The sequence below is a fragment of the Pinus tabuliformis genome, chromosome 2_2 (assembly GCF_031772625.1).
Source record: "Pinus tabuliformis cultivar Carrire ecotype Pingquan chromosome 2_2, CPIR1, whole genome shotgun sequence".
Classification (NCBI taxonomy): domain Eukaryota; kingdom Viridiplantae; phylum Streptophyta; class Pinopsida; order Pinales; family Pinaceae; genus Pinus; species Pinus tabuliformis.
This window is the reverse complement of record NC_142300.1, coordinates 806,928,981-807,001,069: the sequence shown is the minus strand read 5'-3', so window position 1 is coordinate 807,001,069 and position 72,089 is coordinate 806,928,981. Positions and strand designations below refer to the sequence as shown.

The 72,089-nt window shown below is 36.6% G+C and overlaps 1 protein-coding gene across 1 annotated transcript; it reads left to right on the top strand.

The window, feature by feature from the left end:
- The first annotated feature begins 42,049 nt into the window (after positions 1-42,049).
- LOC149195412 (cytochrome P450 704C1-like) lies at positions 42,050-45,516 on the top strand. Its single transcript, XM_089407909.1, has 7 exons — positions 42,050-42,366; positions 42,633-42,851; positions 43,004-43,291; positions 43,683-43,888; positions 43,920-44,016; positions 44,927-45,127; positions 45,237-45,516. Exons 1-7 carry the CDS (start codon positions 42,058-42,060, stop codon positions 45,423-45,425), a joined length of 1,509 nt encoding a protein of 502 aa, XP_089264035.1. The 5' UTR covers positions 42,050-42,057; the 3' UTR covers positions 45,426-45,516.
- The last annotated feature ends 26,573 nt before the right edge of the window (positions 45,517-72,089 follow it).

Sequence of the window (72,089 nt, the reverse complement as noted above, 5' to 3'; positions counted from 1 at the left end):
CCTGTGACGAGCTCGAGGTTCCCTATGAAGTGCTATGTTGTGCCAAGGAAGCCTCAGCCAAGATTCAAAGCTGATCTTGCTCCTTTGCCTCCTTTGCCTCCTTTGCCTCTTTTGTCGCTTTGCTCAATTCTATCTTTACGCTCCTGATTCTTGCTTTGGAACTCATGTTTCGGGCCTGGTAGTGATGAGTCATGCGCCTCAGCATGTCTTTCTCCCTGTTTTCTTTATCCAACCACTGCTCCAAGTGAACGTTCACTTTCTCTAGCACATACTCCCAGTCTTCATCTCTTTGCTCCATAGGTTTGCCTTGTGCTGCCCGATGTGTCACCGATTTTCCTTGATCATTTGCAACTCTATCTCAGCTAGCCGATCCTAAAGTTGCTTGTTCCTCCACTCCAGATACTGCATGTTCCACTTGGCCCTATCAAAGTCCAGGGATAGGTTCTCAATCACAATCTGCTACTCCTGAATGATCTCTCCCAGCTCAGCATATGTAGGTTCTGCATCTGTCTCATTATCCTGGAGGAGAAAAAACTCAGTCTCTTGCTCACCTGATGGCCCTTCCTCCTGCACTGGCTCCTTGTGCTTACGCTGCTCTTATGGTGTTGATGTCGGAAGCAAGGCCCCTTCCACCCTGGGTGGAGATAACACTCGCTTTGCTGCTGCGAACAATGGTCTACTGCCCTTCTGGTATGTGATGTATACTGGCATGGTCACAGTCTCATGGCGCTCAAACTGATGTGAAGGACTTCCCATCTCATGCTCAAACTGATGTGAAGGTCCTCCCACCTCATGTCTTGCCTCTGATATCACCGATGGAGCGCTGAAGAAATCACGAGAGATGAAGTCCTCCCAAGCAATACCCTGCAATCCCAACTGATGGTCCACCAAAATCTAGATGAGAGCAAAATGATAGACACTGTTTAGCTGCTGTCGTGGGGTCTTGCGCTGCATGAAGTTTTTCATCTTCTCAATGTTGTTGCAGATGAAAAATGGGAGGCTCATCATCTGCACCCTGGTGAAGTGCATGAGCAAGCGGATCTAATAGGCATAAAGGCGAGAGAACCTCCCCTCGCAACTGAAATACTTCATGATCAATCTCATTAGTGGGGCATACTCATCCCTAAAAAATCTGAATGGAAAGACTCTGGTGAGCTAGCTCAAGCAGCTGTTCTTGATGTAAGGCTCATAGTGATGCCTCACCACCTTCTTCTTCTTATGCCACTATTCTCCAATGTTCGGTATTCCTGTTGCCACTGATATGGTTTCCAGTGTTAATGTGAAAGTGACCAGAGCCAGGACAGATTGGCCTCCCTGTAGATGAAGTGCAAAAAGGTGGGCCAACTCATGATGGACTTTGACATTCGACACCCTTTGACAAAATTCATAACATGCCAAGTGCTGGAAACAAGACATGGCAAGTGGGCATGCTTGCAGCTCAGTGAGGGTGTTTGGCTCATCTCTGAGATGCCTGCCGCTCCGGTGATGTCTCCTATGGGCCCTCTCTCCTGAAGATGTGTCGTCGTGGGTCCCCTCCTCATACTCTGATGAATTTTCTGATGCCATTACTGCTGCTTGTACCATGAGTTTTATGCTGCCCTTTGAATCCAATGAAACTAATAGATGCTCTGAAAATCTATCACCAAGGGGACAATAAAACAGGGGAGTGTTAGGAGGGGAATGATGAAAAGGGGAATAGGGGTTTAAAGGAGAAATTTATCAGGGATTTGGGAGTGTTTGGGGTATGGTTTTGATCAGGTAGGGTTTGGGATATTTTGAGCTATAGTAATAAAGGGAACAAATGGATATGATTAGAGTGGAGCTAGGGTGATTATTAGGGGAAACTGGTACAGGGGGATTGGCTGATAGAGGTAGGGTAGGAGCATATTTTAGCAATAAAGTCACTTTAGCAAAACCCTAGCTTTCTTGACCTTATTTATATCATCTTTGTTTTACTTTTAAAAAAAATTGCATTTGATTTCATGTTCGTCATAATAACATTCCCCTTCAAGTTTTAATGCCAATGGTGAATGTAGATGGGCTACCTCTCCAACCTTGAGGGTCATTCACAAAAATTTTGGGCAATTTAGTGCATTTCTAGGCTTATAAGTCTGTGCGCCATGCACCGGGTATGCGCCGCGGCAGTGGAAATTTTGCATTGTGGCCGGGCTCCCAGTGCGCCACGCGCCCTGAGTGTGCCATGCCACCTCGTGTGTGCACCGTGCAACCTGAGTGTGCCACGCCGCCTCGTGTGTGCATCGCGCACTGTAAACTCATGCAATTTTTGCTTGAAAAACAGGGGAGGGGGTTTTAGTGGTGGTTTTAGGGTGGTTTCCTTTGGAAATGTGATGGAATGGAGGCGGGAATGATGAGGAGTGATGGGACAAGGGGAGGGGAGCAGAACCTTGGTGCTTAACATCACATTTTGCAACCCCATTTCTCGTTTTTCTTGATGATTTTTTCATGGTCGATCTTGTGCTTTTGGGGTACCTTTTAAATATCGAACGCACACCAAATCATTGACAAATTTGAGAGAGGAGAGATGTCAACAGGGCCTACCTCCTTATTTTCTATCCTTCACCGATATTTGGGATGATTTGCACTTGTTTTTATGCCTTGGCTGTGTGCATCACGCACCAGGCCCAGTGCGCCGCGCACTGGGTGTGCATCACTCCCTTGAGAAAATTGAATGGTGGGTAGGCTACGTGTGTGTCGCGCCCTATGTGTGCGTTGCGCTCCCTGGTGTGTGCGCCGCGCTCTTTGGAAACCATCTCTCCTTCACTCAAACCCTCATGATTTTTCTCTCTCACCTTTGTAATTTCTCTCCAAGCTTGCCAAAGCACAAATGGTTTTGTTTCGGGAACAAGTATATACAGGCTTGGGAGAGATGGGTTTGATTTTTTCTTCTTTGAAAACCCACTTTCTAATGTTTGTGTTTTGCACTTTTTTCATTGACTTTAAAACACTATGCTTTTCATTTTTTCTTTTAAATTTTGGCTCTCATGATGGGATTTTCGGCATTTCTTTGCGAGAACTGTCTGACTGGGCATTTGGCCATAGAAACCATGACTGCATCTGGAAAAGTCAACTAGCGATTTTTTGGAAAATTTTGTCATAGTTGACCTTGTTTGACTTTTCTTCAAAACAGAGTTTTGAAGAAGAGTCGATGTCTCTTCAGGTGATGATGAAGCTTTCAGAACCATAGTTGTATAAGGTCTCCCTCTGGCCTGCATGGCTTGTTTTGGACATGTTTTTCAAAGACCACATTGATGATTTCCTAGACCCAAACATAAAAGATGACTTTGTCCTGTAATATGAGCAGAACTTGACTATCATGAATTTCAGTGATTATGGACAAAGACTTGAGCCAACAGGGGTCAGAGATGAGGGAAAATTACTAGCATGACTATCGCTATCAGATCATGGCATGTCCCTAGCGAAATGGAGCTGAGTGGATGGAGTGGGACACCTAAAATTGAAATGCACAAAGAGCTTTGATCTCTGACGGAGGGCTGACCAGACCGACTCTAACAACTACGTTAATTATAACTGCACTCATTTCTTTCCTGAACAATTGGATATATATATATATATATATATATATATATATATATATATATATATATATATATATATATATATATATATATACACACACACACACACACGTTTGATTTTAATAGATATGAATCACCAAGGGAATCATGTTTATTAACTCTTCAAATAATTTTATAAAATATATATTTCCTTGTTGAGGGCCCGAAATCGGGTCGACAACAAGGGGGATACCCACCCGGTTGGGAACCTGGTTTGCGGCTCCTTGCCCGTTTGGTGTAGCGGGTCCAACTGGGGATGATGGGACCAGCTTCCCAATCTAAAAGATGTGTGTGTGTGTGTAGATTTTGAAGATACTAATCAAAAGGTAATTTTAAACTAATTTAATTCTAGACTCTAAACTCACTCTATGCTACTGTAATCTAACAAAAACAGCACATCTAATCTATACTAACCCGGGGTAAAATTCTTTCATTATGCGATCTCAAAAGATTTCATACAACAACTGGTAATAAAGATCATTCAGCTATCATAAGAATATAAATCAATTTAAGATGAATCGTTCTGCATAAGAAGTTAGGCAAAACAGTTGTGAACAGCATATCGCATAATCAATTATTCATATGTTAAGCACAAACAAATGATTCCACGGTACAAAAGTGCCAAATGGTAATCCAGACATTCATACATTAACATATAAACAAATCAGCTGTATATCACTCTAAGAATATGAGCAGAAATTAATCAAGAGATAAAAGTACCATTTATGACTGATTTCACTCACAAAATTCAAGCAATAACGATTTATCTCTACTTACTTCTAACATCTACTAAGAGTACAGAAGTGCAACATCAGTAGCAGACATTAAAATGCAAACATAAATAAATCTCGATCCATCCATTCATCAAAAACCCCCTCCGAGGGTGCAAAAGTGCATGTTCTGAGGACAAGTTTTTTGACAAATTTCCGGACCCTTCCCCAAATGCCATGAGAAGGGTTAAATACTACTAACTAACTAATCTTAATTACACAAATTTAGGGAACGGCTTCAAATGACCGCCCTTTTACTAAAGCAAATTTATTTCTAAAAATTGAATCTAATTTCTAACCGTTTCTGTATCTGCTCCTTAGTGCTGTAAGCAATGTGAGGTTCATCTGGAAAGAGTCGGCTAGTTGTCTTTTCCTTTTGCTCGGGCGATGAAAGTAGAAATAACAAAAGCTGGCACCTCTTTCTGACAACTTAGAAGATATTTTTGAAAATCTCCCTCTGACTGGGTGTTTTTTGCTGTGTGTATACTTAGTATAACCCAGATTTCTTTCAAACTGATTGTGTTGTTGCTATTTCGGTTTCCGGCCGTGTGAATGACTCAATGAGTTAGGGATTTTGTTGCCTGAACAATCTTACGTATTGAAAATTGCTTCCATTCTTTGTTCCAGGCTTTTCTGAAGCATCATCCCTTTTCAGTGTTTTTCTTTTTGCTTTACCCAATCTGAGCTTCAAGATCTTTTGCAAACATGCTGCTTTTGTGCACCTTTGACTCTGAGTCTTGGATAGTCTATTTTCATCAGTGTCTGTGGAGTGATACTCTGGACTCCGCGGCTCTGCTGCATGCGGCATTCATTTGCGAAGGAATCTCCTCTCTGTTCTTCAAGTATTGGCGCTTTCCCCTTTTCCTTGGATGTTTCCTGCATATAGATTTATATTAGTTGCTGCCTTACAGTTTACGCAAGGAAAAGAGACATGACGAAAAGATTGACATGAAAGCTTTAAACTCTAATGAATGCATAATCATGACACTCATAAGGACTTGACTCTTCGAAAAACGCAACATGATCATCTTTGGATACTCAGGCGTGCAATCATTAATTTCCCTTAAGGTGAGCGATCGATTTTGGGTTTACAGATCATGCCGAAGAAACTTTGCGATGAGTGGTTTCTGCGATTCGTATTGCAGCAATTAATAGTTTCATTCGTCGCAGATCGCAAATCACAAGATTGCAGTTTGTAGGATCGCAAATCGCAATATCGCAATTTTCATTTGCTCGTTGTGTGCTGCTTTTGCGACGTTTGCGATATGCGACGTCGCATATCGGCTGTCGGCGATTCCTTCTCATTTTCTTTTAAGGGCACTTTCAAAATATGCGATGCGATGAATTTCGCATCGCTTCTTTGCAGCTTATTTATGCGCATAGGAAAACTCTTCACTCTCTCTCTGCGATGCGATATAGCTTTTAGGGAGTTAAAATACAAAAATTTGGATAAAAATATTTTTGGGATTTTTTGTTAAGGGTCCCCCTTTGCTTGATATTATTGCTAATACTAAACAAAGAGGGGGGTTGTTGTTGACCACAACAATGGCGATTCACTGTGAAGAACCAGTTATCTCTGCTTTTCTATTGACATTTCCACTTCCGAAACAGAAAAGTTTTCATATGTCTAAATTTTGTTATGGACAAATAGAGTAGATTACCCCTCATCCTGTCAATGATACTTTGCTTCAACCCTTCTTTTATTCCAATTGTCTGCTTCCCTAGGCTTAGTTCTTGCATTCATACCAGACATTACTCGGTCCTTTTTAAAAGATAAAATAAGGTCTTCTCTGCGTTCTGGCTTTAAAAAATGCTCATTTGTCGTAGGTAGAGCCTCTGCTGCCCGCAAGCGTCCATAGCCTCGACAGGGTTACCATGTTATCCAGCAATGATCCTTTTTCCTGCTTAAGGTTATTTACAACATTTCAGAGAAAAGTCCTTTGGCACTTTTTCCTTTTTTACTCTCTAAAGAACATTGTCTTGGTTTGGTGGCCAAATTATGACACAATCATTCACTTGATTTACACTTTTGCTGAACAAGCTAGCTCGTGATGAGACCCCTTGTCTTTTGATTGCAACAATCTTGAGTCGTTGCCCTGTTTTGATAGACAGTTTTGGCAAAGTCAGCAAGTTATAATATCTGTGATCATGATAAGCGGCTCGTGATGAGACCTCTTATTCTTTGAGATATAGTGCTTTCTCGGATTGTTTCTCTGAATGCTGCGGTTTCCTTTGGCAGGGAGGAAGTCATTGTTTTTCCTTAAGAAAGCTCTGGACGACAATAATAGAGCTTTGAAAATCACAGCTTTGCAGAGAATATTTATTTTATTATTGATGATACCTTTCATTGTGCTGGGATAGAACAATTTTTAACCAAAGGTTGATTTCATCAAAGTCTTTCGAAAGGTTGAAACTAATATCATTAGCAGTTGTCTATAACGCAACTTTTTGAAAGCTAAATCCGGCAAGAAATTATTGGAATCGCAAGTTTGATAGCTAGTTTCTGCACAATGAAAGCGTCCCAAGGGTGCTGAATCCAAATATACAGTTAAAAAGATTTTTCGCCGGATTCCGTCAAATCTCCAAAAAGTCGCATTATAGACAACTCCATATCATTATTCAGGCTAAAGTTAGCTCTAGTTGTCAATAATAAAAATTAGATTTTTCGAAAATTTTTGCTATTTGTACAAGTGAAATTAAAATGTGATAGAGAGTTAGTGTGCTCTTTCATGAATCTTATTCAATGATCATTTACAACCGGTTTTATTTATAAGAAAGACAAAACAAAATAAAAGAAACTAAAACTATCCTACAAAAAATAGAAGAGTGATCTTCTATGGAAAATACATTTTAAGAATCTGTCCATTCACAGGCAAAGAATCTCTTCTACCTGCCAAATCCTGCAACACAAACGTCGATGGGCCTATGACTTCTACAATCTGAAAAGGACCAAGCCACAGCTTCTGAAATTTCGTATATTTTCCCTTTTCTTCATGAACCTTATCCCATTTCAAAACTAAATCTCCCATCTGAAAGTTCTTTTTGGTTATGATGGCTGAGTCAAAAGAAGATTTTATTAGCGCTTGGTGGTGAGCATGGGTTTTCTTAGCTTGTTCTCGGCGTTCTTCTAGTTTGATTATTTCCATTTGTCTTAATTGCAAAGAGGAAGTAGATACTTCATCGATGTGTTGTACTAGAGACAAAGAGGGAATGACTAAGTGAGTTGGAAGAACCACTTCTTTCCCATAAACTAAATTAAAGGGAGAAGTGCCGATTGAAGCTTTCTTCATGATTCTATCTGCCCATAAAGCATTTACCAGCGCTTTGTGCCAATTCTTTTGGTTTTGGTCGACCGTTCTTTTGATAATCCTGATTAGGTTTTTGTTTGTTGATTCAGCCAACCCATTACCTTGCGGATAGTAATTAGCAGAATATTTCAATTTGAACCCTCTTTTTAATGCAAACTCAGTCATTGCATTTCCAGAAAAGTATGATGCATTATCAAACATTAAGGTCGTTGGCAATCCAAACCTAGTGATGATAAATTGATCTATGAATTCAATAATGTTTTCAGAATTAACTGTCTTGAGAGGAACTGCTTCTACCCATTTGGTAAAATAATCTGTTGTCGTGAGGATATACCTATGCTGCTTAGAAGAGTGAGGAACGATCTCACCTATTATGTCCAAGCCCCATTGGTTGAATGGTTGCTCGATGTTGATCGGCTGTAGTGGCATGGACGATTTCCTTTGTTTCCCCGCAGCAGTCTGGCAGATTTGGCATTTCCTTACGTAATTGTATGAGTCTTTGAACAGTGTGGGCCAATAATATCCTGCATGTAAGATCTTATGCGCAGTAGTCTCTCCAGCATAGTGTCCACCTGCTGGTCCATCGTGGAGTTCCTGCAAAACCTTTTCGGCTTCAGTTTTCTCAAGACACCTAAGAAGTACAGAATCATAATTCCTTTTAAACAGAACATCAATTACGAGCTGATATTGTTTAGCTTTCAACCTCAGAGCTCTTTTCTTGGTGTGATCCAAGTGTGATGGAGCATACCCGTTCTTAAGATAATAAATGGTGTCCGCATATAATGATTCTGCGTCGTTTAGTCTTACCTCATACGTGTGTACCTCTTCAGATGAGTTCTCCGAAATTTGCGATGCTCCAGCTAACATCTTGCAGAAGCCTTGACCTCTTACAATGCTTGCTGGTTTGATCTCAAGATCGTATTCTTGTAGGGCGGTAATCCAATTTGCTCTCTTTTCGCCCACATCCTTCTGTACCAAAAGGTTCCTTACCGCTGGAAACGGTACTATGACTTTGGTATGGGCTTTAAGTAAGAAAGGTCTGAAATATTTGATCGCTTTGAAAACAGCATAAGCCTGTTTCTCCACGTCTGAGTAATTGAGTTCAGTGCCTTGTAAGTTCGAGCTAAAGAATGCGATTGGAGCTTCCGCCTTTTCTTGATTTACTTGAGTCAAAATCGCGGCATAAGATTTCTCTGAGGCAAAAGTGTATAAGATGAAGGATTCTGAAAAATTTGGGGTAGCTAAAGATGGAGCATTGATGATAGCTTGTTTGATCAAGTTGAATGCTTCGTACTCATCTATGCCCCATTTAAAATTTGAATTCTTTTTTATCATATTTTGTAAAGGAGAAATAATACGTGAAAAATCGGGGACAAATCTTTTTACAAAATTGATTTGTCCAAGGAAATATTGCATGGCCTTTTTGTTATGGGGTATGGATATTTTGGAAATTTCTTTGATTCTGTCAGGTTCAATGTGAATACCAGATTTCGACACTATGAATCCGAGCAATTTCCCTTCACTTAATGCGAAAAAAGATTTCTTTGGGTTAAGTGAAATTCCATACCTTAAGCATATTTGAAAGATCTGTTTCAAATCTTTGAGATGGTCGCTTCGCTTCTTGGAGTACACTGTTATATCATCCAGGTAAATCACTACCTATTTATTGACTAAACCTTTAAACGCGATGTCCATGGCTCTCTGAAAGGTAGCGCCGGCATTGATCAGACCAAATGGCATCTTCCGATATGCGTATGTGCCCCACTTGGTTCGGAATGTGGTTTTCAACTGATCATCGGGATGCACCAGCACTTGATTGTATCCTGAAAATCCATCCAGGAAAGACATTAATTCTGAGCCCACTACTGCCTGTGGTATTTGCTCCATAGGTGGGAGGGGAAAATTATCTTTCTGACAGGCTTTGTTGAGATTCCAGAAATCAATACAGATTCTAATATCTTCGTTTTTCTTCCTAACAGGCACCATATTGGATACCCATTTGGAGTGTCTGACGGGGAAAATTATTCTGGCTCTCAAAAATTTATTTAGCTCAGTCTTTATCTGATTTTCTAAGTTGGGGTGGATTTTTCTGAGCTTCTGCTGGACAGGTTTTTCATTGTCAATCATAGGGATAGTGTGTTGAATGATAGAAGTGTTGTATGTTTTCAGCTCATTGTAATTCCACGCAAAAACGTTTTTGAATTGTCTCAGAAGACGGATATATGCTGATTTTTCTTCAGGGGCCGGGCCGTGGCCTAGATTAACGTTTTGCGGCTTCTGATCGGTTCCTAGGTTCACTAATTCATAGTTCAGAGTTGAACTGTAGAGTTTAGGATTGGCAGACCTTTTAGACCGACTTTTCAAATCATATAAATCTTCTAACTTAACCACCGATTTAGGTATAGCGTTATCAGTGCTATTTTGCTGAATTTGGTGATCATGATGGCCTTCGTCAATTATTTGATTTGAGTAGGATCCTTCAGAAGTAAGGAAATTTACAATGTCTGGATCGTCATTGAATACTCTCCAGTTGGTGATGTTGTCAGGGATGGATGGTTTAAAGATTAATTCTATTGAAAACCTATCAGGACTAAAATCTTCAGAGGGAATCAGTCTAGAGGCTACGTTAGCTAACAGGTCTGCGCTCGCATTTTGGAGTCTTGGGATTGACGAAATATTGAATGCTATGAAATGTGAAGTCAGATCTTGTACTAAAGATTGATAGTGCTTTAAATCACTTGACAGGCAATGTATGGTGTTACGTACCTATTTGACGACAATTTCGGAATCTCCAAAGACTTGAAGATACTTAACATTCAAGCCGATTGCTTTGTATAGGCCTTGCACCAAGGCTTCGTATTCCGTTGTATTGTTTGTGCAATCGAACTCAACTCTGCATGTAAGCATGGTCTTGTTCCCATTTGGGTTAACCAGAACGCATCCTGCTCCTACTCCCTCGTTAGATTTAGAGCCATCAAAATATAATTTCCAAAATAAAGATGTATTTACAGAACTATCTAAAAAATTAAAACACTTTGAATCATCAGTTTGGGAAAAATTTTCATTTTGGGACACAACTGAATTTTCTAAGTAAGGTGAAGTGTGAGCATTGAAATTGCCAAGGAAAGAATCTACCGAGTAATTGCCTATGATACTGCTGTTGTATGTTATTGCTTCGTTCTCTCTTTCCAATTCTGTCACTATGTACTTTTGGTGCAATTCTCGTTCAACCTTTATTTGATTGGGTTTGTCGTTGTAGGGTAACCACATGTGCGACCAGTTGGTTGAGAAATATCTGTGGAGTTTCTCGGACCAATCCCTGCTAAGAATTAAACCATAGAATTCAGGGATATCAGCTACTAGAATGTCGATAACCTGACAGACTTTCGGGTTAGACGACAATCTTATGGTCACCTGGTTAAGTTCACCAATCAATTTGACTTGAGATCGATCAAGTTGAACTATGCACACTGCAGATTTCTGAGGTTGAATATTCAATTTGGCACATATTGATCTAGGTAGAATATTCATTGAAGCACCAGAATCAATCAGGCAATTATGCACGTTTTTATTGAGGATTTCATAAGTGAGGAGAAAAGGAGGAGTATGGGATCTTGACCTTCCTCCAATCAAGGCAATGTCATTCGGATCAATCTTATTGATCATGTTGGTTGGAGGTCTTCCCATGTTGTGGGAAGCTACAGCTGTAGGTAAAGATGTAGTAGGCACGGCATGTAATTCCTTCATCATTATTTTCTGTTGATGTTTCAATTTGCTCAATTCGTAAAGAGTGATATTAGCCCTAGTCTTTTTCATGTCATCGATAATGTTATACTCCATTTCATCCGACACTATCAGTGTTCTTGATGGAGGTTCTTGATCTGATTGGACTGGGCTAAGTTTGGTCGCTCTAGCGGTTGTTTTTTTTGTTGCGACCTTTGCAGGGCCTGCGCCCTTCTGTTTAGGGGTAATTTGGGGAGGATCAAGTTGATTTTTGTTTCGTGTGCTAACCGGAAATGCTTCTTGATCCTCTTCTTGTGGGAGGATGAAATCCCACATTCCTTGTAGTTCCACAACTTCTTCATCATCGGTCTGCCCTTCAGTGGTATTCTCTTCTTCTTCTTCTTCTTCAGATTCGACGTTTGAGACATCATTGGGTGGTTTCACCTCCATGGGAAGGTTTCTTTTAAAAGATCTGTAGGGCTTTTTTGAAGAAGTTTCTGCTACTTGTTTTCTTATGTCAATCATCTCGTTGGACATGGCCTTTAACACCTTTTGTAATCCTTCCATATCGAAAGGATCTTTCGTTTGCTTCTTCTTGGTGTCTTCTTTGAAAGAGATCTTCTTAGATTTGCGTTCTTCTATTGCAGATCTCTTTTCTAGGGCAACTACGCGTTTTTCTACTGCTAGCGCCTCAGTTAAATTTTCAACTAAGGTCGTCTTGCTTGCCCTATCTACGAAGATAGCCAAGTTAGATGGTAAGGCCGTGATGTACCATTCACATCTTACTTCCTCGTTGGGTTGAGAAGCAGCGGGAATCTTGTTGAGGATCTTATTGAACCGTAAGTTGAAATCTTTAATGGGTTCTCTAGCCTCAGCTTTAAGATTAGATAGGTCATTGATCAATGTCGTTGTTGATCTGTCATCGCCAAACTTGGTGAGGAATTGACTTTGAAAAATGTCCCAACTTGTAATGGACTCGGAAGGTAACGAAAAGTACCATGATCCGGCTGTTCCTTGCATTGTGTAAGGAAAAAGTCAGACGACAGCATCTTCGTTGGTAACTCCGTTGAGATTAACAGAAAGCATGAAATTATTGATATGCTCTTCAGCTAGCATGCCTGTTTCTGGATTGAATTTAGGTAGCCACTTCTCAGGATGGGCCGGTATTGGGCTCAGGGGTGGAGGCATTAAAACCGCCCCAGGATTGTTCCATGGAGACTGGGCCATCGTTGAGCCGCTAGTTAATGAGAGTGCAGAAGACGGTCCTTGATGCTGAGAAGATGAAGGTATTATGATAGTTGATGATTGAAGAGGAAGTGTGGAAGATGGATGAGTGATTTGGGATGAGGATGTGGGTGGTTGACTTCGCGGTGAGGGTGTTGAAATGGACGAAGTGGATGAAAGAGTCTCACGGTCAGACTCGGGTGGTGCTTTCCTTGCTCTTTTCCTAGTAGGAAGAGGGAGTTCACTTGGTTGAATACCAAATTTTTCACTCTTCAATCTGGTCAGAGGGTGAGCAGGATTGTACTGCGAAGTCACGCTGCTGTTAGATTTATCAGACCTATGAGAAAAAATGGAGAATCCCTGGAGTTTACGAATCAAAGTTTGAATTTCAGGGGGTTCAACAATGAGTTGGTCTGATATATTGGAGTAGGTAGCAACAGTGGACACTCGAGCGACTTGTAACTCCGGGTTTAACCGTAGTGGAGAAGTCGGGGGAGTTGATGAGGGTGATTTACTCTCAGAATGGCATTTAGATTTTGACTTAGTTGCCATTCATAGTTCGTGCCCTCCTTCTAGCGCCAAATATGTTGAGGGCCCTGAAATCGGGTCGACAACAAGGGAGATACCCACCCGGTCGGGAACCTGGTTGGCGGCTCCTTGCCCGTTTGGTGTAGCGGGTCCGACTGGGGATGATGGGACCAGCTTCCCAATCTAAAAGATGTGTGTGTGTGTGTGTAGATTTTGAAGATACTAATCAAAAGGTAATTTTAAACTAATTTAATTCTAGACTCTAAACTGACTCTATGCTACTGTAATCTAACAAAAACAGCACATCTAATCTATACTAACCCGGGGTAAAATTCTTTCATTATGCGATCTAAAAAGATTTCATACAACAACTGGTAATAAAGATCATTCAGCTATCATAAGAATATAAATCAATTTAAGATGAACTGTTCTGCATAAGAAGTTAGGCAAAACAGTTGTGAACAGCATATCGCATAATCAGTTATTCATATGTTAAGCACAAACAAATGATTCCACCATACAAAAGTGCCAAATGGTAATCCAGACATTCATACATTAACATATAAACAAATCAGATGTATATCACTCTAAGAATATGAGCAGAAATTAATCAAGAGATAAAAGTACCATTTATGACTGATTTCACTCACAAACTTCAAGCAATAACGATTTATCTCTACTTACTTCTAACATCTACTAAGAGTACAGAAGTGCAACATCAGTAGCAGACATTAAAATGCAAACATAAATAAATCTCGATCCATCCATTCATCAAAAACCCCCTCCGAGGGTGCAAAAGTGCATGTTCTGAGGACACGTTTTTTGACAAATTTCCGGACCCTTCCCCAAATGCCATGAGAAGGGTTAAATACTACTAACTAACTAATCTTAATTACACAAATTTAGGGAACGGCTTCAAATGACCGCCCTTTTACTAAAGCAAATTTATTTCTAAAAATTGAATCTAATTTCTAAACGTTTCTGTATCTGCTCCTTAGTGCTGTAAGCAATGTGAGGTTCGTCTGGAAAGAGTCGGCTAGTTGTCTTTTCCTTTTGCTCGGGCGATGAAAGTAGAAATAACAAAAGCTGGCACCTCTTTCTGACAACTTAGAAGATATTTTTGAAAATCTCCCTCTGACTGGGTGTTTTTTGCTGTGTGTATACTTAGTATAACCCAGATTTCTTTCAAATTGATTCTGTTGTTACTATTTCGGTTTCCGGCCGTGTGAATGACTCAATGAGTTAGTGATTTTGTTGCCTGAACAATCTTACGTATTGAAAATTGCTTCCATTCTTTGTTCTAGGCTTTTCTGAAGCATCATCCCTTTTCAGTGTTTTTCTTTTTTCTTTACCCAATCTGAGCTTCAGGATCTTTTGCAAACATGTTGTTTTTGTGCGCCTTTGACTCTGAGTCTTGGATAGTCTATTTTCATCAGTGTCTGTGGAGTGATACTCTGGACTCCGCGGCTCTACTGCATGCGGCATTCATTTGCGAAGGCATCTCCTCTCTGTTCTTCAAGTATTGGCGCTTTCCCCTTTTCCTTGGATGTTTCCTGCATATAGATTTATATTAGTTGCTGCCTTACAGTTTACGCAAGGAAAAAGAGACATGACGAAAAGATTGACATGAAAGCTTTAAAATCTAATGAATGCATAATCATGACACTCATAAGGACTTGACTCTTCAAAAAATGCAACATGATCATCTTTGGATACTCAGGCGTGCAATCATTAATTTCCCTTAAGATGAGCGCTCGATTCTGGGTTTACAGATCATGCCGAAGAAACTTTGCGATGAGTGGTTTCTGCGATTCGTATTGCAGCAATTAATAGTTTCATTCGTCGCAGATCGCAAATCGCAAGATCGCAGTTTGTAGGATCGCAGATCGCAAATCGCAATATCGCAATTTTCATTTGCTCGTTGTGTGCTGCTTTTGCGACGTTTGCGATATGCGACATCGCATATCGGCCGTCGGCGATTCCTTCTCATTTTCTTTTAAGGGCGCTTTCAAAATATGCGATGCGATGAATTTCGCATCGCTTCTTTGCAGCTTATTTATGCGCATAGGAAAACTCTTCACTCTCTCTCTGCGATGCGATATAGCTTTTAGGGAGTTAAAATACAAAAATTTGGATAAAAATATTTTTGGGATTTTTTGTTAAGGGTCCCCCTTTGCTTGATATTATTGCTAATACTAAACAAAGAGGGGGGTTGTTGTTGACCACAACATTCCTGCAACGTGAAATTCACATTTTTGGGTTACACTTATTCATATACAAAATTATAATATTTATTAAAATCAAATTGATACATTTTCTTATGTTTAATTAATTTGTTATCTAAATTATGAAATGTAAAATTTAAATCATATTAAAAAGTAATTTTTAAGTTACTAAATTGGAAATATAAGAATATTACAATTTCAATTGCAAGAGGGATATTTTTTTTCGAATATTTGTTCAAATCTATGTACCAAAACACTAAAAATGTAATGAGAAATTAATCCACACCATTGTTAATTAATTATCCAAATCTAATTAGTAATTAAATTTGTTTTTTTTTTAAACTATCAAATACTTAGAATTTTAAAGTTTACATATCATTATTAATATTTACATAAATTTTAAAATTTCCAACTTGAAGGCTCAATCGAGCTCCTAACTTGGGGTTACATAGAATCTAAATCGAGGGTTCGATTAAATGTTTGATCAAGTTATTTTTGAGTATCTCAATAGCTCGATCGCCACTTCAAAATTTCTTTATCGAGCATTTAAAATTGCTCGATCGAGCATCCTCTTTTCACCAAAAAGCACCCTCATTTCTTCAAAAATTGTAACCCAATTCCATGTTATCAACCATATATAAAATATTAAAATGGAAAATATATAAACATGATAATGTTGATGTTACATGTGATTTTATGGGACAAGTTTGATCTGAATGATGGAGTGCATTAGGATTTCACTGCTCATCATGACTGAGGAGATCATTGACATTGGGGTTGTATCTCTTGACTAGAATGTTGGAGGATAGATCTAGAACCCATGCACTATGCCGGATGGTATAAGAATACTTGGGAACTCTCTCCACTCATATTCAAAAACTAGATTGAATCAATCATCGACTATGAAAGGGATGATAATTTTTTTCTTTTAATTGATTTACTGTTTGGGGCTAAATTTTCACCATCAAAAATATGACAACATTCTTACGAATCTTCCTTCAATGATCTAAGTGAGTGGATATCTGGATTACTGATCACACACTTCGGGAGACCTAAACAAATTACTGGGGGTGCATAGAATGACAATGCAGAGGCTCGAAACACCCATGCCTTATGGGAGGGAAAATTAGATTGTTCAAGCGTAAGCCAATACATACCATATCTATTTTCACAGAGGTTGAATGGAATAGATATAAATTTTTCTCTGCCTTTGTCATTTTTCACAACAGTTTTGACACAATATCTCAGTCGAGGGACCAAAAACAATAGATCGATATCCATTATTGAGACAATTCAACCCATAAATTTGAAATCTTCCTTGTCAGATATCAGATCTCTACCCATCTTGTGTGCAATAATTTCAAGTCAAGACAGATCATGATTAAAACATAGGCTTTTGGAACTTTTTATCTTGGATTTACTCTCAAATACAATAGATCCTAGAGTAATAAGGAAATCGCAGTCGACAGTTGTGCTACCATTACAGTCGCTGCTATAGGTAACGTCAACGTCATATGAGACTAAATTAGATCCCGAAAAGTACGATTCCCTAGTTCAGGAAGAACAAAAAAAATTCCAATTTTTTTTTAAACCCCTGATGGTAAATCATCATTAGTTTAGGTGCAGACATCTGATAAAGTATTTCAAATCAAGAAAAATATCATGCAAAATCTGGGCTATCCAATAAATTACCAAAACCTGATCTATGGTGGCAGATCTTTGTAGGATGATCGGAGCATACATGAATACACTGTTTTCCCTACATCCACCATCATCCTAAATTTGAGATTGACAGGCGGGGCAGCTGGATCAAGTAAATCAAAGGGAGCGTGAGGTGTTGTTGGCTCTCGCTTACCCAAATTTACATAACTGAATAAAGAACATATAAATGGTGGTCTCTCATTCAAATACATCCTCCAAGGGGAACCATCAGCTATAGGAAATCTAGAACAAACACATAATATTCTGAGTGCATACGTAGTGGAGAAATTGAATCATTTCCTAAAACTGACTATAGATCTTCCCGAAACAAATGATCTCTACACAACTAATGGAGCTCAAGCCATCATTTGTAGATTTAATAGTTTATGAAAAAAACCAATGGATCTCTTCCATTGGATCTTCACAAATTGGACAAAGAACAATGAAATACACCTCTTCTCCAAAGGTTTTTTCATCGTAAAGTTAGCATCATTGGAGGATTAAGAAATTATCATGCAGAAAGGTCCATGGTTTTGGGGATCTACATGAATTTTCATCACCCCATGTTCCCATATTTTGATGCAAACACCATGTATCATGAATGGTAGTTTGGGTAAGGCTACATAACCTCCACCTTCATTTTTGACATCCCCAAGCTTTAGAAGGCATTGGGAATCTCTGAGGATGATACATATAGACATATACACAAATAATGGAATAACGAATCTATAATTTTGCATGAATATGTTTGGAGGTGGACCTCACTAAAGGCCTGTAAGATCACATTCACTTGACACACAACAAGAAGAGTTGGACTCACTTCCTAGACTTCGATAACATAACATTCATATGCAAAATATGCCAACAAATAGGACATCTACAAAACATGTGCTCTAATGTCAAGAAAGAGTCGAGAGGGAAGAAGGAAAAAGGGAAGCAATCCAAAGGATGGAAATTTCCCTCCAATATGCTTGAAGAGGAAGAAGATGAAGAAGAAAAGGATCCCATTTCCAATGTGGAAAACCAAAATGCACAAGGAAAATAAGGAAAGGGGGAAACATCTGGAGAAGCAACAAAATTATAAGTTTATATAACACACTTAGTGAAGATACCCAAAGAAAAGGACTCTGGTGGATACAAGTGTCACCATGTATTGAATAATTCTGATTTAGACAAGGAAAGTACAAGAATAGAACAAGGACATCAGTCAGCTATTGTTTCATTCATGCCATCTCAAGGAGAATGGAAGAAGGGTGAAAAGAAAAAATGGAGAAAAGTTTAACCTTTTCTCTTCATCTGTTAGTTTGATTATTTGTATTAACTTATGATCATCACTCTTCAATTGGATGATGGAATGCTTGCAAGCATCTACAACATGTAATTTTGTTTTCATTAATAAAATTATGCTTTTTCCTTGGGAAAAAATAAAACATGATAATTTTGAATTCAAAATTATCATATTTTATATTTCTCATATATATATAGAAATTAATGATATTACAGTTTTGTTGACCTTTAATAAATGATTTTTGTAAACAACCCCCTTAATTCCAAGGGGAGTTTTCACTTGATTAATCCAACCTCAGTTGTGTAGTTAGAGAAATGGGATAATAATATTCTTTTCAACATTTGATATCAACATTGTCATCGTGATCATCTCAATGAAATGATTCCAGTGATATAAAATTTCACCCCAATCTGACCTATGGATCAAAGGTTATGACTACTAGAAGATCTAGCAAGTTACACAGCACCTTGTCATCATTGACACTATGTGGACACCATGTAGCCTATGTCCCCTAATGAATCTTCCAATGCCACATGGCATGTAGTCATTGGTTGCTGACTTGTTCAAGCATGACCCTTGTAAACCACGCTTATATTATAAAATCTATCATGCCACCCGCCAAATGTTATATATATATATATATATATATATATAGAACAATTGAAGGGATGTCAATTGTTGACCAATATTCCGCTAAAAGGGCTAAAAAAACTTTCCAACCTCCCAAGCCCTTAAAAATTGTGTCTCCACTAAAGATTCTGGGGTCCTCCCTTCAGGCCGATCTGTAAATTAGACCATGTCGTACCAATGAGAGATGAGGCAGGATCACATGTTTACCACTGTGTCTCAACCTTTCATTACTTCGTGCACTCAAATATGCCTTCCCTTTCTATCCGCTGGGCTTTTGCTTCCGAGTTTACATGGATATGTGGGCCATACCTCTGCACAACCCTTTCTTTCTTTCAAATTGGTTCACCATGTTATATTCCATGTAATCTCATGTTGAATAATCCCAACTCTTCCTCATTGTGTGTCACAATTGACTTCTAGGAAGAGACCAACGGGCTGAGTTGTTTCATGGCCCACTCTATGCCAATCCTTGTACAACTGGGTTACATGGAGGCCACCATGTCTTGGCCTGACGTGATTCCTCTCCACAAAGTGAGCCTCCTTATTAGAATTATTGGAAAATTTCCTTCAGGATGAGCTATGGTGTGGGCTTCAGTTTGACCAGTGGGAATGTTCTCCACCTCTTTGTTGTAAGCCTAGATGGCCTGGTGCCTAGTCATCCTTGTTGTTTGCTTAGACTATTAATTAAGAAATTCTAGGATATAGCTTCGGTCTGACGTGTGTAGGTGGGCCACTCCTCCGTGAATTTCTTGCACATGGTTGGTCCACAACCTTATTTTTGCATTAGTTGTCATGTTGAGTCATCCCAACCTTCCCCTCTCAACTTTTTCCTCTGGCACTTCTCATTTAACTTCGGGAAGACTCTTACGGGATGACCTGTCTCAGAGCCCAACCTAAACTAGTGTTGTTATATTTGAGATTACGTGGAAGCCACACATAATCCCATACTTTTGAAACATACTCCCCTTTTTAACATATGGGATGTGGCCTCTGGGGCATGCCAACCCTCCATTCATGCAATTGCAATAAGGCAAAACTTAGGGAAGCAATCCATGGCTTCCACGGTGAGTTTTTCATGAGATGATTGGATAAATTTTATCCTATTGAAGCTATAAGTTTTGGTCCAAGCCTGACTTCACCGCAATTACCCACAATAAAAATTCGCCAATGTCCAATTAGGGAATTCCTTCTAGATCATGAAAATTACGCTCGATATTGAACTCGATGATTTCCACATGGATTTTCTCCCTTCCGATGCACATCACTCTCCATGCATGGATTAGATCATGGATTTTTTGCAATGGTTATGTAAATGCTAAGACTTGCACCAAATTCCTGTCATGGCCATCATAGGTTACTAAGGTACCCTTGTGTGCTATCCCCCTAAGCTTACACTAGACTTGATCATCATCAGTCTATGAGGTTCACAAGATGTTTTGGAGGACACATGGAGATCAACACTCCTTGAAGGACTAGGGAATCCCTCTTTTGGGTACAAATATAGGCATAAGACTTATGGTCTCTCACATAATGATTATGTCCCCGGCCTTCACGTGTTTCCCTTCTATGGATAAGGAATTCCAAACATGACTGCACAAGTGACCTTTCGACTGCCCCATGCTAAGAACTTATGGAGTCTTAAAGGGCCTTTAGCTCTCTTGCCACACACCAGGGTGCACCATGTGGTTTACATCAACCTTAAAAGAAACATTGTGACACCTATTAATGGTTTGAGGGGCATTTGGTTCTTAGCAGTGAAGTGTGACCCATCCCTCGTGGATGAGATGCCTCCCCTCGACATCATGGCTACTACTAACCATTTAGGTAAGAACTAGCACATCATATATATGTTGATATAATACACCAAAAAAGGCTTCCAAACTAGGAAGGTTGAGCATGGTTGCAACAAAGAAAAACACATCTTATCATGATTATAGGAATGTAAATCTAGACAATCCCTCTTACGAGGTTATGTTCTATTCAAGAATGGACATAGGTCCTTTGGACCAAGTCATGGTCAAGTGGACGATGTAACCCAACACCAGGGAATTTGTCATAGATTGTTAAGGTTAACTAAGGATGAAATCCTCATCATTATCCCAATGCATTAAAACAACAATGAGGGGATTGTAAAGAACACATCAACACATTACACATAGATCCTGTCAACACAGGATACCTTCCATGTATCTATTATACTTGTAATGAAAATGATTCCTATGTTTATTATTATTATTATAGTTTGGTTCAGGTTATTATAGACTTTTCCACCTCCTTTAACATTTCACTGTGTGATATTCGTTGTATATTATTAACAACATAGCCAAGTATTTCCACATTATACCATTTCAACCCAGAAATACAACATACTTTCATTATCTTGTAAATACCTTGCACAATACGTTATTAATTGTTATAATGTCAATAAGAAATCATGTATTTTTCTCAGTAATACCATTTCAAACAAGAAATGGCACATACATTCATTACCATGTAAAAAATTACACAAGAACACTTATCTTGCAAATTTTAGGGAAACTAAGTCAGGGACTATGACTCTCCACCCAACCATAGATAGTTGCAACGAGTTCTCACTTGTAGCTAACACCCCAAAGCTGGACTCTAGGGACTGAGATGATTTGCTCAAGGGACTATACCACACTACAGGCTGAAACTGGGACTCTATAGGTGCTTCTACGTCCACCCACCAACCAAGTAGCAGACAATTTTTCTTTACGAATTCGAGAGGACTATCACCTCCACCCTCTAGTTTTCAACAACTAATAAGCCCCAAGGAAATTAAGATGACTCTCCATAAAATGATTTCACTCTTCTGCAATCATCAACCAATAAGCTCGAAGGAATTGAGAGGCTACACCTCCACCCTCAGTTTATCACATTGTGATTCAACCCTCAAATGGGACTCGAGAATCCACTGTATCACATATCAAGAAACAAACATTCCACCCTCTAAGGGGACTCGAGAGTTTGCTGCAAAGAAAAATGAAATAAATAGTGACTCCACCCCAAGGGGATTTGAGAGTCTACTATGAGACTAAGATGGAACAAGCAAGTGATTCCATCCTCAAAGGGGACTCAAGAATCCACTGCTCAATTGAAGTGAAGATAAACAAGTGGTTCCACCCTCAAGGGGACTCAAGAATCCACTACTCAACTAAAGTCAAAATAAGCAAGTGATTCCACCCTTAAGGGGACTCAAGAAATCACTACTCAACCATAGTAAAGAAAGCAAAGGAGACTCTGATCTTCTTACCTAGATTCTGAGAGTTAAACCTCTACCCCAGACTATGAAGGGACTCTAGAGAAAATCCATCTCCACCCTCCAGCCCCCCAAGGTATCTTGAGATTCATTCTCCCCTAGAGAAGCTCCTCCTATGTTCCTATTGCTCAACCAAGATATATTCAGCTCCTTCTAGAGCCGAACAACATATTAGTGTTCTCTCCCTATTATGCACTATGTTTCCAAAAATGGTTTCTTCTGTAAAACAACACTATTCCACTAGTTTATCTTGCTTTCTTCCATTTTCTATGTTCTTTTCCCACCTTACTTCTCTCCCAATCCATGACTACCTCTTTTGTGCCAATTTCCCCTGTTTCTTCCACTCATTAAAAGTGATTCTTTTCTACACTTTGACAGACTTCTAAGAACTTCCTAGCTCATGGGATCATGGCATGTCTCGCATTTTCCTTGTCTATTAACTACAACCAAATGGCCCTCTACACTTGTGTGCTCCAAGCATCCCTTCTTCCACTGTGCAATCATGACATTTATCTTTTTATGTCTGATGTTAAATGTTTTCGACTTCAAAGAAACATGGTATTTGTCCTTGTCCAACCTTCGCTTTTAATAACATACTTTACTTAACTTAAATACATACCCCTAACCTATTTCACTCACAACAATTAAAGTCCCAACAATTACCTAACCTCAATCCATGGAATTCGTATTCCTTACTCAACCCTAGTGTAATATTAAAATCACAATTACATAAAATGTTTCTCATAAAATTCTTAAGAAAAAAGCAACTGGGACGACAACTAGGGCTGTCACAATTTTAAAATTGTAAAAATAATCCTTTGTCCAATAATTCTTTTACTTGCTTCCTCACTTCCTCATTTCTTTATGTGTCATCCGATATGTAGCCTTGTTCAAAAGCCTTTCTTCCGGTATCAAGTCTATGTGATGACTCATGCTTCTATTGGCCACTCACTTGGCAATTCATCAACTACAAGATCATGGAACTCATGCAAAAACTACTGACCCTCAATAGGTAAATCTACCATTTCAGTGTGCGTAAATATTACCTTTGGCTTGCAAGTCACTACATAGCTTACCTCTTCTTCTTCCATCTATTGTAGAAATTATTTTCCACTGAGTGGAAGTGCTTTTAGGTTGCCGGTTTTAGTTGTACCTTCCTCTTTACAAGAGTGTGCTTGATGTGATCCTTTTCAAACATATAGCAATTTCTCTCTCCATCATGTGTCACATTCCAATCAAACTGCCATGGGCAACCCAAAAGAATGTGACAAGAATCCATTGGTATTATGTCACAGAGAACCCTATCTTTATACCTTCCTATCTAAAACTCAACCTCACATTGTTCATGGACCAAAAATTGTTGTCCTTTTTGCAACCATGATACCTTATAAGGTGTGGGGTACTTAATCTTTTTCAATCCCAATTTTTCCACCATTTCTTGGGAAACTCGATTATCTGTACTTTCGTTGTCAATTAGCAATTTGCAGCATTTTCCTTTTTCCTTACAAATTGTCTTGAATAAGGATTTCCTTTGGAATAGTTCAATAGTCTCCTTTGTTGGTTTTAACAGGACTTTGTGCATCATCAACATGTAGGTTTTAACCCCATACAGAAATTACCTGCATACAAATTATAAAACATAGAAAATAAACAATGTGAGAACGTAACACATAAAACACATATACATAGAGATTTTTCCCTAGATCCCAAAACCAGGACTACCAACTTGAATTTTCATTATGATCCTTTCAATGTTATAATACATATTTATACATGCCGAAGCATCCCATAACATGGACCGAAAACCATCGCGTCTAATACCATGGACCGAAAACCATCGCATCCAGAAAACATGTGCAAAAATCATGCGCAAAACCATAGGTGGGTCCGCCCATCCTAACATAGGGTCCAAAACCAAAATTTTCTAGGGTGCTACCCTAGACCCCATAAAGTGGGGTTACAGGTATGCCTCAAACCGCTTGTGACCCCCTCGCTACACAATCGGTGTAATGAAGGGGGACTATGTGGGCTAGTCATGGAAAGAATATAACACAACCCAACATTCTCCAACTTGTTTTTTTCTTTCCACACGGGGCCACAAGAGAGCTTAGTCATTTTTCCAGCCCTAAAATGCCCATTGTCTCTCTATACCAAGAGAACTTCTTAGAGCTCACAAACTTTGTTAATGCATCTGCAGTATTCTTCAAAGTGTCCACCTTTACTAGCAACACCTTTTTCTCTTCTATCATATCCCTCACAAAATGATATTGAACATCAATGTGCTTTATCTTTGAATGATATGCGGTGTTCTTTGCTAAGAAAATTGCACTTTGGTTGTCACAATTTATCCTTATAGCTCCCTGTACTAACCCCATACTTGAACACAATTTCTGCAAAATAACTGCTTCCTTGCTTGCATGAGTGGCTGCCATGTATTCTACCTCTGTAGTTGATAGTGCCACTACAGATTGTTTCTTACTCATCCAACTGACCGCACCTCCAAATAGGTTAAACACATACCCACTTGTAGATCTTCTTTGATCCAGATCTCCAGCCCAGTTTGCATCAAGAAAGCCATGAATATCCAACACTCTGTCCAATAATGGTCTTCCTTGGTAGCACAAACCATAATCACTAGTGCCACGCAAATGCCTGAAAACCCGCTTCACTACTGTCTAGTGCTCCTTCCCTGGTTTTGACTTAAATCTGCTCAATACTCCCACTACATGTGTAATGTGTGGTCTAATACAAACCATTGCATACATTAGGCTACCAACTGCACTTGCATATGGAACATGGGACATATCCTCTTCTTCTTCTTGTGTCTTGGGACACTGTTAAACATATAACTTTACACCTACAGGAATAGGAACCTTCATCTGTTTACTATCCTGCATATTAAACCTTTGTAGTATTGTCTCGACATACTTCCTCTTGTTTAACCAGAGCTTCCTCTTGCCCGATCTCTTTTAATTTCCATGCCCAAAATATAGTTTGCAGCACCAAGAGGACAATTGGGTCTTCAAATCTTGGATAATTTCTTTGTCATTTCCAACCAACAACATATCATCAACATAGAAGACTAGATAAATAACACAGTCACCAATTAATTTAAAATACACACAATGATCTTCTTTGCTTCTGGTGAAGCCAAGTCCCCATATAAATGTATCAAATTTCTGATATCACTTCCTTGGTGATTATTTTAATCCATACAAATAATTCTTTAGCTTGCATACCAGTTCTTTCTTACCCCTCACTGCAAAGCCTTCAGGTTGCTTCATGTAGATCTCCTCTTCCAGATCCACGTAAAGAAATGTTGTCTTCACATCCATCTATTTTACCTCAAAATCAAACGCAACAACAACAAATAAAAGTAACCTAATAGAAGCTACCTTGGCAACAGGAGAAAAAATATCACCAAAATCAATTCCCGACTCTTGGGAATAACCTTTTGCTACCAACTGAGCTTTGTATTTCTCCACCTTTCCTTCTGCATTTGTCTTCTTCTTGAACGCCCATTTGTTACCAATGGGTTTCCTTCTAGCCAGCAACTCCACCAAATCCCAAGCCTCGTTTTTGTGCAAAGATACCACTTCATCAACCATGGTCTCCTTCCAGAGTTCTCCATCCTTTGAATCTACTGCTTCCTTCATAGTTCTTGGATCATCATCAGTAATAGATAAAGCAAAATTTTAATAGAAATCAGATGGACTATACCTTTCTGGTTGACTTCTTTCTCGAACTAATCTTCTTACACCTTGAGTTTGTGGCTCTTCATCTTCTGATTCCTCCTCTGTTGTAGAGTCTAATTCTTCCTCCTTTAGCTCAAACATTATCTTCTCAGGTTAATTTCGTTGGACTTCATGTTTAATAACATCTTTCACCTCTCTGAACACCACATCTCAGTTGTACACAACCTTCCTTGTCGCTAGGTTCCAAAGCTTATAACCCTTTAAACCATCCTTATACCCAATAAAGATGCACTTTTCAGATTTACTATCCAACTTGGTTTGTTTCTCCTTTGGAACATGTACATATGCATCACATCCAAATACCCTCATATGTGAAAGAGAGGGTTTCGTACTAGTCCATACCTCTTGTGGAGTCTTATCCTCCAATGCTGACGAAGATGATCTGTTGACCAGGTAACATGCTGTCTCCACCATCTCTGCCCACAATTCTTGTCCTAACCTGACACCACTGAGCATGCTTCTTGCCCTTTCCATCAACGTCTTGTTCATTCTTTCTGAAACTCCATTTTGTTGACGTGTATATGGAGTAGTCGTTTGCCATGTTATACCACACTACTTATAGAATTCATCAAATTTCCTACTGCAAAACTCTCCACCATTATCTGTCCTTAGCACCTTTATCTTCTTCTCTATCTGATTTTCCATGAGAGCCTTAAATTCTTTAAACCTATCAAAGGCTTCAGATTTCTTCTTAAGGAAATATATCCATGTATTCCTTGAGAAGTCATCTATAAATGATACATATTACATAGACTTACCCAGTGATGGAACCTTCACAAGTCTAAACACATCATTGTGCACAAGTTCTAATATCTGTTTTTCCCTCTTACTACCAGAGAGGAAACTCACCTGATTCTTCTTCCCATTTACACAATTTTCACAGAATCAAAATCCAAAGAGCTATTACTCATACCTTCTACCATACCTTTACCATGAACTATTCGAATGCCCTTCTCTCCAATATGTCCAAGCCTTTGATGCCACAACATGGTCTTCTCTCTAGAGACCACTAGATTTTCTGCGAACTGTTGCACCTGTCAATAACAGTGATACCTTGCAGCTTGTACAAAGTTCAAATTCAAACTCCCCACATCAATACCAGTGCTCCCCAAACCATTTTGTAGGTATCCTTCTTGAACACTATTTTTACACCTGCGTCATCCAACTTGCTTACATAAATTAGATTTATGGCTGGTGCAGGAATATGCAGAACACCCGAAAGTGTTCTAATCCTTCCACCTTGCAACTTCAACTTTTCTTTTCCGTGACAAATGATTCTAGCCTTTTATCATCGCCCAAGAAGACATCACCACCATCTTATTTCTCATACTCACATAACCACTATCTATGGGGAGTGAAGTGAAAGGATGCACTTGAGTCAATCAACCATGCCTCATGATCTACATGTGTACTTAAAGAAGCCAAGTACACATCCTCACCATCATCTGAGGTGGTTTTCACCTCTACAGAAGGAGCATCATCAGATCCCTTTCCTTTATCAGAAGCTTTATATTTATAGTCCCTTTTGATGTGCCCTTCCTTTCCACATTTCCGGCACACCACCTTTACAGGTTTTCCTGGAGATTTAGATCTCCCTCTAGATTTAGATCTCCCACTCAACGACCTATTTTTGTTTCTATTCTGGCACCATCCTCGTATAGACAAGGCATCACCATTTTGGCTCTCCATATTTTTTCATCTCATCTCCTCTGTTAGCAACGCTGAAACTATTTCATCAAACTACAAGACACTTGCATTGCTACCTATTGCAATAACCAGACTATCCCACCAATCTGGTAGAGAACACCACAAACTGATGCACTTATCTTCATATGAAATTTTAAAATCAACAGATGCTAACTGACTTAACACAGTATTAAATGCGTTCATATGCTCTATTAGTGAGTCTCCGTCTTTCATCCTTAGGTTATACAACTTTTTCCACAATAACAGTTTATTCACCAGAGACTTAGATTGGTAAAAAGTCCCTAACTTGTCCCACAAAGCCTTTGCCATAGCTTCCCCCGATACATTTAGCAATACTGAATCTGAGACACACAATATTATTGTTCTTTTTTCCCTAGATCTACCACGATCCACTAATCTTTATCCACCAATAGATCCTCTGTCTTGAGTTTCCACAACTCAAAACTCTAAGCATTAAATTTCTCAATCTCTATCCTTCCAATGCTTGCCATCTTCTTTTACCACCAGAATCGATCTCACAGATCTCCCACTGAACAAGGTCTACCACAGGCCTGAGCGAAACACCTTAGCAAAAAAGGCGTCCCCTTGAAGCCAAAACAGCTTTGATACCAAATGTAGGTTTTAACCCTGTACAGAATTTACTTGCATATGAATTCTAAAACATAGAAAATAAACAATGCGAGAGCATAACACATAAAACATATATACACAGAGATTTTCCCCTAGATCCCAAAAGCAGGACTACCGGCTTGATTTTTCATTATGTTCCTTTCAATGTTATAATACATATTTATACATGCCAAAGCATCCAATACCATGGACCGAAAACCATCGCATCCAATACCACGGACCAAAAACCATCGCGTCCAAAAAACATGTGCAAAAATCATGCACAAAACCATAGGTGGGTCTGCCCATCCTAACATAGTGTCCAAAACCAAAATTTTCTGGGGTGCTACCCCAAACCACATAAAGTGTGGTTTGCGTACGCCTCAAACCCCTGCGACCACCCCCCCCCCCCCCCACTACACAATCGACGCAACAAAGGGGGACTACGTGGGATAGTCATGGAAATAATATAACACAACCCAACACCACACCTCTCCAAACTTTGGCACATTCTCTACCTCAGGTACTTGTGCCTCTACTGCTTTGGTTTGAGTGATGTATGCACCTTGTTGTCCCGTATTTTCATTATCAGGACATTCAAAAGATCGATGACTCGATTTGTTGCATTTGTAACACCATTAGACAGTCTTTGTGCCTCTTCCTCTACCTCTACCTCTCTAGTAAGGTATTCCTCCTCTCTTGCTACCTTCTTTCTCTGACTTCCCTTGTTGATTTGAGTTTCCCTCACCATTATTTTGCACGAGAAACTTTCCTCTTCCATTTGTCTGTCCTTTCCCTTTGGAAAAACCACGTCCTCTTCCAGATCTTTTCTTCCTATCTATCTTTTCTTCTGCCTTCAAAGCACACTGGTATGCTTCCTCTATTGTCAGAGAAAGTATGTTGATTTCATCTTGAATATCTACCCTCAAACCATTAATATACCTTGTTATCTTTTCTGGGGTATCTTCTTTATAGCCAACTCTCAAATTCACCTTGTAAAACTCTTCGGTGTATTGTCTCACTGTCATTATCTTTTGTTTAAGATTTTGCATCTGTTTGTAAAGAGTTAGTTGGTAATCCTTTGGCAAGAACTTACTCTTCATCTTTTCCACCATTCTATCCCAGCTCTTGATCAATCATTTTTCCTTCTTCCTTCTTTCAACCTGTACATTGTCTCACCATAGTGCAACATGGCCTTTCAACCTTGTCACAGCAAACTTGACTCTCTTATCCTCAAAAATTTCCTCGTACTCAAAATATGTGTCCATCTTACTAATCCAATCTAGTAGATTCTCATCCTTCAAACTTCCATTATAAATGGATATTTTAGGCTTTAGCCTTGAACTTGAGCCCAATACTACTCTCAACAACTTAATCTTAGCTGCTTCTTCAACAAGTGTTTCTCCTTCTTCTTCAAGTTCCTCTTTGGCCTCACTAACATCTCCACCTTCAGGATCCCGGTCTCTCCCTACTTCCATGGCTACTAACGAAATGTGTAGTCTGCTTATCTCTTCCCAGATTTATACATTACCCATGGGTCATCCTCCGTGACCTCATGCCCTTCCTACTCGCATATTCATCTCTCTATAATATAGAGACCAATAACGTTAAGGCTCTGATACCATAAATTGATGGCCCATAAATTGATGGTTATTATCTCAGCAACTTATAGTGTAGTTACAGGAGGAACAACAATCGTTTCTCTCTCAAAAAGCTACATTTTTGTTACAGGAGGAACAAAAAATCATTGCTCTCACAATGAACTACATTGTTGTTACAGGAGGAACAACAAGTCATTTTTTTCAAACCATAGAGTCTACAAAAACGCAGTTTAAATATCCCTTCATAACTCCCCAACCAAGTATCTTTTTGAAAAATTTGTCACGAGTTACTAAGTAGACCCTCCTCTGCACAAAACCCAGATTCTAGAATTTCAAATTTCATCTTCTTTTGATCAAAAATTGACCCATAAATTTGATGATGGTTTTCCTTTATGAATCTTCTTTCTTCTGTTGGCTTGATATAGAGTGCTTTGTATTCTTGAATCTGTAATGTAAAATAACACTTTCCCATACATAATCTTGGATGCAAAGTGTTGGATAAAAAGATTAGCTGAAATATGATTCTCCACGTTCTCATTTAAATGTAAATAACAGAGAAAATACAATGCAGGAATACCTCATTCAACGCAACAATTTAAAGACCAAATGAATTTCAATCTCCAGATATTAATATTATGGTTCACAAACCTCACAAACACATATAAAAATAATTGTCTCACACACACTTACATACTCAATTTGCTGATACAAAAAGCCAGTGGTCTAAGAAATGTTGTTTAGTTAACTTCAATATCACACCAAAACTTCTAGCGGCGAAAAATGTTCCTCCTCCCTCTCTAGAAACTAAAAACAATTGTCCAAGAAATGAGTTTGTGGATGTGAACCAATTTCCCTTAGCCCTAATTACCTACTAGCTATAAAATCATTTCTTTTAACTAGATATCCCTAACAATCTTAACTAAATATCAAAAACTTTTCACAAATAAACTTTAAATGTTCTATCCTTGACATGTGATCAATCCATCACATTGCTAGGCTCTTGGTCCAACTTTAATAACTTATCATTTTTATGTGCTCGGCCTAATGCACCTACATCACTTTGCAAAATTCCCCCACCCCCCCCCCCCCCCCCCCCCTACAGTCATCTATTGATGAGCCATTAAATTCAAATTTGAGGATTTTGTGAGAAGAGTAAGTATGTTTAAATATTCTTGAATTACTCACATTAAAGATTTTGATTTTTTTTTTAACTAACAAATGTGGCTCCTTATCAAAACATAGGTGATGCATTTTATTCAAAAACAAATTTGAACATTACATCCATTGTTAATCTTAGAAAGAGACGTTGTTAACATTTATTCAAAGAATATCAACTACTGTGGATAAGGGGAAAATATGTCAATTGATATATAAAGATAAAAGCCTAAGTATTTAACATTCATGCATCAATATCTACTTTAATTTTCTCAGTTTCAAAAACTTTTTGGTGAACATTTCAAAAGTTTCAATGCATTATATGGAGAAAAAAAAAACTATTATATGATCTAGGAGGATCCTCAAAATTCTCAAAGTTCAAAGGGCTTAGATGTTCCCAGAAATAGTGCTAAGATGGTGCTCGTCATGTTGAATCCAGCAATATCTTCGGTTTTGCAATTGACCTCCATATGAAGGAGAAACCACTAATTGAAGTTTATGCCGAACAAGTGAAAATGGGCCCCTGCTGGCTAAGTGGAGTTCACACAATTTGAAACATGGCAGTGGTCAAGTCAACGTAGTCAAAGTCTAGTTTGGGTGCATATATTTAGGTTACATGGTGGACACATTTTGGCGTTAAGTTGATACCTAACACAAGGATTGATTTGTTATATGTTGTAAGACCTATAGCATAACCATGTTCAATGGTGCATATTCATACTTGTTATAAGTTACAAGGAGGGAGCATAAAAGAAATAAAACCGTATGGTTTAAAACATATGGCATGGTGTAAAAAAGTAAAAAAATATGGTTTAAAAACCATATATCCATATGTCACGGTGAATAGAAGTTGGGGCGAAGATTTAAAAAGTTTGAACCATATGTAACATCTAACTTTGGATAATTGAAATTAAACCTTGTACAGTTCATATGCCATAGGTCATAAATTGTAGACCAAGAACGCTGCTCACATGCCACGGTTTCAGAGACCTTGACCGTTGGCACTTGGTTATTGTGACTGCTAGATATATCAACAGTGCGGGTAAGTGTTAATATGTGGCAGGGAGGTGGCAGTCTAGCAGTGTGGCAAGATTATGTGGCACGGAACTTGAACATTGTCGAAGTTTGTTACATTATATACCAGTATCTCATATGCCATGTATTAACTACAAGTGCCAAATTAAAACCTTAAGTTATAACTATACTCCAAGGTGTGGGGATATGGAAATTAGGCTTAATGTTTGCATACCATGTATATGGTATTATTACACTAGTAAACACAAATGCACCAATACCTTATGTATCTACCTTTGTGTTATATGTAAAAATTATATTATATAGTGTAATGCTTGTTCAACCTAAACCAAAACCATATGCCATGTATAACCCGAGAGGTCTAAGGGTTCGACCCTGGAACTTGCCTGAGGTTTTATAAAAGGATTGCCACTACACCATTGCAGGGGAGTTATATAGTGGAGTTCAAAAACTAGTTTTGTTTATGCCTGCAAATGCTCTTTTGAGCATAGATTGGCTATCCTTGGGCATTTTTTAGAATGAAGAGTGGTGTTGGAGAGCAAAGGTCAAGGTCTTCTTTTTGACAGTATCCAACAATGCCTATGTACACATTGAAGATTATTGAAATTTCATGTAAGGAGCCTCTTTTGAGCATTCCTAATATAATGGTCTCCCACTAGAAGCGGACCAGAGACATAGTCCAGGAGGGATGAGTTATGCCAACAATGTTTGTTGTGTTTGCATCTTTATTTGTTGTTGTTCATTGTTATTTTCATTTCTCAAAGTTTATGTCTAAGGAATATTAACAAAATAATTTCCCTCATTCATTCACATAAATGCAACCTTAGTTAATGTTGGTGAAATTTTGCAAATAATCAATCCTATAGATTTCAGATCATATTTTTCTATCAGAGCAAGCTTGATCATCTTTAAGTAGGATATTTGGCAATGTGAATGTTGGCTAGATCCAAGTCGCAACTGGGATAAGGGAAACTTCAAGAGTTAAATCCATATATTGGAAAGAAGAAAGTATCACAAAATATGGCAGGTTTAAATGAAGGACAAGCTCCTGAGACAAAGAGCGAGGAACAATTTTAGCAAATGTTCCTTAAAATGCAAAGGATTATTGCAGAACTTTATGAATACAAGAATACTAGAGATGCAACTTCATCTTCTAAAGGAACGAAAGTGAAAAAGGGCAAGGAACAAGATGATGGTAGTGAACCTCCTTCTCCTCCATCTTCATCTTCTTCTTCTTCATCTTCTGATAATTCAAGTTCAGATTCTGATTTTGAATCAAAGAAGAAACATAAGAAATCTCCTTTTCTAAAGTTTGATGTTAATTTTGAACAGCCCATATATGATGGTGAAATGAATCCTCAAAATTTAGATAACTGGATTAAACAACTTGAAGTGTTAAGGAGTTTAGACTTCTGTGATCCATAACATTGTTTAGATAATCTTCGGCAAAATCACATAACCAATCTTTTGTCGACGTGTTTCGAACCAACTAGTGTGGTTCATCGTCCTGACGATGAACCACACTAGTTGGTTCGAAACACGTCGACAAAAGATTGGTTATGTGATTTTGCCGAAGATTATCTAAACAACTTGAAGTGTATTGTAGAATTCAGAATATTTTTCATGATTCTATGAAAATTTAGTTAGCTACACCTAGAATGGGGGGTAAAACCTTGATTTGTGGGAGAGTAAAACGCAATCGGATTTAAAGAATAAAGGTAAAATCATTTCCTCGTGGTCTATGTTTATTAAAGCCCTTAGAAGGTAGTTCTATCCTTTAGGATATATGCAAAACGTTGTAATAGATTGGCAGCATTTTAGGCAAGGTAAAGGATAGAGTGTGCAAGAGTTTACATAGGAATTCAGGAAACATGGTTTAGCACTTAACATTCCATTAAACATGTAGGAAAATTTGCTAAAGTATATTGGAAGTTTGAATTCTTATTTGCAACATACATTGTTTATGTTTAATCTAATTAACTTTGATGAAGTGTGTGTATAAGCCATTCGTATTGAATAAGGTGGCAGACCTTTACAGTTTTCAAAGAAACCATTCAAGAATTGAGAAAACAAAGACTCCAAAGACAACAAAGGGAAGAGAAAATGAAAAGGGAAGAAATATAAAACAACTAAGGAAGAAGGAGAAAGGCCTACCTATACCCATTTTCGTAGGGTTGGACATGATGAGTCCAAGTGTTGGAAGCTTCATCCAGAACTTAAGCCAAACAAGTTCCTTAAGAAGAAGGGTGAGAAGAAACCTAATGTTGTAATCCAACAAGACTTGGTATCTGACTCTGGTGATGAACAGAAGATAAATGCTATGGGTCTGACATGTAATCCTTCTAAATCTATCTCTAGCTCTACTTGTTCTGCATCCTTTTCAAAATCCAACGATCTTATTGAAGAAAATAAGAGAGTTGAATTGTTTCATATCATGATCATCTCCAAGCACACTAAGATAGACACATTATTTGATATTGGATCACAGGAGAACTTAATATATGAGGAACTAGTAAGGAAATTGGAATTGGAAACTAAAAATCATCCAAAACCTTATCCTTTAGGATGGTTGAAAGAAAACACTAGGATGCATGTCACAAAATAGTGTCGATTAAAGTTTGCAATTACAACTAATTTTGTTGATGAAGTTGAGCTAGATGTGATTCCTCTGGATATATGTGGATTTGCGTTGGGTAGTCCGTATATTTATGATAAACATGTCATTTTTCATAGAAGGGAGAATAAGTATGATATATTTAAAGATGGAACTGAATACCAAGGCACAGATAAGTAAGACAAACTTGGATTTAATTAAATGCTAGTCATTTGAAAAGGTTAATAAATACAAGTAAAAGTTATATTCTCATGATTGTTAAAGAAAAACGTAAGGATAATTATGATGCTTTTCAAGGGTGTGATTCTTAGTTTAAGGAAAAATTGGTTGAAATAGTATATTCTTATAAAGAATTGTGTAAAGAGCCAAAAATTATGCCTCCAGAAAAAGAAATACAAAATGAGATTCAATTACAATCTCATGCCCCTCTTCTGAATATTGGCATGTATCGTATGTCGTTCATAGAAAATGAATAAATTAATAAACAAATTCAGGAATTGGTTGATAAAGGATTTATTCGACCCAGTTCTTCTCCATGTGGACCACCAATAATTTTAGTGCCTAAGAAAGACGGGACTTGGAGAATATTTGTTGAGTTTAGAGCTTTAAATAAAATCACCATAAGAATAGGTATCGTCTTCTAAGAATAGATGATTTTCTTGATCAGTTAAAGAATGTTGTTTACTTTACAAAATTTGATTTAATAAGTGGTTATCATCAGATTTGTATTGCAGAGAATGATATATGGACAATCACATTTAAGACTAGACGGGGGCTTTATGAATGGTTGGTTAGGTCGTTTGATTTATACAATGCTCCAACAACTTTCATGAAAATGATGAATGATGTGTTTCTTCCTTTTCTTGATAAGTTTATCATATTCTATCTAGATAATATTCTTATTTTTAGTTCAAGTTGGGAAGTTATGATTTTCATGAGTGTAGTTCATTAGTGGAGGAACTTTGTTTCTCATTTATCTTTTATAGCATTACCACTTCATGCTTTAACAAGTTTTAAAGTCTCCTTTCAGTGGGGAGGAAAACAAAAAAAAAAAACTTTGATACTTTGAAGCCAAAAATTGTTACAGTGCCAATCTTAGCTTTACCAGACCTTCAATATCCATTTAAAATAGAAACTGATGCTAGTAAATATGCAATGGGTGCAGTTTTATTGCGGAAAGGAAAGCATATTTGTTTTCATTCCAAAGCAGTTTCTAAAGCAGTTGCAAATTATCCAACTTATGATAAATAATTATATGCATTAATGGAAAGTGTTACAAAATGGAAGCATTATTTAATGGGAAAAGAAACAATGATTCATACAGATCATCAACCACTTCAATACCTTCAATCTCAAACTAAGTTGTTATAGTCTCGACATTATAGATGGATGGGTTTTTTGCAGCAGTTACACTTAGTAATCAAGTATAATAAAGGTACCACAAACAAAGTAGTCCATATGTTGTCAAAATCTTGTTTGAATGATTTAATAATTTTGCAAAATAATTCTTTAGCACATGAAATTTATATAGAACAATATGTTGTAGGTATTGTTTTCAATGATGTTTGTGAATCACTAACTTGTGGTGCTCAGGTCGAAGAAGTGAATTACCATGTTCATGACAGGTTATTTTACCATTTTAGCAAGTTGTGCATACCACAGGGAGAAAGAGCGCATGTGATCAGGGAAGCACATTCTTCATGTGTTTCAGGTCGTTTTGGTGTAGGAAAGACAGTGGCATAGCTACAAAGTTTTTTCTATTTGCCTCAGATGAATGAAATATTTCACGAGCTCAAAATGCACCATGACAAGAATCGAGTGGATCATCACTTTCAGTTTGGTGATCAAGTATGGCTTCACATCAGTAGAGAAAGGAAGAAAGGTGAAGGTAACAGGAAGGTTTACACTTCTAGGCATGGAGATGCCAACTATCGCTGAGTGAGAATCAAAGGCATGAATTCCAGCAAAGAAAGGTGGATGGAGATAAAAAAGGTGAGGTAGTTGTACCCTCACCTCATGTCTACTTAAAACCAAACTTTTGGTGGTCCAAAATCTTCCAATGGAGAGGAATGATCTAGGAGGATCCTCAAAATTATGAAAGTTCAAAGGTCTGAGATTTTTCCAAAAATGGCACCAAGATGAAGAGCTCATCGCGTTGAATCTGACAATATCTTTGGTTTCGCAATTAGCCTTCGGATGAAGGAGAAACCACCTGTTGAAGTTTATGGCAAAGAGGTGAAATGGGGCCTTTTTGTCCAAGTGGCATTCAGATAGTTTGGCACATGGTAGTGGTCAAGTCAACAGAGTCAAAGTCCATTTTGGGTGCATATATTTAGGTTACATGGTGGACACATTTTTGCATTAAGTTCATACGTAGTGCAAGGATTGATTTGTTATACAGTGTAAAAACTATATCATAACTATGTTCAATGTTGCATATACATATTTGTTATAAGTTACAAGGATGACACATAAAAAAAATCAAAAGGTATGGTTTAAAACATATGATATGGTGTAATAAAGTCAAAACCTGTGGTTTAAAAACCATATATCCATATGTCATGGTGAATAGCAGTTGAAGTAGAGTTTTAAAAAGTATGAACCATATATAACATCTAAATTTGTATAATCAACATTAAACCTTGTACAGTGCATATGCCATGGGTCATGTTTGTTGTCGTGACTACCAGGGAGTTGGTAAACCACAGGCCAAGACCGCCGCTCACATTCCATGGGTTGAGAGATCTTAACCATCAGCATTTGGTGATCATGACTCCTTGATATGACAACAGTCTAGGGAAGTGTTAGTACCTCGCAAGGAAGTGGCAGTCCAGTGGTATGACAAGGTTATGTGGCACAGAGTTTGAACACTGTTGATGTTTGTTACATTATATACTAGCATTTGATATGTCATGTATTAATTGCAAGCGCCAAATTAAAACCTTGGGTTATAACTATACACTGAGGCATGGGGACATGGAAATTCAACCCAATGTTTGTATACCATGTATATGGTATTGTTAGACTAAATTAAACACAAATGTGCCAACACCTTATGTTTATACCTTTATGCTATATCTAAAAATTATATTGCATCGTGTAAGTTTTTTCAACCTAATCCAAAACCATATGCCATGTATAACCAAGGAGGTCCAAAGGTTTGACCTTAGAACCTACCCAAGGTTTTATAAAAGGATTGTCATTGTGCCATTGCAGGGGAGTTGTATACTGGAGTTCAGGAACTAGTTTAAATTCTCTTTTGAGCGTAACTTGGCCATCCTTGGGCATTTTTGAGAATGGAGAGGGGCATTGCAGAGTAGAGGTCGAGGCCTTCTTTTTTAGAGTATCCGATAGTTATTGCGTGCACATTGCAAATTGTTAAAATTTCATGTAAAGAGCCTCTTTTGAGAATTCATAATATAACGGTCACCAATTGGAAGTGGACCTAGAGACGTGGTCCGGGAGAGACGAAGTCCATCAACAAAGTTTGCTATGTTTGCGTCTTTTTTTGTTGTTGTTCATTCTTATTTTCAGTTCTCAAACTTTATGTTTAAGGCATATTAACAACTTAATTTCCCTCATTCATTCACATAAATACACCCTTATTTAATCTTGGTGAAATTGTGCAAATAATCAATCCTGTATATTTCATATCATTATAATCCCTCAATACTTTGGTGCAGAATTCCAAACTAGACAATTTCTATTCTCTCTGCCAGTCAACTCCAACATTAAAAATACCATCCCAAAAAGGACTTCCATAATTTCATGGATGTAATCTCCTTGTGAATTTCTTAAAATAATATATCACGATTGTAAATTGAACATTGAAAATTCCATTCTAGAGAGATCGTCCATAATTTCATGGATGGAATCTCCTTGTGAATTTCTCGAAACAAAGATGTATTATGCAAGATATCACGACTATAAAATTCATGTAAGTGAAGAATCAATATATTATAAGCTAATGAGTTGACCTTGATGTAGTTTGGAAAATCAGTTATGAGAATGTGCTCTGTATCTCCTTGGCTTAAGAGGACCAAGTGAGAGAAAATGCTTCTGAATATATGAGGCTAGTGAAAAGATGCCAGATTTTAATAATATGGTAGAAACAATTTTACACATATATGTTTAGAGCAAAAGGGATATATTAAATATAGAAGTACCATGATTCCCATCTATATAGGAATTGATTTTCCTTATTAAGAAGAAGTGAATGAAACCACACAAAATAGCCATTTGAGTAAGAATGACATTCCAAAGATCTATATTCAAATATCATGAGGGGAGTTGAACCTAAGGGATTTGAGAATGGTGGAATTGAGCCAATTAAATCTAAGGATAAGGAGTTATTATTGAATTTTTATGATGTACATATCTATAAAACTCCATGAGGTGGAAATTGTACAAAGTATTAGAGTGATGATGCTTTTCTTAGCTTGGTCCAATGAAACCCACTAGAAATGAGGATGGTAACAAATGTACATAGGGCTAACTCTTATAATCAAGGTGCTAGAATTAATAGGGTAATGTCCATTGGCTCCTATGAATAGGAGGAGCTCCTAATGCATAGCAACAAAAGTACAAAATCTTAAGCTATGTGTATGGAATTAGATACTAATGAAAACATGTTTGAGAAACATGTATAACCAACTTAAGCACTAAATCATCAAGTGTATGAATTTTAACTTGTCATAATGAGTTGAAGCTGAGCAAACAACATAGGAATCAATGGGGATTCTCTCTCTTGCATATTAGAGAACAAGAAATGATGAATGTGAGCTTAAGGTACAATTCTCTTTATGCTAGACCCCTAAAATGCATGTGTTAATTTGATTGGGGGAGGATGGCTAGAACTAAGGCATTTAGGGCTCCTTGATATTAGCATGAGGTTAAAGATAGAGTGTGGATAACAAAAAAATGAAACTAAAGGGATATGGGAAGGAAAAGAGAGGTGGTTTAAAAACTTTCTTTGTTCACAAAGTAAAGGAAAGGTTGACTTCACAATGACAACAATGAGTGATTGGTTATTTACAAAAGATATTTTTGGGAGAAGTTATGGCAAAGGCTCGAAGAGATAATGTTTCTTATTGAGCTGAAAGTTTTTGTAACTAGGTTAAATGACAATGTTATTGCTAAGCTTACAACTATCAAGGGTTTGTATGAGCATATTAAATGCACTATTAGAGATAGGAAAGTATGTTCCCTATCCCCCACCATTTTTGGCATTTACATTGATAAGGTAGAAGAATGTTTAGAAGTTCCAGGAGGTGATGGAACCTAGCTTGCTAGTATAGTCATTGCTCTTCTCTTTAATGTTGACAATATCATAATTCTTGCTAAAAGCCTTGATGATATCAACAAGTGCCTTAGAATCCTCCATTATTATTGCTCCAAGATGTGTACGATTGTTAATGCCGACAAGACTAAAGTCATGATAATCAAATCCAAAAGGAACAACTATGATAATTTCATCTATGATAAAAGTTACTTGGAGAAGGTTCCTCTTACAAATACTTAGGTATTGACATTCACCATTAGCTCAACTAGAACTATAGCATTAAGAGAAGGATTATACGAGGTTGGAAAGCTTATTGTGAGTTTGAAAATAATTGTAAGTCGGTTGATATTAAGGTTTGGAGTAGAAAAAAAAGTTCCTCTTCAAGATGATCATCACCCCTATTATTTTATATAGGTGTGAGGTTTGGGGTTACAGTTTATCTAAAGAATCATGGATAAATATTGATATGATTCAAAAACAATTTATAACCTACTACCTCAAGATTAAAGGGAATAGTCCCTACCATATTCTCTTGATTGAAGCTAGCCTCTCCCCCATTGAAAACATAGCTATGTTTAGGTATCTGGTGTACGAGAAGATGTTGTGGAACATGAAAGCCAAAAGGCTCCCTAAAATTGCTTCTAAGTCTAGTAAAAAACTCCTAGCTCTGACTCAGTCGATGATGGCATTAGGATGCCCAGTCCTAGTTGAACCATTGGGGGATTGGTGTTACCTTTGGCTTCATTTCTATCCTGCTCAATTCCATCCCAAGGAAACTTACATGTCGATGCTTCATGTCCATCTCTATTGAAATGTATGCAATGAAGATCAGACTTTTCTCCTTAGAACAGTTTGCCTCCCCTGCCTCTAAAATTCCTTCTTCGTCTTCCTCTTCAACCATCTCTTCCCTTAGAAGAATATTGTGTAGGATTATTCTCTCTATGTGAAAGACACACAACTTCTTCGAAATACTGAGGAGTTGTCTTCTTCCAAAAATCTTTCTCTCTTTTAGCAAACTTCTTCTCAAGGGAGTCAAAGGTAATCTCCTTGAGGTTTCCACTTGCTTGCCATGAATCAAGATAATTTAAGCAAGTGGGATATAGTGCCTTGACATAAGCTATGAGAGGAATGTCTAGTTGAAAACCAATGGCTTTTATCACATGAATAATGGATCTTACTTACAATTTTAAAGAAAGAGGGTAATGATTTCTCAGTTCAAGGCTAAACAATTTAATCATCAATTGGTCAACTTCATGTTGAGGGTGTGAGTCATACAATTCCTTCAAATTTTATAAGGCTTCAAAAGCATTTTTAAAAGGTGAAATATGGCGACTCAACTCTTCATTTATAGATGCTATAATCATGGCATAGGCCTTGCTGTTCTTATTTTCGTAGATGACAATCTCCTTATCTGATATGGGCTTTACATGTTAATTATCTCCTTCTCGTACATAGCCTCCTTTCCACAACTCATTGAAAATGAGAGTGTGTTTGATCTTCATTGACCATTTAGTATAATTCTCTTTTCCTGAGAGAACTACTCCAACAATAGATATCAATGAATGCATTTAAAATCTGTATAACGTGTAAATAAAATGCACTCTCCTAGCAATATACTATAAAAAAAATTGCACTCACCTATGAAGTCTTCCGAATAAATATTATTTTTATAATTTAGTTTAGACTTGTCCCTGTCCATGTAGCTCCATTGTTTTATCATTTCCCTGTTATACTGTGTGTTCCAAAACCACTGAACACAAATACTATTTGTATGTCACGTTAATTCTTTACGGTTAAATCAACTTTATGATGGTAGTCAGTAGATGAAGAATACGTTTTTCCAATTTTTTAGGTCTGTATTATTTATAGGGATGAGATGAGGCTGCAAAACAACCCCGGCGACTTTTGGCCACATTATTTTATGTATTCATATTAAAAAATTAAACTACTCTCTCGTATGATTCCTATAAAGGGGACCATGCCAATCCCATGTCAATTGCATTTTCTGTTGATCTTTTGGAGAGAAAATGGAATGGAGCATAGAGTATGCTGCAGCTGTAACAACAATAACAGCTATGATGCTGTCGCTCGTAACAGCCTTGCTGCTGGGGCTTTTTTTCAGAAAGAAATGGAGGAATTGCGACGTGTACCCACCTGGTGCTGCAACAATGGTGGATCATATCCTCAATTTTAAACGCATACATGACTTTTTCTACGATCGGCACCAACGCTTCAAAACTTTCCGAATAGCTTATCCTACGTTTAGCATGGTGTGTACCACCGATCCTGCAGATGTAGAGCACATGCTCAAAACTAATTTTGCGAACTACATCAAGGTCAGTTCATTAGCTTATAGTATATTACTTCAAACTTTTTATGTATTTACTATTGTGATATTTTTGTTGGAGATTTTTGGATTAGAACTGTGCAATATTTATATTTGGTCTATCTTTTGGTCTGTGAAGATAGAGTTTCCATCTTAAAACATTGTATTGATGACAAATATTATACATTTCTAATCCAAAAATCACCCACAACAAAATGAATAAAGGTGAAAATCTCCAATTACTTACATTACCAAATTGTTTTGAGAAATTCACAGGGAGATTCCATCCACGAAGTTATGGAAGACCTTCTTGGGGATGGCATTTTTAACGTTGATGGAGTGAACTGGCGGAAACAGCGAAAATTGTCTAGTTTGGAATTCTCCACAAAACAATTGAGGGATTATAGCAGTGTTGTTTTCCGGCAGAATGCGTTGAAACTTTCCAAAATTTTACTCGAAGCCTATCAAACTAAGCAAAGCGCTGTAGAAATGCAGGCATGCATGTTAAATCTTTTGGTTTTCAGAGTTTATATCTAGATTTAACTGTTTTCGACTTTCTCATCGTTCGGTTTTCAGAGTTTATACCTAGATTTAACGGTTTTCCACTTACTCACACTTGGTTATCTTTTGTGAATGAATGTTAACAGCGTCTATTTCTGAGATCAACCATGGATGGAATCTCCAAGTTCGCTTTTGGACTAGAAGTCAATAGCTTATCCATGGATGAGTCTGGACCGGGGGCAACTTTTTCAAAGGCTTTTGATACTGCAAATGGTTTGCTTTTCGCGCGCCATTTTGACCCTATCTGGAAATTAAAAAGGTACTTCAACGTAGGGTCGGAGGTCATCGTAAAGGAATGCATCAAAATCGTGGATGATTTTGTGTACGACATCATTCGGAATAGAAGACATGAGATTTCACTGCAAACTATTAATGTAAGGCAACACCCGCAACAGACTCCGTATTTACTTTTGAAAACTTTTTTAGTCATTTGATGAGTCTGGAGAGGGTTAGGGTTAGGGTTAGGGTTTATGCGTAAGAAATAAAGAACCAATTAAATTGAATCGGTATTAATTTGAATGCATCAAAATCGTCGATGATTTTGTGTACGACGTTATTCGGAATAGAAGACATGATTTCACTGCAAACTATTAATGTAAGGCAACACCCACAACAGACTCCGTATTTGGTTTTGAAAACTTTTTTAGTCATTTGGAGGGTTAGGGTTAGGGTTAGGGTTTATGGTATTAATTTTAACTTTTTCGTCAAACAAATCCTAGATCAACCGTTTTTTAGTTTTGACCGTTTACTTGTTTCAACCTACAGATGAAAACAGATTTGCTGTCTCGATTTATGGAAGTAACTGACAGTAACCAAGGCGATTACTCTGCGGACGATAAGTATCTACGAGATATTATTATTAACTTCATTATTGCTGGGCGGGATACCACTGCGACTACTCTTTCTTGGTTCTTCCATATGCTTTCGAAGAGTCGAGACGTTGAAAACAAGATTCTTCGAGAAATCCCTGAGCTGGTCAAGGAGAAAGAACGTGTGCCCTAGGTTTTGTGAAAGTCTAACACATACAGCCTTGGACAAGATGCATTATCTTCATGCAGCTTTATCGGAGGCTTTGCGTCTCTATCCCCCTATTGCACAGGTAAAAGGTTTGGGGTTATGTCCTTATTGCACAGTTACAGGTTTGTCGTTATATTTTATTGAAATCAGTATAGCAAATCACTACCCATCAAATTTCTGAAGGTAAAAATCTCTCTTTCTAGTTAAAAAACACTTAAAAGAAGTTTATACCCAAATAAATTTAATTTCTAATTAGGATAAATCTATATTAGTGTTAATTGCGTTTTGGGTGGGATGGAATGCGGTTGGGTGTTGAACATCTTTAACCAAAATAAACATATCCTCTTAGTTATTGTGCAGCTCCTTTTTCTACTAAGTTAAGATCAGTCGGATACAGTTCTAATATTGAACCGAAACGGAACACAGTTCTAATATAGATCTAGTTTCATGACAGAGTAGGGATTAAGAGATCCGGATGAGAAGAAATGTTCAGGGTTAAGAACTGTAGATGAAAGCATATATTCTCTTTTGTCTCCTCTGTTTGGAGTTTCCGAACTCTGAGCCATTTCCATTTGTTAAGATCTGTGAACTTTGTGTTTCTCGATGACAGGGCATTAAATATATTGGTTCATGTAGTTGTCAAATCAATTTATTTAATTAATTGTATCCTGGAGAACGGGATAATTTTATGATAATATTTTATTGCTACGATAATATAACAAAGATATTCAAAATGCCTAGCAGAATTTTATATTAATCTTACACAGTCTGGTCCAGAACTCAGGGAAACAAGCAAGCATAGATCCATGTTTGTATAAAAAAAAGTTGCAGTGAAAATTTTTTATTTCTAAGGGCAAGTCATGTATCCTGCTTTCTATTAATATTAGTTTAATCTCAAAGGTATAAATGATATTCTTATTCTTTTCCATTTTGTTTATATTCTATAGAGATAAATAATATGACATATTATCAATTGACACATTTTTTGACAGGATGGAAAGGTTGCAGTTGCTGATGATATCCTTCCAGATGGATACAAAATAAATAAAGGTGATATCCTGGTCTATGTACCTTACTCTATGGGAAGAATGAAATATCTCTGGGGAACTGATGCTCACGAGTTTAGGCCTGAGAGATGGCTCCAGAATGGAGTTTTCCAGCCGGAGTCACCATTCAAATTCACTGCATTTCAAGTAAGCAACCTGAGCCTGATAGTGAAATTTTTAGATGACCCGAGTGTGATAGTAAATCTTTTGAAAACGATGCCATAAAATTCATGAGGTGTTATCGATTTTATTGCAGGCTGGACCTCGTGTTTGTCTTGGCAAGGATTTTGCATACATGCAGATGAAGATTGTCGCTGCTGCCCTTATTCGTTTCTTCGAATGTGAGGGTATAGAGGGTGAAGAAGTGACATATAGTCCAGCACTCACCCTCCATATGGCTGGGGAAGGGCTCAATCTTCAGTTCAAGCCTAGATTAGACTTTTGAACACAGTTTCACTTTATAAATAATAAGGCAGCTTACAGTGAAACCCTTAACCAGTTTCTCTACTTGAATGCGTCTATAAGCCACAATGTCAAAATCCTCTGAAAGCATTCAATGAAATATGTAGAAAAAGCTTAAACCTCATGATGAAATATGTATAGTATAGTCTTTCAGGATATAAGTTATATAGTATATGTGGTTACTGTCCGTCATGCTTAGTTTCACAACGAAATTTGTTGTTCTATATTTTCAGTTTACCGATTGTTTTGTAACGAAATTTGTTGTTCTATATTTTCAGTTTACCGATTGTTTTGTAAAAACACAAAACAGTCAGGGTGAAATACAAATTTGTCGGTTTGTATTTTCGTTTCCCCGATTGCTTTTGTTAAGAAAACAAAATGATCAGGAGTTATACATATATCAGTGAGTAAGAGTTCCTTATTTTGTTAAATGGTTATTCATGGGTTTATTTGTTTTAGTATTTATGTGACCATTGAGAATACTGCCTTGGCATTTAAATTTTTTATAACAGTATAGCTATATAAATTAGATAACTCGCTAGTATATGTTTATATGCCTGTGAGTTTAGTTATAGGGTTCAAAACCAGATAATTCGCTAGTATATGTTTATATTCCTGTGAGTTTAGTTATAGGGTTCAAAACCACATACTATTTACACTGTTCAAAACCCATAGCATGTGGTTATAGCACCCTTAGATTAAAGTGGTTATAGGATGTGGTTATAGTACTTTTAGATTAAAGTGGTTATTTTTTAAGTGGTTTTTGTTTTTTGTAATGGTGAAAATTTGAAAGGAAAATGTAAAAGAAGGACAATTAAATTAAAAAGGAAAATGGAAATTTACTGTGAAAATTAAAATGGAAAATGGAATTTGGAATTCCACATTATACAATGCAATAAGTAAAATAAAGTGGCTATGAATTACAATTTAGTGTTATGTAAGCTTATTTTTAAAATTTCTGAAAATTTAGTGTTATGAAGACTTACTTTATAAATGTATGGAAATTTATTCATTTGTAATTATTGAACTAGTGTTTAAGTGTGATCTTTTGGAGTTTGTAGTAGATTTATTGTTGGCCTAAAACATTGTGGCTAAATCTTGATTTGTGTTGTTTAAACTGGTTTTTTTATTACATATATGGACTCAACACCCTCAAAACTGTAAGGCACTTCTATTGTGAAGAGTTGACCATCAAACTTATGATTTCAATGAATCATTCTATACAAATTAGATAAAAAATAAAATGGAAAACTTTACAAAAAAATCTCCCATCCACCTAATGTGATCTCTCTTTTATCATTAACCATGACTATATCAGAAAATATGAAGAGTCACTAGAGCTTTCATTTTGCCTTCTTGGAAAAGGGTCCATACTTGTTCATTAGTTGGTGCAATTTCATCTTCACCTTTCTTGCTTTCTTGATGAGCTCCTTCAACTCCTCTTTGCTTACCTACTTAACATCAACAACCTCTTCAACATTAGGATGCAAAGCAACAACGTGGACAATGAAAACAAGGTAATCCAAATCATGCTCTCTTCACTTTCCATGAGAAAGATTCTTGTAAAATATGCCACCAAATTCCTCTTCATCCACCAAAATACACTCATCTTAGAACAAGAACTTCCTTTAAACAACATCCATAGTAATATCCTCCACTTTAGCAGCTAACTCCACTTTAGCAGCTAACTTAAAAGCATCCATGCTCTTATCATAATCTTATCCTCCACTATCCAACCCAACCTAGAAACAAATCCAATCAATTTCCTAAGAATTAGGTTCAGGGAGAAACAAGTTCTAAGGCACAAAAATATTTCCAAATAGACTTTTAAAAAAATGATCAGTTGTATGTAAAAAAAGAAAATATACTCCAGAATTTATCCCACTCGTTAACCGAAACTGCTACCTAGACTTGGCCTTGTAGCTTTCCTTAGCCCTGCAGCTTTCCTTGACAGTCACACTGAACACCTCTATACTGGGCCACAGCTCCAATACGGATTCAGACAGGCTCTGTGCCTTTTGTACAGCGAATAATCGATCTGATATTCCTAAAATTCCATTCCAACTTAGTCCCAATAATGGCCCAATAGCTTACAAACACTGAACACTAAAAGGTTCAACAACATCTCTATACTGCGCCACAGCTCCAATACGGATTCAGACAGGCTATGTGCCTTTCCTACAGCGAATAATCAATCTGATAGTCCTGAAACTCCATTCCAACTTACTCCCAATAATGGCCCAATAGCTTACAAAAGCATAAACGAGCTACGATATGGTATGGTGCTCTTTAGCGACTCCGATACCATGACAGAAACATGAACACTCATCAAATGAGCTTCCCTAAAAGATATTATTTAATCATTATTATAAACTAATTACAATAATATTTAATTTAATTTATGTACAAAATTATATGAATTAAATTTCTATGATCTTATTTAGATAATTTTGTGTAAAATTTTATAGACCATTTAATGAACCATAACCACTTCATTATGCACTGTAATCTACGTTACACACCATTAGCTCTAAAATCAGTAAAATAATGTTATAGCAATGAAAATGAAAAAATAATTATATTAACGAAGTAACGAAATCTAGTACCTTGGCAGTTCCACAAAACTCGGTTGAATGAACTATTATTCATTACGCTGTAAGGCAAATGTCATTTTCTATTGTATTGCTCGACTTCTCAGAGGTATGGCACACAAATTATTGGTTTGGCAGTTCCACAAAACTCGGTCGAATGAACTACTATTCATTACGCTGTAACGCGGTTGAATGAACTACTATTCATTACGTTGTAACGCAAATGTCATTTTCTATTGTGAAGGCTCGACTTCTTAACGATATGGCATAGAAATTATTAGTGTTACATTTAAAGAGAGATAACATTAATGTTAAAATAAAATATCAATTTTTTTAGTTAAATATTTATAAATATTATTTTTAATTATAATAAAAAATATTTTAGACCAATCACACTTATTACAAAGAGAAAGCTTAATAATAATCTCTTGAAAATGATCTCTAGAAAAGTAGCTAGAGTTATTAAGTTTAGTAACATTGTGGGTTCTCTTGGACACAAATTCATTGAGAGCAGCCCCATAACTCCTAGAATTTATGGGTTTCCAAAGATCAACAAGTAGGGGCCCTTGAGTGAGACCCATTGTCAACACCATAGAAGGGCCAACCTACCTCCTAACCAAATACCTTGCCTTGAAGCTTAAACCCTTGGTTGGCCTTACACAATCTTTAGTCAAAGACTCTTCTTCCATTGTCAATGAGTTAAAGGACATAAATTTTGACCATGGGGACCTTCTTGTTAGTTTCCATGTTGTTTCCCTTTATACTTGCATCCATAGTGACCTTGATACGGCTCGGTTAGTAGAGATTTGTCTTCTACTTTTTTCTGCTTTGAAGGGGAACTCTATTAGCACACATGTGGGGTTGCCATGAGCTCCCCCTTACCCGATTGTTGCTAATATTTTTATGGAAGACTTAGAATCCAAGGCTTTTGGCATGAGCTCTTCCCCTGCCCAAGCTATGGAAAATATTTGTGGATGACACTCGTGTCATCTAGCCTCATGGCCCAGAAGAGTTAGATTAGTTTTTCGACCATCTCAACAATCAATCTTCCTCCATAAAGTTCACTATGGTGCAGGGAGTTAATGGATGCATGTCTTTCCTTGATGTTCTCCTCTCGAGAAATGATGAGGGTTCTTTCTCCCATGCTTGGAAGAAAATTTATACTCACGAGTATCTTCATGCCAAATCTAATCATTTCCCTCCTAAAATGTTGGGTGTTCTCAACACGCTTGGTGCACTAAGAATCTGTAATGAAAAGCACTTGGAAAAGGAGAAAGCCCGTCTCCTTAGTGTTTTTTCAATAATGGATATAGTAGGCACCAAGGTGAGGAAGATTTCCTTAAAGCTAGTGGAGGTCCCAATGTTGAGAAAGACTCTAAAGATCGAGTGTGAGGCGTACATCTCCCTTTCATCTAGGGGACCACTAACAAGATTGCGAGAATCCTTAGCAAGCATAATGTTCAAACTTTAGACTCCTAAAAACCATTCATAGCTCCCTAAGATCTGTTAAAGACCCTCTTGACCCAAAGGATATGAAAGGTGTTTATGTTATTCCATGTCCTTTTGGGACCCCTTATGTTGGTGAAACTCGACGCTCTATAACTAGAGGATTCATGAGCATGTTGCCGACATCAAGCATGGGGGGACGCGAGCTCTATAACTAGAGGATTCATGATCATGTTGCCGACATCAAGCATGGGAGGACCCTGTCTTCAGCCTTGGCAAAGGAGGCTGAAAAGACTAGACATCATATATCTATTGAGGAGGCCAACGTTATCACTAAGATTATTCCTTTTCATCACTATAAGTTTAGGGAGGTCATTGAAATTGAAAAGCAGTTGACCAATCTCAATACGGATGATGGCTAGAAGATTAGTAGTTGTTGGATCCTTGCCCTTTCCTCTTAGAACCCACCACACCCGCTTCTCCCTTTTCTATTACCCTCCTTGTCATTTTTTATTTCTTTTCTCGCTTTATTCCCTCATCTTCTAGATTGTTTGGATTTTCCCGTTTCTAATATATATATTTTTTTCTCATTACCATGATTATATTAATATTTTCTCTTATAAGTTTTCTTATTCTTAGTCTATTTTTATTTTGAAAATAAGAGGATTAATCTTCCCTTATTATTTTTATTTTTATTTAAAAATAGCAATTATTCCCTAACCCAGAAAGGAGCTCATGTAAAATCTGAGAATTGTAATGGTTGATTAGGCTTCACCCAACCTCAATTTTATCAATAAAACACAAGCCTTTGAGTTTAAAAAATAATAATTTAAAAAAAATATACTTAAAAAAATAAGTTTAGTATTATAAGCATTTATATTTAGAAAAACAAATCAACTTTTCAATTGATTAATTGATAAACATTTATTTTGAATCCTCATTTATCTCATTATATATTTCATTCATTTAAATGAAATTAAATAATTTTGACAAATATATTAAGTAATTAATTTATTTACTAATAAACTTTTGTTTATAATTTTATCCCAATTTATCCCATAATACCTCACATATAAGTATTAATATGATTTTATATTAAAAATTATTTAATTAATTATAAATAAATATATTTAGTTACATATAAATTTAAATAGAAATAAATATATCTAACAAAATTAACTAGATGTTACATAGGTCTGAGTGGAGTCTAAAAAATAATTCCGTAAAAAATACATTATTTATTTTTAAAATTTAAATAAATCAATTAATAAAAAAAATTTAAACTTAACTTTCATCACAAAATATCCAAATGACTTTTTAAATAGTTAATATTATTTTCATTTATTTATATATTTTTAAAGAATGAAAATATATATTTTTAAAATGCTTTAAATATAATAAATAAAGATAAATTAAAAAAATCATATTTCTTTCGAAATATTAAAATAAATGATTAATTTTTAAAATCCGTCCCACAAAAAAAACGGAAGCATACGAATCCTTTTAAGAATTCTCCATGAAAAAATTAAAACTATAGGAATTTCATTGTACATTTCAACTATATAAAACTTTCACAACATGGTAATTAGAATTACCTCGTAAAATAGATTCTATAGCAATGTGGGGACTAAAGTTATTAAAGTCAACATTCTCGTGCATCATTTGGTCACACATGGCTGGTGATAGGAGATATAATGGATAAGAGGGGAGCACTTTATATTTCATAGTTTTGATGGAAAATGCATTCTTCTTGTTATTTTTATTTTTATATTGATTTTCATTTTTATTTTGATAAAATAGAAAAGGAGTTATGTGGTTTTTTTAAAGTGAATATATGACAATATCAAATAAATAAATTAGTGGTTTCTTATATATAAATGTAATATTTTTTTTACATTTACTTAAATTTATTCATGAGTGGGGTAAATATGTGATGAAGAGCTATTGTGATATGATTCAATTTTCTAAATTAATTTAGTAAAGTGGAAGCCACACTTTATAGACTTCCCTACGATGTTACATGACCACAAGAATTAACAAATCACTCTAGGTGCCTAACCACCCAGTTAAGCTAGCCTTTCACTGAACTAAACCTCGAGTTACTCCCATGACAAGCCTCCATGTGACTCAAACCCTGTAGTCGCTCCCACTCGCTTACTTCTGAGCAACTATAGTCTTTTTTAGCGAGTTCAATGCTAACGACCATGGGATTTAAGCCTCCTTTTAGGGCTAGGACCCAAGTCTCTACACAAAATTTAATGAAACAGTGAGAGATGCTAAATAACAAGGAAACAAGGCCTCTAATACAAAATTTGAAGAAGGACCTAGCGTGAATCGTCCTAACCATGACAGACATTTTGTCAAACACATCATAAACATGTATTGTAGAGGTCATAAATACACATGTGAGCATAGGGGCCTCATACTTATTTGGGATTCATCAAGAAGGTATGATACGCTCTCATAATAACTACATTATCATCTAATAGGTCATTTATCCATTATCATTTTATCTACTAGCCAAAACTTGATGAGAGGCATAACTCAAGACTAACATAAAACCATGCTTGTAACCAACATATAACCAGATAGATAACAATAATAGAACATCCATTAAAGACATATAATAACAAGTATAAATACTCATGAAATACAAGAGGAAATAACTCTTATTAATATGTTCAAAATCTAGCCAAGTGAGGGACTTCCATGTACCACCCGACCATAGATTGGACAAAAGCAAATCCTTCTTTCAACTCGTTACCCCCGTTCCATATTCCAAGCATGAATGTGGGACCCACAACAACCGACCATACTTCTTAGGAATTACCCCATATTGCGCCAAAACCGCTTAAGGATTTCTAGGCTCAAAGCAAGCACCAATACAACCAAGGTTTATCGTATATCCTGCGAAGGGATTTCTAGGTCCAAACAAGAAACATGCACTACTAGGCTTTATACAATCCCACCATATACTGGTCGAGGGATAATTAGGCCTATACAAGCATGGATTCCTCCAGACCTCTCAACCTAAACTATGTGGAATTTTCCCATCTCCACCCTTAGGCTTTACGACATGTCCCACCTTTACTAGTCCATGGATTTCTAGGCCTTTGGGAGTTTTCACGCAGTTTTGAAACCATCCCACAATCTAGCTCAAGCAAGTACCAGAATCCAATCACACCATGGCAATCCAGAAATGGAAAGGCAAGGCCGAAACCATTGTCATGCCTAGAAAAACCCATGTTAATGACAACAAGAGAACGAAATACACACATGCATGTAACATCCATGAAAAAAGTAGCAATTAAATCATACATGTAACTCGATACCTCTGAGTAATCCCGATGTATCCACTTGATCCAAATCTTCCTTGCTTGACCTTTGCTTTCTTGTCCTTGTTTTTCCTTCCTTCCTCTCATGTTAGAGTGCTCCAAGAATGCTCTAAGCATGCAAGAGTATGAGAGATTGAATAGAGAGAGCTCTAAGCTAAAACTCACAAAAGGTTATGAACTAATCCTCATAAGCCTTTTTATCATTGAGGCCTATCTTTTCTTCTATTTCCATTATTTTCCCTTCATTTTTCCTCCTTGCATGCAACATGTGATCTTTCACCTTCCATTTCTCCTAATTTCCATTATTTTCATAAATAAAATGCTAATTAATTTATCTTGTCTTTCCAAAGCCTTTGTCATTTCCTGCGCCAATTCCCCCTTAGCGATAATAATCCAAATGAGCACCTGTTAGGATGCTTTTGCTAACATTAAGCTTGGAATACATATCCCATAACCTTGGTCTTATTTTTCCTTTATTAATTTTATTACATATATTTTTAACTTAGGGTTGTTACATTAAAAGTGTAAGAAGAATAATAAAAATCACACAGATATATCAACAACGAACATAATTAACATCAAAACACATTAGACCACAATAGAAAGTCTCTTATGCATAATGTCATGTCACACCCATAAATATCATATTTGAAAAATGCTTACCCCTAAAAATGTATCTTAATTTCATAAGCAATAAAGAGTGATTTAATTTAAAAATTATAAAAACATAAATAAAGTAAAATAACTTATATATATATATATATATATATACACGTAAAAATTCTTGAAACTCATAATTAAGACTATTTAGACTCTCATTATCATAAAACCCTATTATGATTTTCATAGAAAATATCACCAATTCATAGGTATTTCAACGACACCCAACATACATGGCCATTACATATGGGTAATCTTTCTAGTCATTTTTTTTTCTAATTGTATGTTGATTCAAAAAAATGATGTAACCAATGATGGTCCAAGTGCATTAATATTACCAAAATATTTGGCATTGAAATTCTCATGCGAATTCGGCTCATTGAAATAGGGTTGAGCTTCATTCAGTTTGAATACTTTGGAAACTATCTTGCCATTATTCATGGGTTTTGGAACTTCATAATTAGCGAGCTCATGCGAACGAAAACCTAATATTGGAGCATAAGGATGGAAACTTATGAACCAATGTTAACTTTAGGGAACACACTAAATCAATCCATTTCATGTTCAAAACCAAAAACACAACTTTAATACCTAGTTCTTGTTGTACAATGATGGAATGTTTATATATCTTGCATGAGGTAATAATGGAAATTGTTATTATGAATTTACTTAATGGATTCTAGTGTGACATTGCCACAAATTTGATGTGAATTCAAGAGGATTATAGCGTAGGATTGCAAACACTAGCTGCGAGGAGCATCATGATCCATTAGGCTTGTGCTGGGGAGAAATGAGCACTTTGTTGCACGTATTGAACTCCATGTAAGCTAGGTTGTGTACCATTAGATCTAAAGTTATTACAATAAGATTATAGCAACGATAACTGAAAAAGAGTTACATTCATTCTGGTAATGTGCTAGTTGGAAAAAAATTGGGTGAATGAACTATTGTTCATTATGTTGTAATGCAAGTTTCATTTTATGGTGTAAAGGTCTCACTTCTCAAAGTTATATTAGAGAATTTATTTGTGAGACTCGGAGATATGGTGTGAAGACTAAAATAAGACATTATTTGTTTATAAAGTTTAACATTAGTTTTTGCATAAGTCAAAACTAATCTAATAATAGTCAAATTGAAAATTGTTTGCTAGAGCTATGTCTTGGGAAAGACTAATAAGCAGTATTAGTACAAGTATTATACATTAAATATATTGGAAAATATCATGCATGTTCATTACATTCATAAAACATATGTACAAACATCCATGTTTTACAACCAATCGCACTACACAAACCAAATAGAAAGAGTTTCTAAATTCTACTCCTCATCTACAAAATTCATATTTATGTTGTGGTCCTTGGCTTTTGTCAATAAAACTATACTAGTTATTCAAATTCCAAATACATTTTTTTTGTTCTTAGGATTCACAAAAATTCAGCAAAAAAAAAAATCTTATACTATCAAGAATACTATGTTCTTACATGATACTCTCTTCACTTGAAAATGTAACCATATTTATTACGAGGTTGTTGATAAAGTATTAGTATTAAGATTTATTCATATTTTCTTTTCTTTTCTTCTTTCAACTCATCTACAATCTAAACCATTCATCATTCCTTGTTCCCCACCTTAATAATTTTTTAATAAAACAAAAATACTTTAATGTCTTCATATTTTCTTTCTTTTCTTCTTTCATCTCATCCACAATATAAACCATTCATGAGTCCTCCTTCCCCACTTTACATTATTCTTCGTCTCATTCATAATTCACACCTTTCAGATCTTATTTCTAAGAAATTCTCACAATTTTGCTCAACTTTCTACCCCCATTACCTCGATTATATTTATCACTCTCACCATCGTCTCTTATACCACTTACTACAACTAGAATACCTCTAGAGGCTACAAATTTTGACTAGTGGGGCTCATTACCTCAAATTACCTCCTTTCGATGGTGTTTTTTTTATTTTACTATTCCCCATTTTATAACATTGCATCTATCTCAATGAACTCGACTACTACTTATTGGGAAAGTATCTCCCAATTGAACTTTTCTTTTACCATAACCACTCTTCTAGTATAAATATTTTCATCTTGTTGTTACTCTCTTCGAAATTTACTCTCTTGCATCAAGTCTTCCCACTACAAAAAGTACATCTTTTACTTGGTCCACTTCACTTTCTTTCCTTTGTTTCATTTTAACCTTCACCTACAATAAATTCACCACAGAAAACATTAAGGGATTTAAACACTCCCATCTATATATCTTCTACATGACCATGCCATCTCCTTTCAACCCCATTGCTACAAGACTAATCTATTTTATAACAGTAAATTATATTGCAATGTCATTCACTACTACAACATCTCATAATATTACAATATCTCTTCCTTGAAACTTCTCTTATACAATCCCATTTGAATCTACCATGCCTCTTTGTAGAACATTGCTCATTATTTCATAAATGTCTTCGGTCTTCTACTACTTACAACATTTTTTCCTACTACCCTATTACTACTCTAGAATAGGCTACTACTCTCTACTACTTTTGTCTTTGTTTCACAAGCTTATTTACCTCAATATTTTCTTTACATTTTTCTATTCCAAGTCCTTTCTCACACTCCAATTTGGAATTTTATAAACAATTTGCCTTTCAAAAACACTTCCCTCACTCGGTTCCTCAACAACATGTACATCATGAGCACAAACACTCTATAAATAACATTCAAGAAAACTTAATTTCCTTTATATTCTCACTTAGTGATATTATGTTTTCTCTTTATTTTCACTATTTTAAATCCTCAAGGCCAAATGATTATAGTTTTTGATTATGAAATTCAACTATGTCCTTTTAATATACAAGTTAATCCTTACATGAATTTTTTTTCACATGTTATTGAACACAAGAGTGGCTAAATTTGCAGGGTGGAGATGTTTTTTGGTTGGGGGAGCTTGTGATAAAGCTTCTTTTATATGCTGATGGTCCTGTATTGATTTCGAAGTCAGACCATGGATTGCAGATGCACCTATATGCCCTTGAACATTTTTCTACAGTAGTGGGGATGGAAGTCAATACTAGCAAGACCAAAATAATAATTTTCTCTAATAAAAGTAAACGCAAACAACATTTTTTCTTCATTGAAGGAAACATTCCTGAAGAATTAAATGATTACATGTACCTTGGAATTGATTTCAACAACAAAATTAATTAAGAGGACTACAAGAAGAAGAGAATTTTAGGAGGGTGGAAAGCATCATATGCTCTTCAAAAATAATGTAGAGAGAAAACGTTATGGGATTGGAAAATGATTAAAGTGGTTTTTGGACTCCTAGTTTGTCTAGTGATGCTACATGGGTGTGAACTGTGGGCTAGAAACACCCCCATCTCAAAATGAAAACAAATTGAGAAAATCCAAAAATGCTTGATCATGAGGAAGTTCAAAATAAAAAAATTGGTACCTTATTAGATAATGTTGAGTGAAACTAGAGGAACTCCAATCGAAGAAGTTTATATGGTGTATCTCATAAGATATCTAGAAAGAATTGAGAAAATGGGAGTAGGTAGATTGCATAATGTTATCATGAAGAAATGAGTGAAAGAAAGAGAACATGGATTAGACAACACTACACAGGGATGAAAAAATGGAATGTGCAACTCAATGCCTGTCCCACATAACATGAAGCTAAAGAATTTAGTTATGGAGAAATTTCATAAACAAGTATGGGGGAAAGAGTTGGGTAGAAAGAAGAAGTACTACACTGAGGAATTTAACCCTACATGTGATCTCCAATAAAAAGAGTAAATTGGAGCTAGCATTCCATGGAGCGAAAATGTTCTTATTTCTCAGTTAAGAACCAACTCACATCAACTTCAGTGTGAAATAGGATGATGGAAAATTCCTAAAGAAGCTTTGGAAGAATGGGTGTGTACATTTTTCATGTGTGGGGCAGTGGAATTGGAAACATATTTCATTTTGGAATGTGATGTGTTCAAGGACATCACAAAAACTTATGGGAATATGTTAGCATCGATTGCTTGGCATTGTCTTCTTAGTGAGGGGATTGTTGAAAGGTTGGGCTAGTTCATCATCAATTCGAATAAGAAAATGATTGAATTGAAAAAGGAAAAAAGTAGGGAACTCATGGTCCCGTAGACTATTTTTAGTCTCATGGACATTAAAATATCATTTCATCGAGGCAAAGCCTAGCAAAAATTCTCCATAATTCAACTTAACCGATGGTTATGGAAGAAGGTAAAAGCAAAGAGGGGAAGAAAAAAATATATGGCTTTTACAACTATACAAACTATTAAGCATTTTAGTTAGTGTTATTATTTTTATGCTCAGTTATAAGGGCTTTAAGTCACTATTATGTCTCAATGCATGCATCTACAAGATGTAATTTTATTTTAAATAAAAATAAAATTAAACTTTTTTATCATAAAATAAAAACGGTGTTCAAAAATGAATTAAAATATTTTATGACACATTTATCATTCTACTCCATTTCTCCAATCTTCTCTTCATTTTCAAAGGACAATGGATATTTACAAATTTACCTCTAAGTTTTTTGATCATCTTCATTTTGAAAGTACAATCAATATTTACAAACTTACCTCTAAGTTTGCTAATCATCTTGTAGCTACTCTAGATCAAGGGTGGAATTAATCTACGGACGATAAGTATCTACGAGATATTGTCATTAACTTCATGATTTCTGGGAAGGATACACGTGCAACTACACTTTCTTGGCTCTTCGATATGCTTTTGAAGAGCCCTCACACTGAAACAACGATTCTTCTAGAAATTTGTGAGCTGGTCAAGGGTGAAGCAACTTGAGCCTCATAGTGAATTTTTTAGATGACGTGAATTTGATAGTGAATCATTCGAAAATAGTGCCATAAAATTCATGAGGTTTAGATGACCTAAGTTTTGATAGAAATGCAATTTTGTGTATTAAATGAGATGAAACCCACCAGTCAGCTCTACGAAAGAGAGTCTGAACCAGGAGAGTTTTGCTCTGCAGAACACTCTGAATTGTTCATGTACATCACACATTATATAGTAATCATAGATTTAGGGAAGTTAGAACCAAAACCTAAAAGATAGAAACTAATTCCTAAGGTGATGTGAACCAACTCACTATTCTAAGATATTCTCCATTATCTCTAACACTTCCCCTTAATCGAGAACAGGTTCAGAAATATTCCTAACATCTCCCCAAACATTTCAAATTTGATTTTTCCAAGAGGCTTAGATAAAATGTCTACAACATTATTACATGTATTACAATATACCAAATGGATTCCTTTTGATTTCACTTTCTCCCTGACAAAGTGGAATTGTGTATCAATGTGTTTATTGTTTTTGTGAAACATCGGATTATTGGCAAGTTTGATTGAACTCTGATTGTCGCATTTGGTCATTGCTGCCTCTTTCTGTTCTTCCCCAACATCCTAGAGAAGTCTCCACAACCAAAATGTCTCACATGTTGCTGCACACATAGCTTGATACTCTGCTTTCGCTGAAGACAAGGAAATTGTGTTCTATTTCTTGTTGCTCCATGTAATCACCCGAGGTCTAATGTTGAATGCATAACCTTGTTATGGATCTGCGGTCGTTTACATTTCCAACCCAGTCTAAATCTGTAAATCTTGTCAATCTAACATCAGAGGAATTAGTATAAATAATATCGTAATCTAGAGTACCTTGTAGATACCTCAAAACACTTTTCACTGCATTCTAATGACTTTCAAGTGACCTGGACATATATTGACTTAGCACACTGATTGCATAAGTCAAATCTGCTATCAACCGAGGGTTTCCCTATAGGGAAAAAAAACTTAAATTAAAGTAGTATTTATAATAATGTCATTCACCTAATGAATGACTCAGATTGACTACAAAATTACAATATTTCACAAGCCAACTTTTCATCTATTTTTAGCTTTGTGGGCCTTCTAGTTCTCAAAGCCTCGTGAGGGCGACAAGCCCCCCCCGCACCCCCCTCCCCACCCCCCATTCATTGAGGGGTGTAAAGTCCTCATGGGATATACACCGAGCTAAAACAAGATCTCTAAATCAAGAAGATAATCAAGCTCTACACCCAACAATATCCCACTTGGAAACTGATTATAACAACTTCATCGTTGTTTCATTTGATGGACAATGCTTCCAATTTGGATCTGGTTGTTTCTTATATTCATCTTCATATTTGAAGACTAAATGAGACTAAGTAGAATCTCATTTTATCCCTCGTTACAGCTTTTGTTAACATATCTTCAAGATTCTAGCTAGTGTGTATCTTTTCCATCTTCAATTGTCCATCTTCCAATGCCCGCCATATGAAGTGGTACTTTAACTATATATTTTTAGTATTGGAATAAAATGTTGATGTCTTTGAAAGATGAATGGCGCTCTAACTATCATTGTATAACTTACCCATCCTTTGCTTCTTGCCTAATTCATCTAGAAACATTTGTAATGAAATCATTTCTTAACTAGCCTCTAAAGAAACAATGTACTCCACTTCCATTGTTGAAAGTGCAACAATGTTTTGAAATTTTGAAGTACAAATGAAAGTTATGAAAATAGCTCAAGAAAAGATAGAAAAGATAGATCAACGCCTTAGAATTCAGCCTCATCGAGGGGGCAACCTCCTTTACATTATATACGAGTCTAAGGGGTCATAACATAATCAGAGCCGACATAACAATAATAATGTAAGGGCACAATAATAACAATAGTGGGCTTCTATGGGGCACAATAGTAACAATATGGGCACTACATGCGTACATCAATATAATAAGTGGGTTGTACTAATAACAATAAGGGTTTACACTATTAGTATAGGGGCCTAACATGCCCCTCTCCTTCAAAAAGCGTTGTTCTCAATGCTTGAGTAGTTCTGGATTCTTCTGTATAAAATTCGTGTCCTCCCATGTGGAATCTTCAGTGGGTAAGTTCTTCCACTTGATGAGATACTCTGAAATTGATCAATTTTGTAGTAGTTGAGTTCTTGTTTCTGTGATTTCTCCAGGTTCCAATATGTTTTTTTCTTCCTCTTCAATTTCTGTCAATATTGTTTGAATTGGGACCTTTTGCAACTTTTGAATAAGTGGCCACACTTCTTCATCCTTCTTCCATTCATCCCTTGCTTTGTTTATCCAATCTGGTTGGATAATAGAAATAGCATAAACCAATGCTTCCACATCCTCATCTTTGAAGAGTCTTCCCATTTGGTAAGGTCACCATTTTTTAAGTGCATGTAGTATTGCAAACATTTCCTTCTCATCAATAGCTTTATTCAGATGTAGCAGTAAAAATACCCAAACACCTACATCAAAAAATTTTTCACTACAATGTTGATCTACCTATTGTTTCCTTTGATTTTGCACCGAAGTGGCGTTATCCTTTAAAAGTTGGAGAACTTTTTGTTGATGCTCGATGTGATCTTTCACTGCTTGAACATTTTTATTCTTGATATGTCCTTCTACCTCTAGAGTTTGAGGAGTGGTAATTTCTTCCAATCCTTTATAAGATATGGTCGGATTCATTTCTTGATGCTCGATGTGATTTTTCACTTCTTGAACATTTTTCTTCTTGATATGTCCTTCAATCTTGATAGTTTGAGGAGTGGTAATTTCGACCAATGAATTACAAGATATGGTTGGATTCATTTCTTCTTTCTCGATGTGATCTTTAACTTCTTGCACCTTTTTCTTCTTGATATCTCCTTCTATCTTGAGAGTTTGAGAAGTGGTAATTGTTGCCAATGCTTTACAAGATATCGTCTGATTCATTTCTTCTTTCTTTGGGATGGGATCCTGGCGCATATCTTATTCTTTTGATGTTTCTTGATCCTTTTCTTCCTCCTCTTCATATTCTATGTAAAATAGTTTCTTCTCAACAAACTTATGACCTTTAATGCATTTGCTATCACAATTGTAACAAAGCCCTTTTTCTCTTTTTTCTTCCAATTGTTGTGGTGTAACCCTTGTAGGTTGTGGAAGGCTAGGAGAAACAACACTTCCATCTTTATAGTTGTGAGGGGTATGCTTCCTGGTTTCCATAATTTTTCTTTTCACTATGTCACAAAGCCCTTTTACACTTTCCAATTGTTGTGGTGTTGCTCTTTGTATCCTCATAATGTGCCATCATTTCCTCCATGAAAATTGACCACGTAACAAGTTTTTTACGAGAACAAATCCCCTCATACCATAAAAATGGATCCGGTTCTAAATATGAATATGCAATAGATACCTTTTGTAACAGTTTCACCTCATGTAGCTCAAAATATTTCTCCATCTGTAGTATCCAATTTACCGGATCCTTGCCATCAAACTTCCTCATCTCACTTTTTCTTGATTTTAGGAGCTAGATCTTGAAACGACTGTAACTTTGTACCTTCAGATCTTTAAGTTCTAAAATTGTGGCTTGTAGTAGCCCTCTGTGTCCTCTTTCCAATGCCACAAGTCTGACCCAATTTGAATTCTCCAAGGAAGCGTTATGTGAAATCTCCCACAGTGACTTGATTATAGACTAGTTCAGTAGAGTGAACTTGTACGACATGCCACAAGTCACTGTTTCGACCTTTGGATCTGAAAAATGCATAAAAGAAACTATAGTCAATCCTCTTTCTGTACCCTTTTACGAAATTTCAATCCGATCCTCAGAGAGAAAGTTATGATGATTTTCCCCAGGTCACCTATTTTGAATGTAATTCAGGAGTCTGCAAAAAGAACAACTTCCTCAGATCATATCTCCGCAAATATCACGCGAAACGCTCTGAAATTTGGACCCAAGGTTCAACGTGATTTCTTCTCAAATGGGTTTTTCTTTCGACTTCTAAAACGTCACAAAAGAAAAAAGTTATAGTGAAAATTCCACGATGACCTATTTGGAGGAGAAAAACCCTAGAATCCAAAGCTCTGATACCAAATGTTATGAAACCAGCTCAAGAAAAGATAGAAAAGATAGATCAACGCCTTAGAATTCAGCTGCTTCGAGGGGGCAACCTCCTTTACATTATATAGAAGTCTATGGGGTCATAACATAATCAGAGCCGACATAACAATAATAATGTAAGGGCACAATAATAACAATAGTGTGCTTCTATGGGGCACAATAGTAACAATATGGGCACTACATGGGTACATCAATATAATAAGTGGGTTGTACTAATAACAATAAGGGGTTACACTAGTAGTATAGGGGCCTAACATGTTCCACATGCAGTAAACACATACCCTATGGTTCTCTTCTTGTTATCTTTATCACCTTCCATATCTGCATCAAGATATCCCCGCAGAGAAATGTTTGAACCATCAAAGCATAATGCTTGATTTGTGGTACTCTTTTCACTGCCATCCAATGCTCCTTTCCTAGATTTTTCATATACCTGCTTACACCTCCCACTACATGTGAAATATCAAACTTTGTGCAGACCATTACATACATTAAGATTCCAACTACTAATGCATATGGAACTTTACACATATAATCCATCTCTTCTTGAAACATGGGACACATCTCCTTACACAGTTTGAAATGGATAGCCAAAGGTGTACTAACTGGTTTTGCATTCTCCATATTAAATATTTCCAACATGTTTTCTATGTACTCACTCAGAGACAATGTTAATTTGTGATTTTTCATGTCTCTAGTTATTCTGATACCAAGGATTTGTTTTACAACACCCAAATCCTTCATTGTGGATGAATTTTTCATTTTTCCTTTAAGAAAAATTATTTCCTGCATGTTAGACCCTACAACAAGCATATCATCTACATACAATAACAATATAATATAACTCCCATCAATTTTCCTTTTAATATAAACACAATGATATGAATGACATCTAGTATAACCCTGTTCAGACATAAACTTATCAAATTTTAAATACCATTGCCTTGGAGTCTGTTTTAATCCATATAAGCTCTTCCTCAATTTTCACAATAATTTCTCCTTCCCTTTGACCTCATACCCTTGTGGCTACTGCATATACATTTCTTCCTCGAAATCCCCATGGAGAATGGTTATCTTTACATCTAACTACTCAAGATGAAAATATTCTCTTGCCACTAGAATTAAAATAGTTTTAATTGAAGACATTTTAACATTAGGAGAAAAAATTTCATCCATGTCTATACCTTTCTTTTGTGCAAACCCCTTCACCACAAGTCTAGCCTTACCTTTGTTTACTTCCATCTTATTCCTTCAACTTGTAAACCCATCTATTCTGCAATGTTGTTTTACCTATAGGTAACCTCACTAAGTCCCGATTTTGGTTATGCATTGAGGAGTCAATGTCTTCTTCCATGTATTGCTCCCACTTCTTCCTGGTTTGTACCTACATTGTTTCTTCATCTCTTTTCAATTCATTAGAATCAATAAAAAATACATAATAAAATGAAGGAAATTATTGTTGAGGGGGTCTACTTATCGTGGTATTTCTTCTAACACCAGTTCTAGGTGTTTGAGGTGCTTGTTTCCATTGTGGATGTTGTTGTTGTTGTTATGGTTGTTGATCATTATGATTTTCAAGCACCTTTACTTTTTTTGTGATCTCATCAAGCACTGTGTATTATTTGTTTTCTTTTCCTATTTCTTTTACTACCTCTGATCCTTATGAAAAACATTTTCATTGAATATGACATCTATGCTCCTAATGATTTTGTGATAAGAACATTTCTTTGATTTTTCCTTAAGATTGGTTCTATTTATTTTATTAATGTGGACAAAGGTTACAAAACCAAAGGTCTTTAAAAATGAGTAGTTTACCTTTTTATCTATCCATGGCTCCTCTGTAAGAACACCATCCAAGGAACTTGAAGGCCCTATGTTTAGTAGATAAACATCAGTATTGACACCATTTGCCAAAATTGTAAGGGAAATCATGCATGTAATTTCATGCACCTTGCATGCTCCATGATTTTCTTGTTCATCTTTTCTGACACACCATTTTCCTATGGTGTCCCTGGAATTGTCTTCACTTTGCGAATTCCATGCTATAAATAGTAGTTATCAAACGTTTTGTTGCAATATTTACCTCCATTTTTTGATTTGAGACACTTCAACTTATTTCCTATCACATTCTCAACCAAAGCTTTCCATTTCTTGAAAGTATTAAATACATCAAATATGTTTCAAATATAATAAATCCAAGTTTTCCTAGTTGCACCATCAATAAAAGTAACATAATAGTGAGAGACACCAAGAGATGATACTTGAGAAGGTCCTCATAGATTTGTATGCACAAGATCTAATTTTTCTCTCATATTTTCCTTTGCAACTCTCGTAAATAGGATTCTCTTTTATATTCCATAAAAACAAATTTCACAGAAGTCCACATCAACATGCTTCAAACCTCACAATAAATTTCTTGATTGAAGAACATGGATCCTGTTCTCACTCATGTGCCTGATCCTATGATGCCATTAGTGTTTTATCTACTCCTATGGAGGTTAAAGCATTAAAAAAATGATAAATAATATTGCATAATTTCAATGTACCAACCTTTTCTCCTTTTGCTATTACCATGGCTCCTTTAGTGACCTTCCAGGTTTTGTCTGTAAAAGTAGCTACACAGCCTTTGCCTCCCAACTTTCCTGTTGAAATTAGATTTTTCTTCAGATATGGAACATGCCTTACCACTTTCAATAGCCATTGGTTTCTGTTTTTTTCTTTATAAAAACCATACCCATTCTAAGGATTTTAAAGGGTTTATCGTCACCTCGACAAACCTATCCATAATCTCCTTGAACATAGTCATGAAAATGTTTCCTATTAGGTGTGGCATGGAATGAGGTCCCTGAATCTACCACCTAGGGATCAAAAATATTATCTAATGAAGGAATCAAAACATATTGCAACACATCACCTATCACATTCACTTCATTAATGTTCTCTTATTGTCCATCTCCTTCTTATCCCTTCCAAGATTTATAGTCTTTCTTGAAGAGTTATTACTTCCCACATTTACAGAACATTATCCCTGACATGGATTTGGATCTTCATTTTCTTAACTTACTGTGGTTTTCTATACTTATTCCTCTTTCCATTTTTCTTCCCCTAGTCTCTATAGTCAAAGCATTAGTGTGTCTCAACAAAGATTTTCCATTTCATTTCCTTGCTAGGGATGGTACCAATAACATCATCAAGCTTTAAAGTACTATATCCAAAGACATAGTTACTAATAGCCATAATCAGGGCATTCCAACTTTCTGGAAATGAGCACATAAATAACAGAGCCCTAACTTCATTAAAAAATTTACCCCTACAAAACTGAGATGACTTGTAATCATGTTTAATTCATTTAAATAATTAGTAACAAATCCACCTTCTAACATCTTTCTATTAAATAGATGCTTCATAAGAAATAACTTATTTGAGGGTGAGGGTTTCTCATATATTTTGGCCAATGCCGTCATTAAACCTTATGTTGTTGTTTCCCTTGAAATGTTGAATGCTACCGATGCTGCCAAACAAAACCGTATTGTTCCTAGTTCCTTTCTGTCGAGAATCTCCCATTTTGCATCTATCATACACATCAGATTCTTTGATTTTTCGCTCAATGGTAGGTATGCGCAATTATGATACAATTAATCTTCCATCTACATCTTCCACAGCTGGTAACTTCGGGCGTAAAGTTTCTAGACCATAAACCTACCATATTTTTCCATTGCTCCCACTCGAAATTAACTAGGAATATAATTAGGTTCCACACCCAACACTCAGTGATCACTATTTTCTCACACCATACCATGATAGTCAAAATGAACATTTACACCCCCCTAGATGTCTTACCAACTCCAAGGGAACCTACCTTAGCAATATTATTTTCACAGTTTTCACTTGCATCAATGCTCCAAACTCATACATCTTTTCTCTATCCTTCACGTACTGTTAATTCTCTCCATCATATATGTAGAACCATCCTATTCCAAATATTTGTACAAAATTCACATGGATTTCCCGGAACCATTTTTTCAGATGGTTGGAAATTCACTGTGTCGACATCAATATCTTCTTCCAGAATCAAAGTAGTACCTTGGTTACTCCCACTCTATAGGGATAATCTCGAGTGGCACAATGGGAACCATTATTTTCCCACCGATTTCATCGGTTTCCCTCACATTTAGCCTCAACATAATTTTTCAGGTTAGGGCAGTATCATAGCCTCAACATAATTTTTCAGGTTAGGGCAGTATCATACTTTGTTACCATTGCATTTTATTTCATTTAGTTGGAGAGCCATGCATCCCATCACACCCCCTTTGAGTAGTTCCTTACATCAGATTCATGATCAACCTATTTTTAAGAGATGCCCTGGAGGGTGAAAGCAGTTATCTTCATTAACTAGCAACATGTCAACTATCTTAACACTGATGTTAGAGTGAAAATTCTGGAAGGTGTACCAAAAATCCTCACTTAAGTCACCAGGTGACAAGTGACCCTAAAAAAATTTTGATGGCTGCTGATGTTATAGATCTGCAATACAAATGGAAAATTTGTAGTAAATGAAAATCAGATATAAAAAAAATAGTAGAAAAATAATGTATCCATAATAATAACCCAATTTGAAATACAATTTTAAGTGAATAAATCTTTATTGATAACATTTGGTGAAGGAGATCTACAAGTTGGTTTGTAATTCACCCTGATGGGTCTTTGAATATCCTTGATGCTTAAGAAATATAATTCCCTCTTTCAATCGTGTGAAAATCCCAAAAAAATGAAGAACTCAAATGGGAGCTCAAGAAAATGATGATAATGTTGACGATGATAACGATCATAGTGAGGAATGAATTAAAAAACCCTCTTTTTATAGCAAAGAATGGAGTTAATCTAAAAAATGGAGAATAATAAAATATTATTGACCAAATTCTAATCTAACTACTTGGAATAATTTATTATATTTATTGGAGAGCGAAAAGGAATTTAAAATGGTTAAATTACTTTATTTAGAAATAATTAACAAATAAAATGATTTATTAACTATTTCATGAGAAACAAGAAAGGTGTGAAATCGAAATAATTATTAATTAGTGTTTTAATAATTATTATAATAATAGAAATAATGAAATTTAAATGAACAATGATTTATTTAAATATTCCTAAAGGATTTAGTCAAATGTGACAATGAATAATTATTAAATAATGATTTAATAATAATTGCTAGAGAGAACTAAATAAATAATGATTTATCTAATTATTCTCATGGGGTTTTTTGATTTAAATCAGAAAATAATTTAATAAAAGTGGTTTACTAAATTATTTTTCACAATGAAAGCGATTTTACTATGGTAAAATTAAATACACATGGTGTATTATGATCCACCGTGTTAGACATGGCTAGGTGATCATTTTTTGGTGATAACAAACTACCCCCACACGTATGAGTATTAAGAGAAAATCATGTGGCCAAAATACATTGTAGATTACACTTCCACAACGCACCAAAAGGGGAGTCTGAGAGAGAGAGATATCTAAAGCAAGTCAAGTATGGTCAAATAATGGAGGGGGTGAGACTTACAATACTGATAGAAGTCTCCTTTTATGTGGTAGTACCAGATCACAAATGAGGCGGGAGAGGCATACCCATACCCACCAAGATAACTGAGTACAAAGAATAATGGTGTACCCATACCCACAAAGATAACTAAGTACAAAGAATAATGGTGAGCCCAGCAATGTGGGACTAAGATACAAAGTACATGATACATGATACATTGGCATCACTTGGCCATAAAATAATATAATGGATCCGATAAACATAATGCGCTTAGAAAAACATAGGCCAGGACTGAATACAATAATATATGAGTACATGAGATATAATTCCCCTCAAACTGACATGGGGAGGGGGGACCACAACCAAGGAAGCCCTGCTGAATAGGAAAGGGCTCTAAAAACATGAATGGATCATCTGGAGGAGACATGCAAGTGATGGAAACCAAACCCATCAAATCTATGGAATTGCATCTAAGGCTAAATCAACATCTGTAGTCATCTGAGCACGCGGGAGGCTACCTAAAGGGCCACCCCGTCATGAGGTTTGCAACATCTCACACACACCCGGGAATCACTAGGACAATCATATGGGTCACCAAGCCATAAACTGTATGATTCTCAATTGTGTGATAAGGAGATGTGGTTGAGCATGTGAGAAACAACCAAGTCTAAGGGAAATAATGAGTCCCTTTTCCCGATCTGAGGCACCGAAAAAGAATGGAAGCTAGAACCAAGGTACATTGCCCTCTAGACTCCTTAACAGAGGCAGAAGGGAACATAACAGAGTGACTGATGGACTGACGCTAGCGATGATGATGGAAGAAAACATGATGGATGGTGGAGTGACGACTTCCCTTGTTAGAGGATAATAAAAATTGTTGACCTGGTAGGGACTGACTCAAATCTAGAGGAGATGGTCAATGACTCACATGGGTGTTCAGCAAATATGGAGTGGAAGGACTCGAGGCGAAATATAAGTCTAGTAGAAGAAATGTGGCATGACGATGAATGAAACACTATAACAAGACACAATATGGACTCAGAAGACTCCATAAGTACAAAGGTGACACATCTCAGGTGCTCTGAACAAGGGTGACTTGATGATGCTACCATATGGGGGAGACCTGGTGGGGACCAAAAAAACATGAGTAAATGATGGTTACTAATGATGAAAATCAACACGAGAGCTAACCAGTGCAAAGGTAAAGTGATACCGGAGAACAGGTGGCTCAAATGAAGAGATTCGATTTTGAAGGATGACACAGTGAAACTTCATTGGAAAATTGGCTTCTGGGTGAAGTTTCAAATTACAAAAATAAGGGAGACCGATTATAGAACTCATTGAGAACTTTCCAATGGTGCTAACGATTCATCAAACAGAGCTATGATTTGGTCGCAATGGGTGATAGAAAGACAATGGTTTTTCCTATAAAAGGGAATTTTACCTCTAAATCCAATTCATTTGCATAGTGATCCATGGAGAATTTGGAGAGGAGGAGAAGGCCCTAAATCTTATGGAGATCGTAGCGAGTAAACTAATCGTCAAAATTAGGATTTGTGGGTTGGAGGCAGGTGGACTAACCATACTCATCAATTTCAGTGGTTTATATTTTCAGATTAGGTCCTATGTTTTTGCTGGGAGATCCATGCCTTATCTTATGGTCGTAACATACTATTTCGGGCTAGATCTATGCTCTAGAGCATATAAATGGGACCAAAAAGTGCATTGAGTGTATTTTTTGAGGCAAAAACTGTACTCTGGACTAATAAGGCATGCATAAATGTGGTCTGCTGGTAACTAACGTTAAGTGCATCCATCACTTCCTTTTGTACTCTGAACTAAAAAAACCTAGTGGTGTCTTGCAGATATGGAAGAGTTAAAGATATCATGGGAAGAAAGAGAGTTTTATACCCTCTATGCTAAGATTTAGGGGAATCAAGCAGTGAAAGGGATACTGGAACGATGTGGTGTGCTAAATTTCTCGGAGAATCCACTGATGAGGGATGGCGAGCCCTTTCTATCAAGGATAGTGAGCTATTGGGATGCAGATTAGGAGGCCTTTGCAGTGCAAGGGCATCAGGTCGAGCTCATGATATATGACATATACTTTTTGTTTGGACTACCCCCTTGGGGGTGGTAGGGGAGATACATCCAGTGCTACCTCATGGGAGGCATATTAAGGAATTTTATAAGCATCATTGTATACGGGGTAGTCATGTGACGAGAAAGACTATCTGAATTGATGACTTGGAGATATTGCAGACACGAGCTATGTCAACAACAATGCTATGAATTTTTGGTAGCCATGCCTTCCACCATATTACTAAAGGGTAAATGATGCTGGTGGAGAGTGTTTTGGGGGGGACCTACTATGGGTGGGCCCAGATGATGCTATCATCATTGAAATGAAAATTAACATTGTGTAGATGGTAACTAACGATAACTATTCATTTGGGACAATTTTATGCTCTCTCTTCTTTGAGAACATCCCCATGATACAAACTCATGTACATAACCAATATGGGAGCCCGTAGGAGCCTAGGATGCACCACTAGGGGCAACTACTAAGACAAGGAGGTGGCAGGGGAGTTGGACGTGTGTTTCGACCTGAGTTTTCTTTTCATTGGGACCATATGCCAATATATATAGACAACTATCCATACAACAATATGAACTATCAAGGGGATCCTGACTTGCCACTTCCACTAGGATGAGCATGGGGCGCAAATGGTAAGTGAAAGTTGCTATATTTTTTACGCATTTATAGTTTAAGAAATATATGTATGTGGTACTGATTTCGAAACTTTGTGGTATGCAGATATAGCACCGGAGAGGCTAGCAAGATATGGAGGATGAGTTGTAGTGCCTAGGACTGCAAATCTCGTGAAACCTCATCACAATAGAGACTAGATGATAGGGCTTTACTGGAGGATGTCCAATGTACATGTGATGTACTACTGTCTGGGGTGATGGAGCATGGATGACATGAGCTAGAAGATTGGTACATAGATTAGTGTACTTTCTACCCTCAGAATGGTAAGGGACCATGTGGTGCATGGTGATGGCCAGATAGGGTATACGAGATCTATGGGCTAGTGGGATGGAGGTGTTGGATCGAAAATCTCCAGATGATAGTAAGTGGACATAGGGACACATGGGTTCCAATTTTTGTTTCTTGATAACATGCGAGTGGGAATGTTAGATGTATTTAGAGTAGTGGACTCAAAACATTATATGATGATGCCTATATATATGATTATGAATATTTTTGTGATAATTATGGTTCGCCATTTGTTTTATCGATGTCATCTTACATGTGATAAATTCCAATTTAGATGTTATGACCAATGGTATCTACATAGTTATTTTGGGCTCTAGGTACATGATTGAATGAAATGGATTCAAATTAGCGCATCAAAAGGTTAACTCATAGATATTTTCTAAATAGGATACGATTGTGCACACGATAAACGCCATTCAATTACAATGACAAGTAGCAAGGAATCTGGACAAACATGAAGGTGAAGGATGCGATGATCTAGGGAATCGACTAACAAACCTATCACTGCATCATATTTTCCCTGGTTATTGGTGGTAGGTCCAATGTAAGCACCACTGGAGTGGACTAATGAATGCATGGGGGAAAATGGCCCAATATTCTGAGGAAATAATATTGGTGAAGCAAATCACACCATTGTAGAAACTGATATAAGTTGTGGATGATAGATCCATATGAAAAGCATGAGAAAACAATGTGTAAGAAAGTGTGGGATGCAAGCTACCCAAATGAAAGAAGAAATACAAAGATAGACACACTTTCATGGTAAATGCTATGGGTAAAATTTCTTGAGGTAGAGTGCATTCCAAGGATTAGGAAGGATTTGGCCCTCTCGATCCTCTAATAGGTATGTCCCCTTGTCCAAAAACTTATGGATGATATAAGACCCTAGCCATAAAGGTTCAAAATTTCCACATTCTAGGAAATCAAGAGGTTGGTCATACATGAGAACAAGGTTGCCTTCATAGAAGGTATGAGGGTGGACATTGTAGTCATAGTGAGATTTGGTATGTTTCTTTGTCACCTCAGTGGTTTTTAATGC

Coding starts and splice junctions, on each gene's coding strand:
- LOC149195412 (XM_089407909.1), top strand. CDS start 42,058: ATGGAATGGAGCATAGAGTATGCTGCAGCTGTAACAACAATAACAGCT. Junction 42,367..42,632: donor ATTTTGCGAACTACATCAAG/GTCAGTTCATTA, acceptor AGAAATTCACAG/GGAGATTCCATCCACGAAGT. Junction 43,292..43,682: donor TTTCACTGCAAACTATTAAT/GTAAGGCAACAC, acceptor TTCAACCTACAG/ATGAAAACAGATTTGCTGTC.